The sequence below is a fragment of the Impatiens glandulifera genome, chromosome 4 (assembly GCF_907164915.1).
Source record: "Impatiens glandulifera chromosome 4, dImpGla2.1, whole genome shotgun sequence".
NCBI lineage: Eukaryota > Viridiplantae > Streptophyta > Magnoliopsida > Ericales > Balsaminaceae > Impatiens > Impatiens glandulifera.
The window spans coordinates 13105505-13177593 of NC_061865.1; the positions used below are offsets into that span (position 1 = coordinate 13105505).

At 32.0% G+C, this 72089-nt stretch overlaps 1 protein-coding gene across 1 annotated transcript; it reads right to left on the bottom strand.

The window, feature by feature from the left end:
• Positions 1-23020: 23020 nt before the first annotated feature.
• On the bottom strand, positions 23021-34877 carry LOC124934765. Its single transcript, XM_047475272.1, has 4 exons — positions 34833-34877; positions 33291-33688; positions 28123-28499; positions 23021-23145 (listed from the first exon to the last, which is right to left on the bottom strand). The coding sequence occupies exons 1-4, from the start codon at positions 34875-34877 to the stop codon at positions 23021-23023; spliced, it is 945 nt and encodes a 314-aa protein (XP_047331228.1).
• Between the last annotated feature and the right edge of the window lie 37212 nt (positions 34878-72089).

Sequence of the window (72089 nt, forward strand, 5' to 3'; positions counted from 1 at the left end):
CGAAAGTGTGTGGGCCGGACGCCTGATCCCATTCCGAACACTACCCCGTGTTTTTGTTCTCCGAACACCATCTCCGTCAATTTAAAATCCGATATTCCCGGTTCGTTACTAACAACCTCCTCCATCTCAGCCTGCACAATTCAAATAAAATATCATTTCTATAATAAAAAACTAGGCATATTCAATTCACTTACAATTTTCTCTTGCACGTACTCGTCCGGGACGGGTATTGGGTTTTCTTGTGTCGGTTTTGGTGTACGGGTCCTCTTGAATACTTCAATTACAGACGGTGGCCGTCCCATTTCAATCGCCTGTTGAAATAAATGATTTATATAATTAATAACAATCTTTATATTAAGTTATTACAAATAATGTACTTACCAACTCGTCTTCAATTTGTGCAAACGGTCTACTTCCCGTTCGATGCGGGAATTTCAGATTCTTCCGGTTCTTAATATTTGTAGAACTGTGTCTCTGTATTTGAAATAACAAATGAAGTTAGATTAATTAATATCAACTTTTATTTGAATTATGAAACCGTACCTTAAACGTTTCTTTGAAGAAATGGTTGCGACACACAAACTCCCAATCATCTCGATCGTAGTTTGGTGGAGGATTAGCCAGTACCGCCGCCTCGTCTCCTTTGTAGACGCGGATATATGTCTTGTTCAAATCCGACCGCCATTTATCCCATATCTGATTGGCGTGTCCCAACCCGGTCTTTCGAAAAGACTCAATGTCACCATTAGTCGCTTCGAACGGATCCTGAAAAAAATAACATCCAAATGTTACAAATAATTATTTAATGACGTAATGTATAATCAAGTAATAAGTATTACCTTGATAGCAGTCCACAGTGAATCCAATTGGTCTGCACTTAAAGCCTTCCACTTGAGAAGACGGTGTGAGACGGCTGCGGGGTCCCGGATAATCGACCCCACATGTCTAGACCACCGTGTTCTTCCCACGTCTGTACCGCCTGGCCTCCCATCCTTCTCTCTAAACGTTAGAGGGATCCTCGTCCCCGCTACCCTCTTAGACAGCGCAATATTCTTGTTCTTCCCCCGTCTTTTGCGGGCAGAAGATTCTTCAAAATTATCAAAATTATAATTAAATATGTCAATCAATTGAAACACTAACTAATTTGTAAAAGAAATACCTGCCGATGATGGGTCGGGAGTGGTCCCGTGCTCCTCCTCGTCATCCTGCTCCTCGATAGGCTCCTCAAGACCCTCGTCTTCAGCCTCATCGCTAGGCACCGTATCAGCGAATGTGCTCTCTATAAACTCTTGGAGCTCACTAACCTCAACATCCTCGTCTGTTGGGGGAGGCGCAGTAGATATCGGGACCACAACAATCGGTGGTTGGTCTCTAGTAGACGATCCTCGAAGCTTTAACGACTCGGATTGGGCAAGTAGGTTTTGGTAGCTTTTATCCAATTTCTTGGGTGTCTTCCTCATACTCTTCCAAGTTGTTTTAGGACCTTCAGACATTCTTAATTCATACCATTAATAAAATTGAGTGAATAATTGAAATAAAGTAGTAATAAAAATGAATATAAAGTTAAAAACATAATTAAATCTACCTAATTAATTAATCTGAACTATATGTTTGTAAACCGCGGTTTTATTTTTGTCACAATCTTTCAACCGGGTCGGGCTGACATATCAGGGGCGTAGAATACTTGTTTTGCTTGACTCGCCAATATATAGGGGTCTTGACTTTGGGTTTTCAAAATTCGATTTACATTTACACTTACAAATCCATATTTATCCACTTTCACTCCTAGTTCCCCCGAGTGTGTATCAAACCACTTACACTTGAATAAAACAACTCGTTTGTGAGAATAGTATTGTACTTCGATTATATCCGTCAAAACTCCGTAGTATGACATAGTTTCAGACCCATTGAACCCCTCAACAACCACCCCACTATTTTGAGTTGTCAAACCTTCGTCGTGTTTTTCTGTACAGAATTTGAATCCGTTTACTTTACACCAAACATACATAGACGAGTACATACTTGGACCTTCTCCTAAGATCTTGAGGTCTCTTGATATGTCGTTAATTTCTGCTAAATGGACGACATATATATGTATCCGAAATGAAGTTGTTAATATGAATAAAAAGAGTTAGGATATATGGTTTGTAATTTACTCACTCGATGCTTGAAATAGGCGGCAAACGTTTCTCCACTAGACTCGTTGTTATAATCTCTGCAAATAGATCGAATATTAAATAGCACACTCTTTAATGCTAATTAGTAACAGCAACATTGAATCTTACATGTAAAAAGGTTCTGCTTCGGGACAATTTTTCAAAATGTAAGAATGAGCTGTCACTCGATCGATATAATCCAAGTTGTATACTTTTCCGTTAGATAGGTCTTCCAATGATGCAAATATTGAAATGCCCGACATTTCAGGTTGTGCATTTTCTTGATCTTGTTCCTCCATATACTTGACACATAAACTAATACTTTCGTTAACAAGATAGCTCTCGCTTATAGAGGCTTCGGGATGGTTATTATTCCGCAAATATCTTTTCATTGTACCCATGTAATGTTCAAACGGATACATCCATCGATACTGAACAGGTCCTCCAAGCAAAGCCTCAAATGACAAGTGAACCGGGAGATGCATCATGATGTCTAAGATTGACGGCGGAAAAATCATTTCAAATTTGCAAAGTGTCAATGTAATATCCATGTACAATTGTTCCAGGTCCTCTTGAATCAACTCTTTGAAGCACAACAACCGAAAGAAACGAGACAAATTTACTAACGCATCATACACATACTCTGGAAGCAATCCACGAGTTGCTAAAGGAATTAGATATTCCAATAAAATGTGACAATCATGACTCTTTAATCTCGAAAGCTTTTTCTCTTCCAAATTTACACAACCCCCGATATTTGAGCAAAACCCATCAGGCAACTTGAGATCTTTCAAGAAGTTACAAAGACGTATTTTATTTTCGGATGTCAAAGTGAAAGGCGCTTCTGGATAATGAACAACTCCTTCATCATTTATAGGATGTAACCATTATTTTATGCCTAAGAGTTCTAAGTCTTTACGGGCTTTAGGACCATCCTTAGTCTTCTCTTTCACATTCATTATTGTTCCCAACACGCTATCACAGATATTTTTCTCAATATGCATCACATCCAAATTATGTCTCAATAAGAGCGATTTCCAATAAGGCAGACAGAAGAAAATGCTAAGTTTGTTCCAATTGTCTCCCCGCGTTTCATGATATATCTTGGTTCTCTTGCTCATATCCGCACTAAGAATTATGTCTTCTAGGTCTCGTGCTTGCTCATAACTTTCTTGCCCCGTTAACAATCTAGGGGGATCTCTATAATCAGTTCGACCATCAAACGACTCTTTATCCTTTCTGTATTTGTGCTTCGGTGGAAGGAAGCGTCTATGACCCAAGTAACATTGTTTGGAACCATGAATCAATCGAAGAGATACTGTGTCGTTGTTACAACAAGGACAAACGAATTTACCTTTCGTACTCCAGCCTGATAAATTCGCGTATGCGGGAAAGTCGTTAATGGTCCACAACAACGCCGCTCGCATGTTAAAATATTGCGAGGTGTGTGCATAAAACGTTTTCACTCCTGTTTGCCACAGTTCATGCAACTCTTCGATCAATGGCTGGAGAAATATGTTAATTGCATCTCCCGGACTCTTTGGACCCGGAATTAACATAGATAAAATGAAATTGCTAGAATCCATGCAAGTCGTGGGTGACACATTATAAGGGACGAGAATTACCGGCCAAACACTGTATGATTTTTTCCCATTTGCAAATGGTTGAAACCCATCGCTTGATAAACTCAGTCTTACGTTTCGAGATTCTGAAGCAAAATCTGTATAATTTTCATCAAACGTCTTCCAAGTTAAGGAATCAGCGGGGTGTCTCAACGTATCACTATCAATTCTTCCTTCTTTATGCCATCTCATCATTGAAGATGTTTTTGATGACATGTATAGTCTTTGCAGTCTTGGTATTAAAGGGAAATATCTCAACACCTTTTTTGGAATGAATTTCCCATTTTGCTTCTCTCGAACTGTCCCACTTGTTTGGTCGACTTTCCATCTTGAAAGACCGCAAACTCTGCAAGAATCTTCATTTATGTCGTCCTTCCAAAATAGCATACAGTTGTTCTTACATGCGTCTATCTTGTCATATTTAAGCCCGATATCAGTAATAAATTTTTTACTTTCGTAGTATGAGTTTGGCAATTGAGCGTCAATCGGTAATATGTAGTCTTTAAGAAGACGCAGCAACATATCGAACGAAAAATTCGTCCATTGACATACATTTTTTATGTGAAGTAGTTTCAGTAGTGCCGATGATTTCGTTATTCGAGCACCTTCATACAATGGTCGTTTACAATCATCAAGCAATTTATAAAATCAATGCGCATCTTCGAATGGTTCATCGTTATCCGGGACGTCATTAACGTTGGGGAACATATCGTTTATAAATTCGTGCATATAACGTTCTTCGTTAACTGTATTATTCATCTCTTGTCTCGCATCGTTGAATTCCGGCACGGCATCCTCCGACTGATCATCGTCGTCATCATCATCATCATCTAAGTCATCGACATCTTCATCGACATCGTCATTAACCACTTGAGTAGTACGTCTCTTTTCTCCATGAAAATACCAATACTCATAATGAACATTTATTCTATAAACGATGAGGTGAGTCTTCACATCGTCTATTTTCATAAACGGTGTGTTCAAACATTTCACGCAGGGACATTTCACGGTTTGTCGGGATGTATTCCTAACAGCATACTCGAGGAATTTGTCAACACCTTTCTCGTAATCTGGATGATCTCGACGTAAGGTCATCCAGCTTTTATCGGGTACTTCCATATTTCTAATAAAATGGAAAACAACCCGCATTATTATTTACTCAAATTTGTCTATATTTTTTAGGCTTACATAATGCTAACATTATTTATATATAACCTATCATCATCCAACCAAAATTCAACATACATATAATCTAACATTATTTCATTCATACACATTTCAAGGCCATCAATTATAATCCAACATAATTTTATTCAGACACAATTCATTCCATTTAACATTTCTAACTTAAAATAAAACATAATTAAAACGCAATCTTATCAAACATAATCTAACACACATAATACCTAATCTAACCTAAATCAAATCTAACATAAATCAAACTTCAGTCTAACATGAAAAACTAACATAATCTAACATGATACCTAATCTAACATAAATCAAATCTAACATAAATCTAACATGATACCTAATCTAACCTAAATCAAATCTAACATAAATCAAACTTAAATCTAACATGAAAAGCTAACATAAATCTAGCATTAAACTAAACCTAACCATATAATAAACCAACAAAAACTAACCTTGCACAAAAAGAGCAACGAAGAAGAGCAGCGGATGTAGACTGACGGGCGGGCAGGGGAAACCTAATAACATTAAATTACAATCAAATTAAACCAATCACAACCAAACCAAAACCTAAATCAAACCTTAATTAAACCTAAATCAAAACTCAAATATTTAACCCAAATCAAACCAATAACACAATCCAATACAATTTCTAAACTTTTTTAACAAAAATATAAACCTAATCTAACAATAATCCAACATAATCTAAGCAAAAACAAAATCCAACAACCAATTTGAAAAACCTAATCCAAATCTCAATCCAAAACCAAATCTAAAAATCCAATTCAAACAAATTTCAATCCAATTCATACCAATTCCCCAAAAACCAATTCAAGTCTAACATAAATCAATACTAACATAAAATCCAATTCAATTCTAAATTCAATCCAATTCATACCAATTCCAATAAAATCCAATCCAATCCATACAAATTCCCAAAAAATCCAATTCTAAATTCAATCCAAAACATACAAATTTCTAAAATCAAATCCAATTCAATTCTAAATTCAATCCAATTCATACCAATTCCAATCAAATCCAATTCAATTCTAATTTCATTCCAATTCTAACAAATTCCAAAAAAATCAAATTCTAAATTCAATCCAAATCTAACTAATCTAACCTAAAATCCAATCTAACCTAAATTCAAACTAATATATATAACTTCAATAACTAACCTTCTAATAGCGGAAGTCTCCGGCGGCGGTCTTCAAACTGCGGCGGAAAGCGGCGGTCTTCGAACAGCGGCAGCGGCGGTCTTCAATCGGTCTTCAAGCCGCGGGATCCTCGTCGTCTTCGGCTGGATAGTGGGCGGCACGGAAGGACGGTCTTCAATCGGCGCGGAATAGGACGACGCGGAGGAAGAAGCGGCCGGAGAGATGAGAGCGGGGAGAGAGAAAAGGAAACGGGGAAGAAAAGAAAGGTTTTTTTTATTTAAAACGTGATTCCCGAGAGTTATACCAAAACCTCTCGGTTTTTATTCAATTAAATTCCGAGAGTTAATTGAAAACTCTCGGTTTTTTATTGTTTGAATTCCGAGAGTTTATACTAAACCTCTCGGTTTTATATTTTTTTTTTAGTTTTTTACAATTAAATTTAAATGCCCCAAACCGAGAGTTGTATATTAAACTCTCGGTTTTTATTTTTTTATATTTTTTACAATTAAATTTAATTGCCCAAAACCGAGAGTTGTATATTAAACTCTCGGTTTTTATATTTTTATAATTTATAAAAACCGAGAGGCTTTGGTAAATCTGTCGTTTTTTATGCATATTTCCGAAAGTTATATATTTAACTTTCGGTTTTACAACATCACAAATTATTAAATTATTTGGTTTCTCACTTTCTAATAACGTTGAACAACATTAATTTAACACATTTGATATCTTTAAAACATTTCCCAATCCATATGATCAAACATTACACAAATACATAGGATAATCAAACATAAACATTCATATACACTTCTATATATAATCAAACACATTCATAAACATTTTAACATTAAAGACAATCTAAATTTTTAAAATAAAAACACACACTTGATTATATTACTTAGGAGTCTAGATTGGAAGGTAGAAAACCAATTAATTTAACAATTCTGTGAAATGATAATTCCGAAAGTTATATAATTAACTTTCGGAAATATCCATCAAAACCGAAGGGTTTATATAAAACCCTCGTTCTTGAGAAATGTAAAACCCGAAAGTTTATATAAAACTTTCGGTTTTGATGGTTATTTCCGAAAGTTAATTATATAACTTTCGGAATTAGCACTTGACAAATTGTTAAATTCTTTGGTTTTTCACCTTCTAATGACCTTTAACAACATTAATTTAACACATTTAATGTCTTTAAAATATTGCACAATCCATATGATCAAACATTACATACATTCATAAGATAATCAAACATGAACATTCATATAGACTTCTCTATAATAATCAAACACAATCATAAATATTTGAACATGAAACACAATATTAATTTTTAAAATACAACACAAAATTGATTATATTAGTTAGAAGTTAAGATTGGTGGGTTAAAAACAAAATAATTTAACAAACTAGGTAGTGTTAAAACCGAAAGTTATAAAATTAACTTTCGGTTTTGATGTGTATCTGCGAAGGTTTTAAATACCTCTCGGTCTTGACCTTGATCAGAAGTTTTTTGGGAATTGTTAAAACCGAAGGTTCTTTGTAAAACTTTCGGAAATGAAATTTTCAAAAAAGGCAAAACCGAAGGTTCTTTGAATAACCTTCGTAATTAAAAAACCAAGGGATTTCAAAACCGAAGGTTTTTACAAAAACCTTCGCAATTAACCCACATCCAACACTTAGAATTTTTTTGAGTTTTTTGGGAAGGTAAAAACTGAAAGTTCTTTGTAGAACTTTCGGTAATAATGAATAAACCCGAAGGTTTTACACTCCACTTGGAATCTATTTTTAATCCCGAAGGATTTGTTCCTCTCGGGAGTATTTAGGAGAGAGTTACAAAACCTTCGAGAAAAACCGTCGGTAAAGGTCCTTTTTTTACCAGTGTATATTAACTTCTAACAGAGTTAATATCGAATTGGAGTGTATAAGCATTTAACATAGTCAGACCTCGTCTCTATTGTTGCACACGATCCTAACACTCTTTTATTTTTAAATTGTTAGAACGTACTCGTAAGCACCTATTTATAATTATATGCATACAAGTATTCTCTAAAATATATTTGGTGTAAAAACACAAAGAATGAGAAATTCCCTAAAATAGGTTTGATGCTTGGTTACGTGTGAAAAACGACATTAACGTTATGTCTCACACGCTCGTCTAGTTAGACAGTGTCTACTACTATAAATTTGGCATTTTTAGATTATATTCTTACACTTTACATTTGATTGAATTTAAAAATTTTAATTTTTTTTCTACCGTTCTACTCTTAATACTAAGAATCTACTGTAGTTTACATTTACACAACCATGTATTATGATCATATGTGAATAAATTTGAATAAATTGAATTTATTAATTCTTAAAATATTCATAAAAGAAATTTAGACATATTCTCACAATTTTATCTCTCACTAGCGTATTAAATTGAAGCGTTAAAAGTGATTCTTAAGTTTGTTAAAGTTTTGGGAGAGGGGATGATGCTCAACAACTAAAATTAAAAATATAATAAAGAGTAGAGATAAAAATTGTATTACTTTTTAACAAATAATTGTGTCACGTTATTTCCTCATTCATTTATTACATTATTCCACCTAAATACAGTTAGTTTAATATATTTATTGGTATATTTCAAGTCATAGTTTGAAGTTTAATTGGGAATTGGCATTTGGAAGTTTAGACCTGTTTGGATAAACTTGATTGATAAACATTTATATTTAAATATTTTTATAACAAATATGTGTTAAAATCTTGAAGAAGAAGAAGTGTAAACTAAAATTGTATTATTAAAAGTTATTATTCAAACATTATATGTCTTCCTTATATAGGAATTCAATACTAACTAATTAACCAAACTAACTAATCAGTTACTAACTAATTAACGGTTTAATAAACCGTTAGTTATTATTTTTACATCTTCCCCTCAAGGAGAAACGTAGTAGAAACAAAGTTTCACCTTGACAAAACAAGTCGATGAAACATTAAGCTACGATCATGCGGTCATCGTCTTCAACAAGCCTAATTCAGCAAACTTCAATTTTTTTTAGCTATCCAATTTAGACAGCCGAGCAAACCCAATTCAGGAAACTCCATTTTTTTAGCTACCCAACATAGACAGCCGAGCAAACCCAATTCAGGAAGCTCCATTTTTTTTCCAGCTACCCAACATAGACAGCCGAGCAAGCCCAATTTAGCAAGCTCTATTTTTTCCGAACTACCCAATATAGATAGCTCAATCTTCGTTAGTCCAATCCACAACAATCAGTATGAATTGTCTTTTCTTTATTAGTCACCATCTTTCAACCTTTGCAGCTTTCGTTTTTTTTTTTTAAAGAAAGCCAATTTAGCATTTCTTTTGGTATTGATGAATCGTATCGACAAATCTCCTTTATTTCGGCGTTTATAAGAGAATCAACCTCAACCGTTTCAACTTGATTTCCATCGTCATCAGTCTATAATATTGAACTTCCAAAATCTGCATTCATTGCAGGGATGTTGCATCTACTGGATCATGGACCATCCCCTTGGCAACTAGAACACGTCATTGAATCACCTGATTTTAATCCTTTTCCTTTGCACTTAGAATAGAGAATTGAAACCCTTTTTTCTCCATCATCATAGGCAGATATAGTGTCAACCTGGCCTTAGGTCCACTGTATTCATATCTTTAATTTTATTTTGCACCGCATCATTATCTTCTTCCTCCTTTGATTTCTTCTTATTCTTCTTCCTCCTTTGATTTCTTCTTATTCTTCTTCCTCCTTCTGATTTTAATCCTTTTCCTTTGCACTTTGAATATAGAATAAAACCCTCTGTCAATGGCTCTTCCGGCCACGACAGAGGTTGCGGAAAACTCTCCAAGATCTTTAACCTTGAAGCTCTGATACCATGTTAAAATCTTGAAGAAGAAGAAGTGTAAACTGAAATTGTATTATTAAAAGTTATTATTCAAACATTATATGTCTCCCTTATATAGGAATTCAATACTAACTAATTAACCAAACTAACTAATCAGTTACTAACTAATTAACGGTTTAATAAACCGTTAGTTATTATTTTAACAATATGTTATCAGAATATTTAATTTTAAATAATCAATATACTATATTTTTTATTTAAACGTAAAAGAATATTATGGTCCGGCCACATGTTCATTTTGTTTGAATTTTGGGCAAGTTAAAATTATTTAATTTACATCAGCCATTTTAATAAATGGTATCTATATAAAAAGGACAAAAACATATTCGTATATGTAATTACAGCTATTATAAAATGGTCGAGAAAAGGTATGAAATTTCCAAATGGGCTTTTATTTTATAATCTCTCTTTAGATGATGCAGTAGTTCTCAATCTCTGGGATTTTGGTGAATTTTTTTTTTTTTTAATTAAGAAGAACTAACATGCACTTATCAATATGACTCCTGCTTCAACTTAAAACTTTTTCATATGAAATTAACTTGTAAACTTTTGAGATCTACCTATAGGACTTATACTTTCTCATGTTTGATATTATGATGTCATGTTTGATATTATAAAATGCTAAAAGACGCTGCTCCAGAAATAAGAGATGGTCTCTCTGGTCGCCGACGACCACCAGCTAGGGTTGTTGTGATATCCTACTCATTCAATTAGAAAAAAACGTCTTGAGTAATGTAAAGAATATGCCCAAGAATAAGAAGGATAGAAAGTAATAAAATTAATTAAAACCTGTTTTCTTTACTCTGTTTTGAAAATCCGCCATTGTAATAGAGGGGTTTGATGAAGAAAGTGTTGGAATTTTTAGGGTCACTATTATAATAAATAATTGAGCAAATGTGATATTTAATATAAATCAAAATAATGTGATCTAATGTAATTAAGTTTATGGCTTATATGTGTATTTGTCATAAATATAAAGTGAGGATACCTAAGTGACAATTCTAATTTTATGAAGGGGCTGAATTAGAAATAACCTAGCTATAATAACTAACTTAATGTTAGTTATATGTAACGGTAATGGTCTCATTTGATATACGGTCAATTCTCCTTTGCGTCCCCATATATTGACGTATTCATCAAATGTAAGAACCATTCCATATAAGATTCCATATAAGGAAAGTTCCAACAAATATATGAAAAAGAAGATTTATGATTCATCAAATTAAGGTACGCTTTCAGCTGTATTTATATTTTAATTTCTCACTCATTAAATTAGGATCTAATTAAGATTAATTCTAACATCAGAGTCGTCCTAATTTATTGTTGTGAGAATATATATATCATTCGGCATAATATAATATTATGTATTTATGATAATTTCAAATAATATATATTGACAATTTCAAATCATATGTTATTAGGAATATATATATTGATTATGATAATATTATTAAGAATATATTAGATTTGAATAAATAGGATTATATATATATATATATATTTATCTTTTCGATTGATATATCTTTATATCAGATTATATAATGTTAACATGTGTTATCAAGAGATATTTGAATTATCTCATAATATACCTAGATTTAGGAATATTTAGAATCTTTTTTAGATTATATATATTGATTTTGATAATTTCAAACCATAATATTATTAAGAATATATATTAGATTTAAAAAATTAAATCGTTAAGATAAGATCCCTAAAATGAATATTTGAATTATTTTTCATTGATATAATATATATATATATATATTTATAAATTTAAATAGAGAATTACGGAATAATTTTATTTGTTAAGTATATATAATAAAAATTTAATTATATCCTTTATTTTTTATTTTAGGATTAAAAGATTAAGTTGATTATTTTAGGATTAAAAGATTAAGGTTGTTGATTAAGAATATTTGAAAATTGTGCAGCTTTCAATCATGCCCACCTAATATTTCCAATGAAGATCGGGATAAAGAATACGTTAGATATTTCTATGAAAGAGTAAGTAATCATCTCAACAATTTCTTTTTAGTAGATGACAATTAGTTTAACAACAATTTCTACTTAATAGGTGGAGCAATTAATCGATCAATCCGATAGAACAACGAATCTTAAGATTTTAGGAGGTTGGCCTACAATGTATGCAAAGAAATATAACTTGTGCAAAATAAATGGGTACAAGTTTAACACTGAGAAACATGACGAGAGCTTGACCAACCAAAATAGTGGGGTTTTGATTGTTGGTAATAATGGGTCGAGACTATTAACTACTATGGAGTGATCAATGAAATCATAGAAGTGATATTCTTTTGTGGAAGCTAGTGGTTCTCTTCAAATATAGAGTTTGATATTCGTTACAAAGATCGAGGCTTTAAAGTTGATAAGTATGGTTATGTTAGTATAAATATCAACATGACTCTACAGACTCAATTAAATGAACCATTCATAATGGCAAATCAATCACAACAAGTCTTTTACTCTACAGATATGGCATCAAGGGTTGGATGAAAAATTGTGACACCAATAAATCTACGTTACTCTAATTAAGGTCGAACTATTTCTATTAAGGGTTACTTATATATTTTTCTTATAAACATTACATTCTATATTTGCAGCTATCATGACACCTAAAATAGTAGTAGGTAAGGGTTTAACCGGCCAGCTAACAGACCTCGTGCAGAGGACAAAAGAGCATTTAGAGGACCTTTTAGCACTACTTAACTTTGTAGGGGACCTCGATTTGGGCAGTATAATAGGTAGTGATGATGACATGAACGTTGATAGTGTACCAAACACTAACCTCGATGATGATGATGAGACACAACCCCGTCTAAGGAGCAAAATGGAGGTACCATTGTATGATTACTTATTTTTATATGATCCTATATTATTTTGTGTTTAATTTTAGGATCTATTTTGAGGAGGAGACAGGGTAAGAACAAAAATACAGTAGTTGGTAGTTTGCAAGCGGAGCAGAAGATGACTTTTATTTCAACCCGATAGATGGTAAGCGAATGTGCGAGAATAGGACAGCGTGGTCAAGGAATATTGGGAGTGTCATTCGAGACTCCAATGCACTACCTCACAGGACCTTGTGTTGGTCGGACCTGAGCTCCACACAGCTAGATCACATATGGATGGCTATCACAATAAGTTATTAGTTTTGATGTATTAATCACAATCTATAATTGTATTTTAATGTTGACTTTTTATGATCCGTTCGAGGCTGTGGGGGAGGACATTAACAACTATCGCCTTCAAGGTCTACTTCACGCAAACAAATTATGGGATAGATGGAGATGTCAATGGAACACCTTCTATGTTAGAGCTCGTGAAGGTGACGAGGCAGCGATTAGGGCAAATCCTCCTCTAGAGATCGCCCTAAGTGATTGGAATTATCTTCTTGATCGTCGCTTTTTCACTCCGCAGTTTAGGGTAAGTTTTATTTTTTCTAAAGAGCTCTTACATTAATCATTCATTAAACACAAATCTTTTCTTATTTGCAGAAAACAAGTAATGTCAATGCGAGTAATAGGTCGCATGTTGTGTACATGAATCATGCGGGCAACATCTCATTTTCGCAAGTCGAGAGACAAATGGTGTGTTTTATCATTGAATACGAAGTTTCTAATGTTATTAAATTTTTATCAATTATTAAATTTGTACAGGAGAAGACTACCGATACCTAGCCTAATTTTGCTGACTTATTTGTCCACACTCATACAAAGAAACCAACTTTGCAATATCCAAATTTGGAGGTCCCCTTATTATTCAAGAAAAGTGGTAAGTCGTGTTTATTAGTTTCATTTATTTTATATTTGTAATCAAATGTAAATGTAATTTGTATTTATAGACTGCCTTGGGAACTGCTATAGAAGAACACCCGAGTAGGAATGACCTGTAGTTGGCTGAGTATGCGTTCGGGTCTCAAGGTCATGGGTGAGTCGTGGGTATGGATTCAGGTGTCACACCTACATCTTTTAGAGCATATGCTCATGGGGGTTGGGGGTTCTTCTAGCACTCCGCGCAATGACACGCAACAGATCCGTGAGGAAAATCGAGTTTTACTTGAGAAGATGTAGAGAATGTGAGAGGAGCGTGAAACTGAGAGAATTCAGTCACAGAGAGAGCGCGAAGAAGCATTAATAGAGCGTGAAATGGAGCGTGAAGAAGTACAAAGGGAGAGACAACAATCAATACAAGAGCGTGATCAAATGTGGAATGAGATGATCGAGATGAGGGAGCAGATGAACTTCATATTATCCTTGATTCTTGGTAACTCTCGCCCTCCACGTCCCCCTTCCCCTCCCACTAGAGATGATGCCCCTCCCACTTGAATTCTGGTTAGTTTATGGTTTATATAGTTTTTGAAGTCTGGTTAGTTTGTGGTTTTTGAAGTCTGGTTAATTTATGGTATATGTGAATTGATGAATTGTGGATTTATGATTGTGGTTTGTGGATGATTGTGTTTTTTAGATTATGATTGTGATTTTTGGATTGATGATTGAGGTTTTGGAATATATTAATGGTTTATAAAATGGATAATTATTATTGTTTATATAGGTACAAATATGAAATACTAAAAAATAAAATAAAAAAAATGATTATGTTTTTAGTAACAGTATTAAACATAAGAAAACCGTTACTAGTAATATATCCGTAACGATTTTATAAATAAGAAAAATGTTACTAGTAATATATCAGTGACGGTTTTATAAATAAGAAAACTATTACTATTGATATATCTGTAATGGTATTATAAATAAGAAAATTGTTACTAATGCTATATTTGTAACGGTATTATAAATAAGAAAATCGTTACTAATATTTTATCGGTAACAGTTTAACCTTGGCTAAAATCGTTACTGTTGTTAGAAGAGTATCAGTAACGACTTTCGAAAGCCTTTACTGATACTAGAAGAGTATTAGTAACACTCGTTTCTATAACGAATGGTAACGGTTTTATTCGCCGTTACAGAATGTTATCAGTAACGACTTTTGAGGCTTTCAGTAACGGTTTTCGCCCTTACTAATACCCCTTTTCTACTAGTGAAAATATGTTAATATATTATATTTATTAAATTGAGTTTACAATACAATGAATGTTATAATGTTTATCGACTTACCTAAGAATAAATATACCAAATTTCAATGCAAATAGCTTAGATCTAAATATTAAGAAGAAAAACTTGGTGATTTGTTAAGAAAAAATATAAAAATATCGGAGTCTAGTGAATCTGAAAAATGTTCTAAATCAATATAGTTTTTTCACACCCATTTTTTTTAAACTGCTCTAAAATGAATAAATAAACTATATAAGAAACTTTGATCTAGTTTTAGGTTTAACCTAGATAATTTTTAAAAAAATTATCTACAAATTCGAAATGTGTGGCTCCCTTTGTCAAATTTGATGGCATGTTTTCACTTGTTACCTCGGCCACATGGCTTTTTTCGGGTCAGGTGACCTAGGAAAATGTTGATTGAAGACTTTTTCAAATTCTAAATGAATTTGCTGCACAAAGAAAAAAATACTCAATATTGGGATCGTGTACTAGAGTTGGGCAATGGGTTGGATAAATACGAACTGATACGATCAAACACAATATTTGTACGTAACAACACAATACAATATTATCTCACTTAGGTCTTGGGTTGACACGATACAAGCACGAGGCGACACGATCACGACACGATTATGAATTTATACGATCGTAACACGGTTACAAGTTGACACAACACAACACGAGTTTACACACAAAACAACATAAACACAATTAGTCACATGACCTAAGTTACTTACATTTACATTAACTTTCTCTGAACGTATTATATTTTTATTCAATTAATAAATTATTTAATTTCATAAATATAATATTTATAATTAAAATTAACATACTAAAATATAATATTAAAATAAAAAACAAATAAATAAATTATATGAAAAAATATTTGAATCTATTAATAATTCTTTAGATATTATTTTATTAATTACTTTTTACTTTTTAAATTATTTATAATTTTAATTATTATTAATACCTTAAAAAATATATTAATAATTATAACTTTAATAAAATAATAATATAAATCGTAATGACGGTAAAAGTCGTCGGTATTTGCATATAAATCGTCGTTATAAATAATTAGGGAAGGTGAAAAAGTGGTCGTCAGCATTGCACATACATATAATGACCATTTTAGTATCGTCGAGAACTCTATAACGACCACTTTCACCGTCGTCATAGAAGACTCTATAACGACCACTCTCACCGTCGGCATAAAAGACTCTATAACGACCACTCCCACTCTCACCGTCGCCATAGAAGACTCTATAACGACCACTCTTACTGTCGCCATAAAATGCTCTATCATGACAACTCTTACTGTCGCCATAGAATGTTCTATAGCGACCACTCTTACCCTCAACATTGAGTAACCTCTATTTGTAATGTCATTTTTTATAAAATATTAAAACTAAATAAATTATATTCTTAAAACATAAACCAAACATCAAATATTATAAAATATTTAGTTTCAAAGTTTTATTAAACTGTTTTGTAACTTACCATTAAATAGTAATTATGTCATAAATATTTCTTTACAACAAAAAAAATCGAAATTGTTTAACAGTTTTAACAAAATGACCAATTTCAGGCAAAGAAAGCGAGAAACTTTCAAGAGAAAATTTATCGGTTCCACTTCCCAGTTCAAATGAATTCTCCTTAAAACACACCAACATGATAACCTTTCAACCAAAAATGTGTTTGATAACACTGAAAACTTAGTGTTAATGAATTGTAAGTATCGAATCTGTTACGTCTCTAAACAATAAATGTTGTCTAAACTCCAAGTACTCGAAAAATACTAAAAATCTATTTACTCTTTTAATTTGCCTTTTGGACGCTCTAAATAGACTCCAAACTTAATTTATTTATAACATAAGAAATAAATAAGATTTTTTAGCTTAATTTGAACTAATTCTAAATAATTAGGTGATTTTAAACATTTGTTATCAAATGATCTTCATTAGAACGAAGGGAGAAAGAACAAAGATTGTAATCATATATAGCTCTCCTATTAAGAAAAGCAGGGTCAAGGAAAAATGTGTAATAAACATACTTTTATCTTCATTTTCTTACGCATGTCTTTCAATTATTGTTCATTGGGCACCAAGATTCTCTAACTGCCTCTACAATAAGAAGGGAGAGTAGTCAAAAATGTAAGAAATAGTCAAAATGGAGAATGACTATTCAATACAGGAAAAACAAAAGTAAAATTCCAAATATAATTTTAATTGTTAGCACTCACCAAATAAGAAGGTCGCATTTAACAACTTACAATAATTGAAACTCATATGTTTAATTTGGATAATTTCTACTTGTAAAAATAACAAGATCCCTGAGTTAAATGAATCATAATTGGTTTTATTGCTATATTTGTAGAGAAGTAACAAGCTGCAATTATTATGAGTTTCCTAACTTATAAGTTCGGAGGAAGTTAAACTCTAGAACATGAATTCTAAGTTTCTGAAGGACGATTCAACAAAACTACAAGGTTGATAAATTATATTAGGAAACTAGTGATTGTATCAATAGATCTTCATGGCACTTCTCATTTACTCCATCCATCATTACTATCAAATGAATGTCCAAATTAGAAAAATAGTAATACTGCATTTTGTGCACTAAAAATATGGAGTAAATTGAGCTTACTAAGCTTTGCTTTAAGGCCCAATCACAGCATCTTTATTTACATCTAGTCACATAATGGGCCTCGACAATATAGGAAGGGCAGATTCAATACAAAAACATCAATTTAGACATGTTAGTATTAAGTTTTAACACCAACGTTTTTTTTTCTTGTAGAAGGCTAGCACAACATCCCACCGATGAAATTGAAGAAAGCTCTCACTATAAAATATAAATACTTACTGGATGCTCGTTAAGGATTGACATAAGAAGTAAATTATCTCTAACTGATCGCTTAATGCAGATATCACTTTCTGAAGCTTGCTTCAAACTTCCAGCAAATCTATTTAGCCTGTCAAGCAAGTTCTTGGTAAGTGTACTTGACTTAGGCCTAGTATTAGTAAAACAAGACAAAAAAACACTTTGTAGCATAGGAAATCATACGTTCTCCATCTACATTAATTCTTCCATCTTTAAGAATGATAGAGTGTTAATTTAGGAACTTGTTCAACATCCAAAATCTGAAACAAAGAAAAAGGATGAAAAATCAGCAAAATAATTGAAGAATGAAAGAACATGTAACTGAATTGTATACTTTCACAAGATCAAAACTTCACTAACCTTACTTGCCAAAAGATTGTCAAAACTCCAATCTATATAGCAACCTTCAGCAACTCTTAATCATCTAAAAAAAATTGAAAATGAAAATATCATAACTAAACAATGAAAATATATAATAAACAATATACATATCTTAAACAAGCAATAAGAAGAGCATTAATGACCCAAATAACTTGAAAAAATGAATTTGTGATAAAAACAGATAACTATAATGCCTCTCTGATCCAATTAACAGGACAAAACTTATTACTAAATGATGAAGTACCTATTTAACCTTAACCTTGCCGATTATATTTACTAAACAAGAAACAAATTGATAAATAAAATTCCAGATCACATCTTTCTTATCCTATTCACTAATGTACTACTTACATTTTATACACATTTTTAACTAATTCTAATTTTTAACACAAGTTTTAACCTCATTCGGAAGATCATTCCATTGAGGATCCATCTTTACCTTATTTACTACAACAATACTTGTTATATATGCCGAATAGCTAGGTATTAATGTTCCAGAATAGGAAATCTGGATTATTAGAGTTATATATATAAATGATAATTTATGGGGATGTTTTTGAATGTGAAGATACCCTTCAAATATTAAAGCACTTTGCATTCACAATTATTTTATTTTATAAAATTCACCTTCTTAGAAAAATATTAGGCCTATAACTCTAATACGGAGATTCTGGTTTTAAAAGACAGACAGTAAAAAAGTGAAAATTAAAATAAAATTGACCCATCTTACCCCATAAATGTTGAATTCCCAATCAATCCCAGCAACCTTAGTCTCTGAATCGCTTGTGGATTTGGTTTCTTTAACAACAAGCTAAGATTAAGATAACTTCATTTTAGTAGTTCAATGGATGTTTGAAAAAAAAAGTATTCTATAATAAACACATCAAATGCCTCAAAGAGAAGAGAATAGATAAAACATACTATTGGCCCTGTATGACGAAACCAAGAATCATTCAAGCTCATTTCAATCAACCTTACATTTTGCCCACTGATTATTTAACAACCGATGAATAAGGATACGAAAATAAATCAAGAATTGGATATGCAAATGCAAATCCATTTTCTCTTTCAACTAACCTGTGCAACACTAACACAAACAGTCACTAGCTCAAACTTTGATATGGCCGATACAACTTCCACATATGCACATTGACCATTGATTGCATTGTCTCTCCAGTTATCCAGACGTCCTGTAAAATAAAAATAACTTCATAAATTCAAATGATGTTTTTGTATTGTCCTGCCCGTTTATACATCAATCATGTTTGGACTTTAGCTTCTCCCATTTAACCAAACTACAAAGTGCAAATCTTATTTAGGTGAATAAAATAGAAGTACATATAGATAGATATAGATAAAGTGTGTGTGGATTGAACTCACAGGCCAACCGATCCAACAATGAGAATGAGGTTCCCATTCTGCAGGCATGTCGTTTCCATGAAGAACCGGTGTTCCTTTCAAATCGATCAATTACCATCTTCAATGACAGTTATAGTCTCTTCTTCCAGACAATAGATTGAACAGAGATATACAAGCTTGGACGTGAATACAGAATCTTGCAGCTGCATAAATCAATAATTTTGGTAGAACATAGCTCGAGAAGAGGGGAATCGGAATGGAGACTAAGATCACTTTACCCTAATTTCCTTGCAACACAGACAATCTCACTCTCAAATTATATGTAAGTTCACGTTTATTTTGTACTTATATATTTTACGCAGTCAAGTATAAATAAAAACTTATATTAATATATATTAAAAGAGGATAATTAATGTTGCCCCAAATTGATAGGCAACAATATATCAATTTCAATTTTCAATCGTAATTGTTAAAAATATATAATGTATAGGAAAAAAGCTCACTTAGACATATGTACTTATACAACTAGCTCACTTAAACGTATGTATTAATAAAAGGTCATTTAAACGTACTATCAAAAATTGGCTCATTTAGCCTCTTTTAATAACCTTGGTTAATTTTTATTTTTAAATTTATATATTTATTAATTAAATATTAATATATTTTCTCTCTCTTTTCTTTTAATTTATTATTTCATTTATTATTAATAAATGAACCTTCTATTTTTATTTTTTTTATAATTTTTTATTATTTTTATATGAGTATTTATGATTGATTATTTTAAGTTTATTTTATATATATATATGACATTAATTATTTTAACTCTATATTTTTTCTTTTTTATATATTTTTTTTATATTCACATTAATTATTTTAAAATTGTTTGATCCCAATAATTGAATATAACAATGAAAATTTTTTCAACAATAAAAATCCTTCAACACAAAAATAAATTAATTAATAATTAAGAATTAAATAATAACAAAAACTCATTCATCAAACACTAAAAAAATAATAATCTAGACAAAACAAGCATTTTACTACTAATATAAGTCGTGAATAAAAATTAAATAAAAATCTATTAATTTCATTTTTATTTATATTAAACTAAATAAGAAAAAACCCTTTTTCATTTTTATTATATTAAATTAAATAAGAAAAATCCTTCAAAAAAATATTATATTAAAACATAAAATTCATAAATAAGTTGTTAAAAAAAATTTAAAAAATTGAGAATTTTAAAATATGAGAAATAAAAACTAATAAAAAAAGAAAAAAAGAAGATAAAATATAAAAGAGAAATTAATATTAAAATAATAAAAAATTGAATGATAAACTAAATTATCTAGTTTAATTAATGAAAAAGAAGGAGAGAGAAAATATATTAATATTTAATTAATAAATATATAAATTTAAAAATAAAAGTTAACCATGGTTATTAAAAAAGGCTAAATGAGCCAATTTTTGATAATACATATGTTTAAATAATTTTTTATTAGTACATACGTCTAAGTGGGCTAGTTGTACAAGTCCATACGTCTAAATGAGCTTTTTTCCTAATGTATATATATATTATATATATGTATATATATGATTTGGGTGGAATATAATAAAAAATTATTTTCCTAAATCAATTTTTTTCTAAAAATAACATTAATTATTAACGCAGTTAATTTTCATTAAAAATAAAACGATCAAACAAGTTCAATTATACTTGTTAATTTATTTACGAATAAATCTCATTTAGATATATTTTTTAAGAATAAATCTAGTTTATATATATTTTTAATGAATAAAAATAAGATAAATAAGATACTTAAATTGTGAAATAAGATATTGAGTTAAAAAATATGTATTAAAAATTTAATAAATAATTTTAAATTTTATGATAATTCAGCAAATTGATATAGAGTATATTAATTTGAAAATATATGATATATGTAATTATATTACCTTTTATTTAAAACTAAGGAAGTATACCGAGTGCTTAATATTATTGGTATAGATGTTACAATACCGAGAGCATTTTAAGTGGTCGTTATTAAGCCGCAAATACTGAGGGTTTTTTAAGTGGTTGTTATTAAACCCCAAATACCTACCACTATTGCTTTGGTCGGCAATGGTGTGCTATATACTGACGGTTTTTATTCTCGTCGACATTTGTCGTCGTTATTTAAGTTTTTTTTACTAGTGATATATTTATAATTTATACCCAACTTTTCCACTTTTTTCCCATTTTCTAATTCAAACTACCCACCTTTACACTAACATTATCAAATTATCACGTGTCTAAATATATTTACATTTTTATTTAATTTTATAAATATAATATATATAGTTAAAATTAAATATATTAAAATAAAATATAAATATTAAATAAATAAATTATATTAATAAAAAATTGAGTCTTAATAATAATTCTCTCACTACTTTTATTGATTTACATATTTATTTTTAGAATTTTAATTATTTTATGATGTATTAAAAAGTCATTCAGTTTTGATCATTATCCAACTCACCATAAATTCTACCAAATTATGACAGAAAAAATTAAGATATTCTTGATTTAAGAACCTTAGTATATTGTTTCTATATGCCCTACATAGACTTAAGATTGACAAAACAGTTCAACACAAAAATATAGATATATGAGTCATCTAGATCTTTTAAATTTTTCACAAAAATTGGTGTTAAAATGAGTTCTAAGTTGGCTCCCCAGAAATCTATCAAATGACTAAAATCAGGTTTTAACTGTCCTATTTGTTTGTCTCATTCGATAGACACTCTTAGAGTTCGAATTTGAAAAATTGTTGACCTACACAAATTTGTATATAAGAGGTTGATATAACACATATAAAAAATTCGGACCAATCGGAGTTATGGCTAATATTATGAATATTCATTTTTCAAAAATTATTAACTCACTTATTTTTTATTAAGACTTCAAAGATAAATGACTCAATACATGTTTCAAACATTATTTACACCACTAGCTTGTGAATCATTTGATCGGTTCTAATTGTATAATTCACTTTACTGCTCAAGGATGAAAGATATGAACTGAATATCATGAACATTCGAACCGTGATTTGTCTCTCTCTCACACTTTCTTAAGGTTGTTCTTTTCTGCAATGTATAAGGATCGATGTCAACCAACCCGGTAACCTTCCTTCCTCTTTCCTCATCAACCCAACCAGAAATTATGTTTTTTTTACATAATTCCCGTTTGCATAATAAATAAATTCACTTCTCCCCAAGCTATGGTAAAGTTGGCATATCTTATAGCAGAGTTCCTATTGATTGCTGCGGCTACTGTCAACGGCGATTATGTCCGTTCTCAGCCCAGAAAGCTCCTGAATCTCACTACTCATCTCGATCTCTCTGGTTGTTGGGGCACTCTCATATTTCTTACAAAAATCTGCAGGTGCATATCACATTGGCAGGTGAAGCACACATCCAAGTGAGTTGGATAACAAAGAGTGAACATCATCAAGCTTCATCTATAGTTCAATACCGAACTTTGACAAATAATTACACCAATGTAGCTCAAGGAGAAACCACTTCATTCACTTATCTCTACTCTACAAATCAGGAAAGATTCATTATACTGTAATCGGCCCATTGAAACATGAAACTATCTATTTCTATAGATGTGGAGGATTAGGTTCCTAATTCAACTTTAAAACCCTCCATCTAAATACCCATTAACTTTTGCTGTGGCTGGTGATTTAGGTCAATCCGGTTGGACTAAAACAACACTTGAACACATCAAACATTGTGAGTACGACGTTACCTTCTCCCGTGAGACTTGTCACTCTGATCATATTCAGTCATGTTGCCAAAGTTCATGTTATCATGCTTAGTTGTTACTGTTGGAATTTTTAAGGTCACTTGTATAATAAATAATTGTGTATATGTCATATTTAATATAAGCCAAAATAATGTGATCTAATGTGAAATTAAGTTTATGGCTTATGGGTGTATTTGTCATGAATATAAAGTGAGGATACCTAAGTGACATTTCTAATTTTATGAAGGGGCTAAATTAGAAATTGTCAAACTATAATAACTAACTTATTGCTTATTGTTGGTTATATGTAACGGTAATGGTCCCCATTTGAAGTAATGTCAATTCTCCTTTGCGTCCCCATCAACAGAGAGAGAAATCTATTGACTTACTCATCAAATGTAAGAATCATTCCATATAAGAAAAGTTTAAGGAAAGAATCATTCAATCCATGCAAAGTTTAAGGAATGAGAAGATTCACAATTCATGCGATTAATTAAGGTATGCTTGTGCCGCATTCAAGATTTTATTTTCTCACACATTAAATTAGGATCTAATTAGGATAATTCTAACAATTGGTATCAGAGCCATCCTAATTTAATTATGTGAAGAAATTTTAAATCGGAAAGATATATATACATATATATTTATCCTTTAATATATATTCTGAATTAAGAATTCAATAATGTATCTATCATTAAGATTCTTAAGATTGACAATAGATAGATTTAAGATATATTTGAATTATCTATTTGACTAGTTATTGTTATTATTATTAAGATAAGATCCCTAGAATTAGGGATTTAGGGATATTTAAATTCTCGGGGAATGATATATGCATTTATGAATTTATAAATAATTTCAAAGCATGTTAGTCGGATTATATATATCTATGCTTGAATTATTTATAAATTATTTAAAAGTATGTTATCAATTAATTTGAATACGATAGTATAAAGATTTATGGATATTTACCTTTTAAGTTCCTAAATTTATGGATATTTAGACTCTTGTTAATTTTTAAGTATCGTTAAAGAGGAACAGTTATATATAGTTATATATATCGTCAATCTATATATATAATCAAGATTGACTTAACGATAGATTAATGTTAAGCAATTATCATCAATATATAAGATTCATAGATTTATGGATATTTCAAGAATATATATGCATGAATTTATTTATAAATTATTTAAAAGCATGTTTTTGAATTATAGATATATTGAATTTTGATAAATCACGTAAAAAGATATAAAGATTTGTCCTAGATTTTATGGATATTTAGATTCTTTATGGATATTTAGATTCTATCTCTTAAGTTACTAAATTTATGGATATTTAGTCTCTCTCGTTAAGTTTTTTGTTAAAAAGTAACAGATGAAAATTTATGGATAGTTAGATTCTCGTTTAGATTTTCTTGTTAAAGGAGGAATTCTGGTTTAAAATTGACCGTTTTAAATTGACGGTTAATTAAATATCATTTGGGATATTTATTGTCAAGTGATTAAATAATATATAATATATATTGTAAATCAAAGAAAACTAAGGAATAATTTTATTGTTAAGTATATATAAATCAATATATAATAAAATTTAATTATATCCTTTATTTTAGGATTAAAAGATTAATGATCATTAATAAATTAATTAATAATTGGATTCAGGTGAATATTTGAAATTTGGTTAAATAAATCTTGAAGATTTATTATTTAATTTAATTAATATAAGATATTACAAATTTCAAAATCAAGTAAGATTTGGTTTATGTATAATTTTATTTTTATAATAAAATAAATTACATGTTTCTTGGTAGATTATATATTATTGATTTAGGTTATATACAATAATATATGACATTTAAATTTAAAATAATGATGTTATTGTTCATTATTTGGATTGTATTGATTGATACAAATAATCACCAAAGTGACAATATTTGTTGAAATTAATTCAAGACAATTTTGAATGGTAGTATTGTGTAATTCATGTGATTATATTATTTGACCCAAAGGCTGATAATTAATTGACAGAATTGCATTAATACTTGTGATGATAAATATGTAATAATTATAAAGTCTTATTCATTTGAATAATTAATGGATCCAAAGATAGATTGATTATTTGACATGTCTTATTATTAATGTTTGATCATTACACCAAAATACTAATAGCAATTAATATAACTGTCCAAAGACTTGATATTAATGTTGCATTAAGTATTTTGAGATGGGATAAATTATTATTTAAATTTAATTGTTATTTAAGTTTATAAATGTGAGCAACTATTTTATTAAATATTCTAAGTGATTAAGGGCTATAAATTTTTATTATGTCAAGTTAAAAATAGTTTTTTTTTAGACGAGACTGCAATATTTTTTTGAGGATATTGAGTTTGAGGGGAGATATGATTGTGTCTTTAAAAATGATTTAGATCAATAATTCCTATTGTGGAAGATTTGATTTATATCTTAAGTGTTTTTGACATTGATAAGGATTTTATTGATATTGATGATAATGTTCAAAAAATCAAGAGTAACAAGACAATATTGATGAAATTCATTAAGTACAAACTCAACAACCTCAAAATCAAGTGTCTTTATGACAATCCAGTTTAATTAAATTACTCTTTAAGGAAAATTTAAAGTACCCGTTACATATTTTGATATGGAGCTTCACCATAGTAGATGTTAAGTGGTTTTTCAATAGAGACATTGAAAAACAATTTGGTGCAATGAGAATACTTTGTGTCGAGAGACCAAATTTATATGGTTTACAAATTAAAGAAATTCATCTATAGACTTAAAGAAGCGTCTCGTTAGTGATACCACAAATTTCACAAATTAACAATTCTCTCTTTTGGTTTTGAGGTGAATTTAATAGATTATTTGTGTATTACAAGTTCAGTGAGAGTAAACGTCTATTTATGATTTTATATATGAGTGACATTTTATTTGTCACAAATTTTGCTTGACATTAAGTAGCCAATACTTACGAGATATTTGAAAAGAATTAAGAATTAAATGCTCACATATAGAAAGTCGGAAAGTCTTGAGATCATTGAGTATTTTGACTCTGATATTACGAGATGCCAAAATAGTATGAAATCTACTTCGAATAATATTTTTCGCTAGCTGGTTTTGTCGTTTATTGAAGAAGTGTCAAACAAACACTTATGGCGTCATCCACTATTGCAGCGAAATTTATGACATGTTACTAGGCATCAAATTAAGTGATTTTGACATCAAGATTATTTTATGAAATAAATGATACAAAGTGGATAGATTTCTATAAAATATATATGTTCAAACTCTATGGTTATGAACCTCATGGCAATAAGTTTATCATCTAATGTCTTTCATGAAGATATTGCTCGTATGAGTGTTGTAGAGATCGACGATCTCTAACTTCAGTGGGAGTTTGCAATTTTGACATCTTCCAGTTTAATTATTTTATAGATATTTATAAAGTTTTATTCTGATCAGAACTTAAGTATTATTCAGTTCATTACACTTTGTAAAATTATGTTTAAAGTATGATCTCACTAAAGTTAAGTAGGACCAGTTGAAAATTGACATGAAAATATCACCTTGCATGAAATTTTCATTCCTCACATTCATGATATGATTTGTCAATTAATTGTATTGATTTATGTGATCATTGTTGGGTCTAGTTGTGCTTAAATACAACGACGAGCTCTTTGGTCCTATATTGATATAATTAATTGTTATTGTTTAATACAACAAATGATTGAGATAACATAAAACTTTAGGCGCATTATGGTTGATACATTTATTTTTGTACATACGTGACCCAGTGGGAGATTGTTGGAATTTTTAGGGTCACTTGTATAATAAATAATTGTTCATATGTCATATTTAATATAAGCCAAAATAATGTGATCTAATGTGAAATTAAGTTTATGGCTTATGGGTGTATTTGTCATGAATATAAAGTGAGGATACCTAAGTGACATTTCTAATTTTATGAAGGGGCTAAATTAGAAATTGTCAAAATATAATAACTAACTTATTGTTGGTTATATGTAACGGTAATGGTCCCCATTTGAAGTAATGTCAATTCTCCTTTGCGTCCCCATCAACAGAGAGAGAAATCTATTGACTTACTCATCAAATGGAAGAATCATTCCATATAAGGAAAGTTTAAGGAAAGAACCATTCAATCCATGCAAAGTTTAAGGAAAGAGAAGATTCACAATTCATGCGATTAATTAAGGTACGCTTCCGCCGCATTCAAAATTTTAATTTCTCACACATTAAATTAGGATCTAATTAGGATAATTCTAACAGTTACACCATGTGAAGACTGATCTCTTGAAAGTGGATAGGATGAAGAAAAGTCCTTGGCTGGTTGTAGTGTTTCATCATGGTGAAGAGGATAATATGATGACCATAATAGAACCGTTGTTATATGGTGCCACAGTAGACATTGTTATTGCCGGCCACACGTACATGCTTATGAGCGCTCAAGAAGGAAGATCACGAAACATAATGAATTTAATGGCATATATATTAATGTTGTTGGATTTGGTGAAATGATATACTAATCTAGTCCAAATGAAATAAATAAAAAATTAATTAATTTTACCTGTCAATGATCTTCTTTGATCCTTGCATCGTCTTTGATCTTCAACCATCGATCCAAAGCCCTGTAATAGTTCATCCAGCCCATGATCAGTTTCATCTCCCAAGCCTTTCAAAGCATATACAATGCTTTCAATGGTGGACAAGCATCCATCCCTTGGCTGACTCCTTACTTCACTGTACAAACTCATCATCTCCATTTCCAACTTCAAATGGGGCAACAGATCCAGCCATGGATTCTCCTTGTACATCCTCTTTTCCTTTGCCCATGTCCCATCAAGAACGATCAAATTCTTTACTTCATTATGACCATCAATCTTCCTCCTCTCCTGAATTCCAACTGCTCTTTCACTAGGGAAGAGAAGCATAGATCCTACTGGACTGTTAGGATTTGTATCTCCCAAATTCGACCTGCTTGAAAACAATTTGTAAAAACACAAGAAAGAAGACACAGATTTATAGTGGTTCACTCAAATTGAGCTACATCCACTTCAGCCACCACCAGATTTACTATGAAGAAGAAGAAAGAATACAGAGTTTTAGCCTCACACTTTATCTCTCTAGAATACTGTCTCCACCATGTAAACCCTTAATAATTACATATTTATAAGGTAAACATTCAGGTAATAAACCTAAATAACTTTGGTCAGGCCAAGCCCAAAACCAAAAAAAGAAAACTCAATAAACTCTAATTAACAATGTAGAGTTTATTATAAGTGTAAGCTCCATAACTCAACAATCTCCCACTTGGAGACTAACGTCATCATCTCTCGATCGGTAGTGGATTTCCATTCGGTGTCTTAACGAAGAAGACCAACTGAAGTTGCACACAACTTCAGTTTCTCATTTGTCACAGGTTTCGTCAACATATCAGCTGGATTCTCACTCCCGGGAATCTTCTCAAGAGCTAATACTCCATCTTCTAAAGTTGACCGGATGAAATGATAACGAACCTGTATATGCTTCGTCCTGCCATAATAAACAAGATTCTTTGCCAAATGAATGACACTCTGACTGTCACATCACAACACACTTCCCTCGTAGTCTTGACCCAATTCTCGCAAAAAGGGTTGTAACCACATCATTTCCTTATCAGTTTCTGTCACATCAACATACTTTGCCTCACAACTAGAAAGAGCAACAATCTTCTGTAATTTTGAAACCCAACTGATTGCAGTACCTCCCAGAGTATAAATGTACCCTGTTGTTCTCTTCCTACTATCAACATCACCACCATTGTCAGCATCAACATGTCCTTCCAAACCCATATTAGATTTTCGACAACACAAAGCGAGACCCGTACTTCCTCTTAAGTATCGTAGTATCCACTTTACTGCTTCCCAATGTTGTCTACCCGGATTTCTCATGAATCTGCTAATAACTCCCACTACATTTGCTATGTCTGGTCTTGTGCAAACCATCGCATACATAATACAACCAATGACAGAGGCATACGGAACAGTGGCCATGTAATTTTTCTCTTCCTCTGTTGAAGGTGACTGATCTTTAGATAGTCTGAAGTGACTAGCTAAGGGGGTAGTAACTGGTTTTGCATCATACAAGTTGAACCTACTAAGAACTTTCTTCACATATTCTTCTTGTGAAAGCTTGAGAACTTCTTCATCCCTGAAAATTCTCATCCCAAGGATTTGTTTAGCAACACCCAAATCCTTCATTGCAAACTTTTCAGACAACTTTTTCTTGAGCTTATTAATCTCATACAAGCTTGCTCCAGTAATCAACATGTCATCAACGTAGAGGAGCAGAATAATTTACGATTTATCAAATCTCTTGATATAACAACAATGATCACCTTCACACCTTAGAAAATTGTTACTTTTCATGAAGCTGTCGAACTTCTTGTACCATTGCCTTGGAGCCTGTTTCAAACCATACAGACTCTTCTGAAGATTATACACAAGCTCATCTTTTCCTTTGATTTTAAATCCTTCTTGTTGTTGTATATAAATCTCTTCATCTAAATCACCATGAAGAAAAACAGTTTTGACATTCATTTGTTGAAGATGAAGGTCTTTTTCACAACCAAACTCAAAATAGTTCTGATTGTCATCAATTTAACTATTGGAGAAAAGATTTCATTGTAGTCAATACCTTCTTTCTGTTAAAATCCTTTCACAACCAACCTTGCCTTGTACCTCATAGTTTTATCATGTTCTTCTTTAATCCTGAAGATCCATTTGTTGTGAAGTGCTTTCTTTCCTTTTGGTAGCTCAGTGAGCTCCAAGTCTAATTCAACATCAAAGAATCAATCTCATCTTTCATAGCAGACTCCCACTTAATCGATTCATCAGATTGTATTGCTTCCTCATAACATTCAGGTTCACCTCTATCTGTCAACAAGATATAGTTCAGAGATGGAGACCACCTCTCAACTGGTTTTCGATTCCTTGATGATCTTCTCAACTGTATAACCGGTGTTTGCTGATTTACCTCTAGGGCCACATTCTTAACGATTTCATCTTCAACAACGTATTGTTCTTCTTCGACAACCGGTATATATTCAGCTGAAAATTCTCTCAAATCGACTATACCAGTCTCTTCCAACTTGGAATCACCATCTGATGTCTTCCCAACACAATCGTTGTAGAGAACCTGTTCATTGAAGATAACATTTCTACTACGAATGATCTTCCAATTTTGATTATCCCAGAAACGATAACCAAACTCGATATCACCATAACCAATGAAAAACATTTATTAGACTTTGGATCAAGCTTGCTCCTATCACATTCATTAATATGAACATATGATAAACAACCAAACACTTTCAAATAAGAAAGGTTTACCTTTTTATTGCTCAAGCTTCTTCAGGAATTCTGAATTCAAGAGGAACAGAGGGTCCCCTGTTTATCAAATAGGCAGCAGTATTAATAGCTTCTTCCCAGAAGGTTTTAGGCAGCCCTTCATGCAATATCATGCTTCTAGCATGCTCGTTCAATGTTCGATTCATTCGTTTAGCTACTCCATTCTCTTGAGGCGTTCGGGGAACAGTCTTCACCATACTGATCTCATTCACAGCACAATACTCTTTGAAATCTGAATTGATATATTCACCTCCGTTGTCGGATCTCAAACACTTAACTTTCTGATTTGTTTCATTTTCAACTAAAGCCTTCCATTTCTTGAAAATAGCAAATACTTCAGACTTGTGCTTCATAAAATATACCCATACCTTTCTTGTCGAATCATCTATAAATGTCACGTAGTATTGTGATCCGCCAATAGAAGAAATAGGTGCAGGTCCCCACACATCAGTGTGTACCAACTCTAGCCTTTCTTTCTTGAGCTCCTTCCCAATTTTTAAGAAACTCACCCGTTTCTATTTTCAAAGAATGCAGTTTTCACATAACTAATGTTCAACAGACTTAAGTTCTGGAATCTGTCCATTCTTCAAAAGAATTTTCATCCCTTTTCGCTCATATGGCCCAACCTGCAATGCCACAGCTCACTGATTTTCGAGTCATCAACTACAGCAGCAATTGTTTCTTTGCAAGTTGAAGTCGTGTATAACGTTCCAGTTTTGTGACCTCGAGCAACAACAATTGCTCGTTTAGTCACCTTCCATGCACCATTTCCACAACTGAAATTGTGACCTTCTTCATCAAGTTGTGTAACAGAGATCAGATTGCGCATTAAACCTGGAATGTGTCTCACCTTATTAATCTTCCAAACAGAACCATTTGCCATCTTCAATTTGATGTCCCCCATGCCAACAATATCCAGTGGCTCACCATCTACGAGATAAACTTTCCCACAGTTTCCAGCCACATAATTCTCCATTAATTCTTTGTGGGCAGTGGTGTGGAAAGACGCTCCCGATTCCAAAACCCATGAATCTATCGAGCTATCAACAGACAGAAGTAATGCATCAGTGATAGATTCTGAAACAACTTTGGCTGCATCATTTTCATCATTACCGTTTTTCTTCGGTGCATTGCAGTTCCTCTTTAAATGACCCTGTTTACCACAATTCCAACACTCAAATGTCCGTCCAGACTTGGACTGACTCCTCCTGTTCCTTGACATAGACCTGCTTTTACCTCAGTTGAAATTTCTATCATTATCTCTACCTCTATTTTCCACATTTAGAGCAGAACCTTTGAATGTTTCACTAGAATCAATTTTACGAACCTCTTCAGCAAGAATACGATCTCTAACTTCAGCAAATTTCAGTTTAGCATTTCCAACTGAATTATTAATTGCTGCCCTCATAGGTTTCCAACTATTTGGTAGAGATGCTAACAAAATTAGGGCACTAACTTCATCCCCAAAATCAATCTCAACAGATAGCAATTGATTCACAATTGTATTGAATTCATTCAAATGAGTAGTGACAGAAGTACCATCAACCATTCTTAAGTAAAAGAGTCTTTTCATTAAGTGTACTTTGTTGTTAGTAGATGGTTTCTCATACATATCAGAAAGAGCTTTCATCAGACCCATGGTGGTCTTCTCCTTTGCTACATTGTGGGCAACTGTCTTGGCTAGCGTCAATCGGACAACTCCCAAAACCTGTCTATCAAGGAGTTTCCATTCAGCTTCATCCATCTTCTCTGGTTTCTCACTAGAGGGTACATGAAGCTTCTTTCCATAGAGATAATCTTCAATCTGCATTCTCTAGAAGGCATAATTTGTCCCATCAAATCTTCCAATCCTATGTCATATACTGTTCTCACTTGCCATTGTTTCCAATTCTCAGATTTAGCCTAGCTGCTCTAATACCAGTTGTTAGGATTTGTATCTCCCAAATCCGACCTGCTTGAAAACAATCTTTAAAAACACAAGAAAGAAGAACACAAGAACACACAGATTTATAGTGGTTCACTCAAATTGAGCTACATCCACTTCAGCCACCACCAGATTTACTATGAAGAAGAAGAAGAAATACAGAGTTCTTGTTTCACACTTTATCTCTCTAGAATTCTGTCTCCACCATGTAAACCCTTAATAATTACATATTTATAGGGTAAACATTCAGGTAATAAACCTAAATAACTTTGGTCAGGCCCAAGCCCCCAAACCAAAAAAAAAAACTCAATAAACTCTAATTAACAATGTAGAGTTTATTATAAGTGTAGGATCCATAACTCAACAGGAACATTTATCTCAAACTCCTCACAACCCGCACTTTCAATCTTTTTCAACACAAACCCTTTTGACAACGCATCAACTGTCAATTCAGGATTGATAATCTCTAGTGGTGGTGATTTCATCTCTCCGTATTTGGCGGTGTTAAAGTAAAATGAAGATTCATCAAAATCTGAACTTTTTTTGGGTGGGTTTTGAGTTTCCATCATCACACGAATGGAAAAAGTGGAGTGGATGTTAACATCGGAGACAGAGGCAACGACAACGTTTTGTATCCCTAAAGTGGCGATTTTGGCGGAATTAAGAGGGTGCTTCTTTTCGAGGGTGTGCTGGAGAATGGTGACGGCAATGGAGTTACGGAGATTGGGGTTTTGAATTCGGACGCAGAGGCAAAAGAGGGAAGGTTTGGCGCAGGAAGGACAATTGGTTCTGCGATTGGAAGAGGCCGGCGACGAAGGAGGCTAAATGGTTGTCATTGTGAGGTGGGACTTAGGGTTTAGGAGGTTTTGAGGGAGATTTTGATATCTTCTTCTTCTCCTCTTGCTTGGGTAGTTGTTCTTCAGACAGTGAAAAAGAATAGAAGAGAAGGGATTTCCATTGATAAGAGTAAGACGACGAGGGTAATCATAGACAAAATCGGATTAACATGGTGATAAGGGGAGGAGGGAAATTGGACGAAATGATCCTAAAGAAGTATATATTAACATCCGTGGTGACTTGATTATTTTTATTGCTCTAGTAACCATTTATTTTTTTTGAACAAAAATACCTTTTTCGCGTAACGCGAAAGGACTTTGCGTTTCGCGAAGGGAATTTTTTTATATAAATACTTAAATTTTTTCATTTCGTCATTTTCTTTCTCTCTCTTCCCTCTCTTCTCTTGACGGCACGGTGGCACGGCGACACGGCCGCGGCGGAACCCTAAACCTAAACGAACACATTATACATATCGACGACGAAAACTCGTTCTAATATAAGGTGATTAGATCGATTTATGTTATTATTTCCATTGTGTTCATCTTTAAACCCTAAATCATGAGATTTTTTATTGTTCATCTTATTATTCATCTTGGTTGTTCATCTTGTCGATGATATGTTTGCAGTTCATGATGCTCTTATTCGGTTCCGTTTTAGAGAAGATTCATTTGATTTTCGCGACTTCACGTTTCGCGAAGGCCTTCACGTTTCGCGAAGGGCTTCACGTTTCGCGATGCCCAGACGGTCGATAAGCCCTAATTTGTAAGTCAAGAACTTCTTCAGGTCGGTCTCTCTCTCCCTCCCTCGATCCGAAATAAGAATCATGTGAATGCTTATTGAATCTTCTTCTTCTAATGATTCATCTTTGATCTTGCCTAGGTTATTTTCGGATTAATTTTTCTTATCATAATGTCTTCTTGCTTGCAGCTTCAATCTCGTGCATTGCTAGTTAGGGCTAGCATTTTTGTACTAGGATCTAGTTGATTATTGAAGAATTCTATCCGTATTCGATTTAGATCATAACTTAATCTCCTTTGTCATGTGTTTTGATGGTCTCTCTTTGGCAGAAGCAGAAGAAACAAGGTCAATTAGGGCTTGCAAGAGGAAGAAGATGATGAAAGTATCTACCTTCTTTGGAATGACAGTGGGTGCCTTCGTCTTCTGGCAATCCATGCCTTAGTTGGAAAATAAATATTTTGAGACTTAGATTTGCGAGTTTGTGACGGGCGTTATTTTTCAACAATTTCAGCCTGTCATTTGACATTATATGAAAAATGTATATAATGCTATATTTTGACATTATATGAAATTCAATCTTGAAATCCGACAGATTCGATCAGGATCTCATTTCCATTTCGGAAGATCTTCACACTTTTTAATATATTTATTTTATTTTCTTTCACAATGGTTTATTTGCCGTATTTGAACGACTATTTATTTCATCGACCATCTAAATAATATATATAAATCAAAATCTATAGGAACCCAACACAACGCTTTATTTGAAACTGATATTTGTTACATGCATCTTTAACAGAAATCACAATTCAATAAGAAAATTGTCTAAAATTTCAACAATGATTTTGTAAGTTATTGGAACATACTATATCTGTAAGAGTATACATCTTTTTCCTGAAGATTGTACTCCTAAAAGAATGAAACTAATATACAAAAGAAGTTGTTTCCTTCCTCTCATGTTGGCTCTTCTAGCAACATCCCATGCCTTGAGAGGTGCAAGCTCACCGGCTTGGGATGCAAAGAAGGATTCGTAACCGGGTGAATCAAATGCAAAACTTGTATGTTTAGATCCCTCTCAAGGAAGTCGTGCCATTGCAAATCTCCTCGATTCCTCTAGATTGAGTTGGGTAGTACTAACCTCCACCAACTATATACTGCTACTAATATCTGTTTCATTTGTATGCACTTCCTGAACCATCTGGTGATCATAAGGGAAGGACCATCTTTGAATCCTGAATAACCCAAATTCAATTATTTATTTATTTTTACTTCATATTAGCTGCTATAATTGAAACATGAGATCTTACGCTAAAAAGGAAGTCGAATGACTGAGCAGCAATAGGAATGAGAAGAAGGGTTAGATAGAAGTATCCCGTGCTAATCAAGGTAAACATTGTCCCGTAGATACCCTAACCACAAGAAATTACGCAATTAAGACATTGTGCTCACATCCCAGAGGCCAAACATCTTGACAGTTGAGTCAACACTTGTAGAACTGGAAATGGCTACAAATTTATAGATCACCAATGATTGGTAAACTGAAAACATTCTCAAGGCCACTAGAACTCTACATTTGAAGAAGTATTTCTTATTCCTTCCTTGTACAATTGAGGGTACTACTTTGAAAGAGATGCACTCACATCATATTATAAAACACAAACAGTTTACTTTTCCGGTTCACGATTATCCAAAATAAATAGAATCAGCCAGAGGCGAAGATATACAATGTCAAAAAGTCCAAGAACTAAAACTTGTACTGAAGTGAAGATAACATTATACAAAGACTAGAACGTGAAGGCCATCGCGAAACGTGAAGCCCTTCGCGAAACGTGAAGCCCTTCGCGAAACGTGAAGCCCTTCGCGAAACGTGAAGGCCTTCGCGAAACGTGTAGTCGCGAAAATCAAATTAAGCAATATGAACCAATATGAACCAATATGAAGCAATATGAACAAATATGAAGCAATATGAACAGATTAAATTGATTTAAGGTTAGGGTTTGATTAAGAATAACATAAATCGTTTGAAATATAGATAATAAAAATAAGAACAGTATGATGAATATCGATTCAGGGTTAGAGTGTTAGAGTTTTATTATCATTGATGTTTTCCGACGTCGCCCTAGCCGCTGTCGCCCTAGCCGCCGTCGCCGCCGACGAACAAGAACAGAGAGAGAAGAGAGAGAAAGGAAATGAAGGAAATGAAAAAAAATTAGTATTTATATTAAACCTAATTCACTTCGCGAAACGAGAAGTCACTTCGCGTTACGCGAAAAGGATAATTTCGTCCAAAAAAATTAAAGTGGTCACCAGAGCAATATAAATTTGTTGGTGACCACGGAGGCAAATACCTCCTTCAATAGGGTCATTTCGTCCAATTTCTCGGGGAGGACGACTTAGATACATCCGAACATAATTGCTTGAACAAACTCTTTTTTTATCCTCTTTTAAGTATAAAACAATAATTGATTCATTTAATCACAACATCCCAGCCAACCAAAGGTCCAAAATGTTAAAATCAATTCACTACAAATTTACTTATCTATATATATATAATATATATATATATAATGATGCTTAATTTTTAAAGTGTCCGGATTGCCGGGTCGAGAGCTGTGGTTAATTTGAATATATGTTAGAGTAATGGATACTTGGGTCGGATTGTGGGTTAACCCGCCCATAAACTTAAAACGGTTAAAAATTATATAAGTATGGTTCGCACTTGCAACTTAACAAAACAAGTACAACCCTTTAACCAACTAGGTTAATAACACTTTATATTATAAATTCAACACCAAATTTGATGAACGTGTGACATTTTAACAATATAAGTTCAATTTTTTAAGTAACTAATATATATATATATATATATATATATATAATGATGCTTAATTTTTAAAATGTCCGGATTTCCGGGTCGAGAGCTGTGGTTAATTTGGATATATATGTGAGAGTAAATGGATACTTGAGTCAGATCGTGGGTTGATCCGCTAATAAATTTAAAACGGTCAAAAATAAAATTAAAAATGTTAAAGGTATTTTTACCGTAATATTTTTTTCACGATTTTTTATATTATTACTCGTGCAAATACACGAAATACATGCTAATTTATCATAAATTACTTGCATAACACCTCAAAATTACTAAATTATATAAAATTTATCTTACTAAACTAACTCTACAAAACTAATACAATATTATTATACAAATTCACAAATAAGGATATAAATAAAATATTCATTATATATAAATATTTTAAAGAAAAATAATATTATTGACATCTTTTAATTGGTTTTAAATTACTGAAATTATATAAATAATTTAAATAAAAAAGTATGTGGTAATAAAAAAAAATATTTTTTTTAATTTTTTATAATAATAAACAAGTTTTAAATAAAATTCTCAATAAATTTAAAATTTAACATATTTAATTAAATATATTTTAATTTTAATTTATTTTATTATTTTATTTTATAATGTTTATTTAATTTTAGCAAATATTTTGTTTGTAAATTTAAAAACTAATTATTTTTAATTATTTTTGAATAAATATATAGTTGGATTAATTATTATAATAAATAAATTTGAAACTAAATAAGAATAATGCCAAATAAAATAAATAAAATAATTTGGAATAAATTTTATACTAATTTCATCTCAAATTAATTTTAGAAAAATCAAAAGGATTAAAATAAATAATTTAGGATACATGTTGTATCCATTTCACCTCAATAAATTATTTATTTAACCCAAAAATATATAAAAATAAAATAAATTGACAAAATAAATGTCATATTTATTTTAAATATTTTGTATATTTTAAAATTTTAAATATAAAGTCAAACGACTGAAAGAAAAATTAATTTCAAATAAACTTTTAAGATTTTAAATAAAAATAAATAAATCTATGATTGGCGTAGCCGAAATCCTACATGCAAGAGATCCACTATAAAGCCCTCAATCAAAATTTTCAGAAAATCCGCTATTTAAGCTCCAAACTTCTTGATTTTTGAAATTTTCATATCAGGTCTTAAAGTTTGAATCCAAGCATCCCAAAAGATTTTCTGAGGTCTAAAGAGTGTTTTCTAATCTTTTGTAACTTTCAATATCCCATAAATTTCCAAACATGTTTCCAATGATGTTGGACACTTATTTGGATCAAGCTTGATTCATCCCGATCATGTTTGTCAAAATCAAAATTTTTAAAATAAATAAAAATTTTAAGTTCTCTAATTGGTCCAAATGAACAACTATTCATGTTTTGGTACCAATCAATCATATGAAGTATAAGGAAATTATTGGTAAACTCCTTACACTTCATTACAGTTTAAAAAATAAAAATCCAATTTTGGTCCCTAAATTGTTTTGATGAAATCAAACATCATGCAGGTATCAAACCTTGAGATGATATTCATGAAGTTCTCGGGAGTTTTGTGAAGCTACCCAAGCCCTTGGATCAATGAATCCTAGCATGAATCAAAAATAAAAAATCTGTAGTTTTGATGTTCTTGAGGACCGACAGGTCCAAACAGGACCGAGAGATCCGTCCGAGGCTTTTCAACTAGAATCGAGAGTTCTGAACGAGGATTTTCAGCCATGACCAAGAAGTTTAACCGATGATTTTTACATCTAACCAAGAATTCGAACCTAGGACCGAGGAGTAAGTCCTAAACCTAAGACCGATTATGTTAGCCACAGGCTAACCCATGACCGGTGATTTCTAAACTCAATCGAGGGACTACAACACCCCTACTGAGGATCTCTAACTCCAAGACCGAGGATATTAAACCCTAACCGATAAAAACACACCCAAGACCGAGGACACCGGTCCTAAGGTCTGTTTGGTTGCACTTTGTATTTTATAAAATTATTTTTGTAATATTGGAACTTCAAACCATATTCTAAAAATCCCAAAAAAATAGAAAAAAATTTCAAAATATTTTTGGATATTTCCACAATTTTTATTTTTGATAATGACTTATTTGAGATTTATTTTTAAACTCTAATGCCTTTAAATACTAATGTTATTAAGATATTTTTCTCCTTAGTCAACATCATCAGCAATCGATACCATCATTTAAATATTGTTGTTACAATTTTTAAATACACAAAACATGGGCGTGTCTAGGACCTGAAGAATAATTGGTTAAAATAAAATATTATACAACCAATTTTCAAAGTCATAACTTTATAAAGTAGAGACCGTTGAAAAATGGGTACGGAGGATGAAACGCGAAAGCCCTTTCCCGAGTATAATCAAACTTTAAACTAAATGAAACTTTGGTGAAAAATACTGAGGTTGAAATTCTCGAACCTCGAATTTTTGGGGGGGACAAGAGTTTTTTGGGTGTTATAGCTTTTTGGCGACTCTATTAGGGATTAAATTTTTAACTCGAAAATATAAACTTGGAATTTAAAAAATGTTTGTATCACATTTTCAATTTAATAGGCATATCCCAAAAGGTACAAAACCTAAGGGATGCATATGTGTCATCCTAATAAATGCTTGAATTTCAAAGGGTACATAACCCTAACATTACTTCCAAGAAGTACACGATTGAAGTCGGTAATTCTACAATTATGTGGAAAGATTGTCGACGAGGAATGACAACTTGTTACAAAAGGAGTGATGTTGCAAGAGGAAAAACTACAATGCATGGGATCGATCCCACCCTTTGGCGATGAGCCGTCTGATAGGACGTAGGCATTGTAGAGGTGGAGGGAAATTCCCGATTGAGTTGATATTCCCTAGTTTATGGTAGTGGTTTACCCTCTCCACTATCGATGAATAATACTCTCTTATGATTCCTCTTAGCACAAAAATACTAGATTCTCTCCAAGATGGTTGTTTGTCATGTCCAAACAGCTAAACATTGTCACTACAACCCTTACGTGACTACTATATATGTATTATGCCCAGTCTAGACTTCTTTTCCTTCTAGGCTTCCAGTAGCCCTTCCTCCATGCATCAATAGTCTAAGTGAACATTTCAAAAATGTTCATTCTTCAAAACAAACATATTTTTGTAAATGTTTTGAGTTTCCAATCTCAGACGATGTCATTACTAAAGTATATCGCCCTAGTCCCATGGATTGATAGCTTCCACGAAAATGAGTGGAACCATGGGATCTATGAACTGACTCCCATCACGAGGTTTATAAACTTTAAGATAAACAAAACCTTCATGATGAAAATGAAAATGAGGTGGAGCCCCGTAGGATGGGTATACTTTATGGGATAAAGACAAATGTCTCCAACCATTGAGGAATTTAGAGCTCATGATGATGAACAACAAGAATATTCTGCATCTGAAGCTATTTGTGGAATCAATGTCCTTGAGGAATCTCTTGCAAAAGGAATACATATAGACAACATCCGAGACAATCCTCAAAAAGAATGTCATCAACTTCATAAATGGACAAAAATGGAGGTTAGAGATGGAGAAATCCCGTAATTATGGGCTCCCCCATGATGAAAATAACGGTCTTGTTATCCCACTTCTTCATGGCTCTAGCGGATGACAAGCCATCCTTCAAAATCTTGGAGGTAGCATACCACATGTGTAGGAGAAATAAAGACCCATCGAGTATCATTCTAGTTGAAACGTTGATGGGGTTGAATGATTCATTCTTCACCTCTACCGTGAGAAAAAGAAGTTCACCTCTAGTTCTCTACATCTGGTTGCTCGATAATCGTGGACGCTTGTCGCAAATATGTCCTAGAGACATCATGTCCCCTACTATTCAATACCGAATAATGAGGAAAGATTTTTCTAAACCTCATGTAGAGAATGGTGACGAAGTTAGGGAATTAATCATGTGGTATCCCATCACAAATATGGCATACGTGATGGATTATGAACATATGATCATGCTTATGGGATTGGAATGGGTCACCTCCTACTACACCCATGACATGTTCAAATAGTTCGATCGTGACTTTATACCCCCTTATACGGGAAATATTATTGCTATAGATAGGTTGATTGATCACAAGGCCTACGTGAGATATCTTGAGAGGTGGCACAATGCCTCCCAAATGGGCATCCTAAAGGAGTAAAAGAACTACCTGGATGTTATTTTCAACGAATACGAATAACTTGAGAAGAATAAAGAGGATGAAGCTTCTAGTGTAATAAACCTCTTTATAACCCCTAGAAAAACCCATTTATTTGGTTCCCATAAAAAGCTCGAGCCTCGAGAATTTCAACTTCGGTTTGTGTGTCATGAATTTTCTTTTAAAATAAAACATTATTTTTAAAAGATTTTTAAATGATCCTGACAGATTTTTAAAATTAATTAAAAATAATTAATTTGGGGTTCCATTTTAAATAAACTAGAGATTTGCAATAACCAAATTACCATTTCATTTTTAGAAATTCGTTGTTTAAATTAATTAAACATAATCAATTTAAAGATATCATCTCAAGATATTAAGTCGACCTGGTTGTTGATCAAATCGTTCAAAATAGTTTATGATCAAAAATTGATTTTTTTATATTAAAATTGTTTTGAGGAGAAATGAGATATCCAATAACTTCCTTATATCTCATATACTTGATTAGTAAGAAAACAAAAACACTGATTGTTCGTTTTGACCAAATTAAGAAGTCAAAATTTCAAATTATTTTAAAATTTTTGATATTGATCAAATATGACCAGGATGGATCAAACATGATCTAAATAGTTGCTCAATATGATTACAATCATGTTGTAAAGCTTTGACTCAAGAGAATTCACCCAAGAATAACAAATACATTTTTTTGATTTTTCAAATTCAAATTTGGATTTTTGTGTTTAAGGTTGATTTATTGTCTCTATCTATACAAAAAATTTATAAATGGTCATATGACTAATTTTCAATCATAAAACACCATAAACAACTAGCATACAAGCTTATACAATTTAAAATATAAAAATTTCAAATTCAAATTGTAATATGAATTAGAGTGTGATTGAAACCTTACCAATGATCGGAGAACATTCCTTAGACCTTAAGGAAGCTTTGGGGATGTTTGGATCCAATTTTTAGAGCCATATACAAAAAATTTGAAAAACCAAAATCTTTGAGCTTTAATGGCGGATTTTAAAGGATTGAAAACATTGTTGTAATGATTTACTTAAGCATGAAAAGATATTTTAAATGACTGTTAAAAGATTCTTTGAATTTGGGTGTTGGTTTATAAAATAGTTTATCATAGTGACGATACAGTAACATCTTGAGCAAGTATTTTGACCCTTGACCTTGAGAGTTGATCCTCGAGGTGAGGAATCCTTGTGAGCCAGTATTTGGAGGGCACTTTTCGGAGTTTGTCCCTAAAGTCCACGACCTATTTAGACTAGTGTTGTGGATAGATATTTTGGGAGCTCATCCTTAGAAGTCAAGTCTCATAGAATCCATCCAGTATTTTAGAATCAGACTACCAAAGCTCATCTTGGTTAGCCTTCCTCCCATGTCCATCAATTCCATCATTAGTATTCCATAAAAACATTTCATATTTTGGAAAATAGCTCATACTTTGGAAAACGGATCATACTCTAGAAAACATATCATACTTTGGAAAACAGATCATACTTTGAAAAACAGATCCTTCTTTGGAAAACATGGTTTCATCTTTGTTCATCATTAAAAATATGGATATGCAATGAAATCATGTTTTAAAAATAGTATTCATCATTTATAGAATATACATGAGTTATATTGCCTGGTGGGTTTCTAAAGATTGTTTAGAAGATATACTTGTTTGCCTTAGATTGATCTTGTTATAAGGGTAAATGTTCTTCAATGGCTTATAAAGTATGTCTTCTGTTCTTAGTAAAGAGGAAGATGGATATAATAAAATGAATGAGGTGGTTAAGTATATATATAAGATTCAATTAGGGTCGGTTGTGGTACCATGAGGTGGATAACTTAATAATTAAGGAAGTGATCATAGCATGGGGTGGATAACTTGCTAATGAAGAGGGTTGGTCATAGCCTGGTCATAACATGGGGTGGGTAACTTGTTAATAATGAGGGTTGGTCATAGCCTGGTCAGCATGGGGTGGATAACTTGTTAATGATGAGGGCTGTTCATAGCATGGGGTGGATGAAGCATGAGGTGGCAAAAACATGGGTTGGCTGAAGCATGAGGAGGCTGAAACATGAGGTGGCTGAAGTATGGGTTGGTTGAAGCATTAGGTGGCTGAAGCATGAGTGGCTGAAGTATGATCGAGTTGGCTGAAGCATGAGGTGGTTGAAGCATGGAGTGACAGAAGTATGGGCAAGGCAATATTATCCTCGGTCGAACCCCTCGGTCCTAACTCAGATTTCCTCGATCATGTTTCTTGGATTTTTTCTCTGTCCTTGTTTTGGCTAGGACCGAAGATACTCGGTCGGAAATGAATTTTTGGGTGTGACAGAAACATGACTAGGACAGTAATGTGGGACTATACTATTTTGCTATAATGAGTTACTCAACCCAATTAATACGCATCATATTCTAATGATTAAAATGTGCATATATATAGTATGAAATAAATTCATCAAGTAAAATGCTTAAAGTATTTAAGTTCAAATTTGCATAATAATAAAAATAAAAATGAAAAATCCATGTTCTCAATGTAAAAGTTGATAAAAACATAATATAAAATAGATGAACATAAAAGCACACCCTCAGGGATCACACAGAAGGATCAGGGCAATTGAAAGCTAACTTGATGCGGTCCACGGTTGAGGAAATAATAGAGGTGACAATGTTCATGAATTCTACATTGATGTCCTTAGAATAAGACATAACTTGGAAAGCCGTCGTAATGAGAGAACCACTGGAAAAAGCTGGCGCAACATTTTGAGAAGTCGAAGCTCCTACATTATTGATCTGCATGCATTTAGGGTTTCCGTCTTTAGAAATAATAAAACCAGATACAAGCATAGGCTTTGACCAAGAACCATATAATTCCTCAATAAAATCTTCACGATCGATAGGAGCATAAGCTATAACTGCACCAAGAGGATCCACTAGAGTCTCTTGGATCACAAGCAGAGTATTTGTGGATTCAATATGAGGCTGTAATATATAATATAATATCAATGTTTAGTCCATCTCATATTCAAAGAAGAATATAAAGTTAATTAGTCTCATATTCATTTACCTTGATAATAGAGATAGAATTATCTAGTTGATCTCCAAACCTAATGCAATCAATCTCTTCGGCGGCTCCTCCATTGCAAACAACATCCCACTAATGATAATAACTAGATTTAAATTTCATTTACAAAGTAAAAACAAAACACAGCTGATCATGACCAATACCTGAGTTCTTAGGTTAACATTTTTTAAGAAATCGATAACCACTTGACATGGAGCGTCAAGCCAAAACGAGGTAGCAACATTCACAATCAGGCCACTGGATGGGTTAACATTTTCTTGATCTCGGCATAAAGAGAGATAAACCTCATTGTCATTCAGTTGAACCATTTCAAGATTGTCTATCATGTTCATGTTGCCGCAAAATTTCTTCCTCATCTTGTTGGTTATGCTCATTATGCATTTCATATCTTCTTGCGTCATGGCGCCTAGCACTAAAGATGCAGATATATCATGTAAACATATTTCTTTCTATTTTCTTTTCAAAATAAAGAAAGAAAAGAGAGAGATATAATATATTACTTTCCATCTTCTGCAGTGGGCTATCAAATTGGTTCTGCAAGATATTATCATGACAATTCATTCTATGGCAGGACGTTGATAGTGTTTGAACCCATCTATCTGCACTGAAGGTCAATCCACGAAAGATCACATCTTTATAAAGCAGATGAATTGGGACATTGTCTTCAACTTCTACATGTTCCACCCATGTCACCTACCAACAATTAAAAGGTAACCATTTAATTTTCAAATAATCTTGTTTGGGATTCATTCATTAATTACCTGAGAGACTCCATGACAAACATCCTTGATTACACAGCCAGAAGGAAGCCTCCATGCACGAGAGGGGGAATTCAGTTGTAAATTACTATCGTTAAAGTCATGAGAGACCTCCACTATTAGCCACATTCCTTCAGTGACCTTTTCACAAAAACGAACAAAGCAATAATCTCTTGGAGTAAGTAACAAATGGGGTAAGTAAATGCATCTGCTCAAAAACCTGCAAGCAAGCAAACACATCCATTTTAGCCAGTTTCTTTTCAATATTGTGATTTTTCATTCATAACCGATATTTATACCAGTTTTATACTCCCAACTTGGCGAGGCGAGGTTTGATTTACATATTCTTTGATTGTGAAAGCTTCTGTTATGATGGTAGGGAAAAGATAGTCTACCCTCATTTTCTGTGAAAAAAAACAAAAGATAAGGTAAGAGTAAAACATAGCAGTTTTATAAGATTTAAATAAAGAAAATATATATATATATAGGGCTAACCGAATCCATTAGCATTTCAGCCACTCTCGAAGCACTCATGGTCAAGATTGCTCCATCTTTCGACGATTCAAAGCGAGTACGGAATCCATTTTTATGGCGATTTTCTCGGACACTTGTGTTCAAGAATTTGGCGTTATATGTATCCCTATGAATTTTGTACCTTCCATCAGTCATATCTTTTAGCCAATATGGCTCGTTTACATTCAATAGGTTCACTAATTCCTCCCTAGCCAACCCAATTGTTTGCATCATGCTCCACGTCTCAGAATCTTGTTGTGGATTCATAACTGTATTCATACTATTGAAATTGGGATTGATTGGTTCCATTGATGATTCTCCTAAAAATCCTCCATTGGATTGATTGAACGAAGGAACATGCATTGGTGGTAGGAAGTCTTGGATTAGCTGGACAGGTATTCCCATGGCCATAGTAGAATTACATTCATCATAGTACTGATTCAGCCGCCCAATTGTAAATTTACATAAACCAATACATTTGAAAAATCTAAGTTAGGGTTTTATAACAGATAAGGTACACAATATAGTAAATGAAAATAAATAATTGAACACAACCTGATGCCTCAATTGTAAGTTTTGGGCTTGAAGTTGTCTTACACCGGCAAGTTTCTCTAGTTCAGCCGGAGTAAAAACCTTACATGCATTGCACGTGTACTCATCAATCAATTCTTTCAAAGAATGACTCTCAACTTTTAACATGTCGTTCTCCTCTTGGAGAGTATATCCTTGTTCCCTTTCATTTTTTTCCTGCATAAAATTATTTACTTATTATTACAAAAGACACCTAGAAGAAAGTTTGATGTTGGCTTCAACTTGGCCAACATAGAGTTTTGAACTTTTATATTTTCTTTTTGTAATTTTAATTAAATTTATGAAAATTAAATAGAAGAAAGTGTGACAATATATTGATGTGCCGACTAACAATTAACATTAATCCTAAAATGAAAAAGATCCAATAACTATTTAGTGAAATATATAATCACTTAAAATTGATTTCATTGTACCTTGAGATTAATCCTCTCCTGATACCAAAATCTCACTTGATTTGGTGTCAGGTCAAGCTCTTGCCCGATTTGGCAACAATCCAATTCGCTTGGAAGTGGACATTGGTTGAAATACCTTCATTTAAAACTCATGAAAAATAAGTGTTCATTAAATACATTTTTTTGAAAAAACAATAAAGATGAATTTGTCGTATTCTCGTAAAAGTTTCATGATTCGAATCTAAGATCTATCATAGAATTCTAAAATGATTTGAAAAAAATAAATATAAATAGTTGTATAGACATATATAAATCTAAGATCTATCATAGATAATCTTAAAAGAGGGTTCTTATTAAAATAAAAGATTGAAAGCTCTAAATCTAGAAAAATAAATTCAATTTAGGACAAATTTGTTAACTTTAAAAAAAAGTTTAACCACATTTAGGAGAGAAAATATTATTACATGTTTCTTTTTGAACATGTTTTCTTAAATAATACACATATTAATTCTTTAAATAAAAAAATAAAAAGACTATGTTATATGAGATATAAATATTCATACATTTCAAGCATTTGAATTTGATATGGAGTGTGACGATATTGATGCCGATGCGGAGATACGCCAGACTCTCTTTCGCTATTTGAAGATTCTGAAACATCTCCTTCGATCGAGTTTGAATTCATCTTTCTTTTTCCTATTCTTCTTTCTTATTTTAAATATTTTATTAAAATCACTGTTCTCTTTATATATTGTTATTATGTTTGTAACTAATAAAATAAAGATAAAAGAAAAGGTAAGTTTGACCCATTTAAATAAAGAAAGATGAGAAAATAATGTATTATAATTTTACTGGTAGGAAAGACATTTATTACATGAAACTTTATTTTTTTTTTTTAGAAAGACATTTATTAATTTGATAAAGATAATGCATGTAGTTGAAATAATACACCTTTTCATTTATCAAAATACTTCAATCAATATCACCAAAAACTCTTAATTAACAATTACTATAATATTAATTATCCATAAAATTAATTAATTTTAATTATTATATTAATTTTAAATATTTCAAATAATAAATCTTTCTAGTTGAAATTCATCCCTTTGGTTATTACAAGTTTGAGTATATATAAATTTGAGGCAATAATTCTCAATTATTTGTTTATGTAAGTGCTTAAATATTTCAAATATTAAATCTTAATTTTTCTTTTTATTGGTTTTATAAATTCTTTTATGAGGTATACTAACCAAAATTGTTTTAAAAAATTGAATTATACAAAGATTATATAATCTATTTCGAGTGAAAAAGTAGGATTACTCTTATTTTCTAAATCTTCTTTAGATTGTCTAAATAAGTTAGGAGCAAGACTTTTTATTATTTTTTATTTGATATGATAAAAAAATAATTATTTTATTAAGATGTAAATTGTTGAAATTAATATTCATACAAATTATTGTAATTGAATTTATGACTTACCAAATATATCATTAACTGATCATGTGACAAAAAAAAAGAAATAGATATCTAGTTGTGCATGGGTGAGTTCCATGAGAGATAAACATGCATATCTTCTAGAAGAAAAAAACTTATTTTCTTGAAAGAAATCTTTACATGCCTTTTTTAATTGTTGTTCTAGGGGTTTTAAATATTTGATATTAATCCACATATAATTGTTTGGTTAGAAGAAAATATGCAGACATTTTTATATCCTCTTTGTTGAATATTATTGTCTTGATTTGGGGTTCTACAGTGATTTATTTATAAGATTATTAAATATTTCGTTATCATTATTCATATTCATTCATTTTCCTATTGGTTATTGTTGTGAGTTGATTATAGGGTTGTTGGGTTTCATGTTATAAAATTTCTTTGTTTTGGTGTCTTTCATATTGTTATGTTTTGTCGTGTCCTTACATGTAATATCGATTATCTAATAATTAATGTTGATCGAATATAAGATTATTAACTTTTTTTTGTTGTCATGATTCATATATATTATATATATTTTTAAACCGTGTCGTTTGTTGTTATAGTTTCTTCATTTTGAAAGAATACAATTTATTTCATTATTCATATAATGGTGATGATTATAATTCAGCATAAGTTGTAATATGATTTATAACATATTATTAAAATCATTAAGAAAACATCAAAAACATTATAAACACCAACGCTTGTGATAATGAATAACATGAAAATAAACTCATAGCCACACAAATTTTGAATCCAAAGCTTTTAGAAATGGTTTCCATATATAGTCTTCTTCTTTCCCAGATTGAGAAATAGATAGTAGATGACTGGCCATGTGAGTTGACAAATTAGAAAGAAAATTGACCTGCAACATATATAACGGTTGAGATGAGGAGAATGAATTAGACTAATTGTAATAGATTATGACCACTAATAATGTAATTCAATAGCATAGACGCGATTAACATAAAACAGTTAAGATGAAGGAGAGATCGAGCTTTGAGCTCCATAGTAAGATCGAAACGACGAGAAATTGATAGAAGAATCGAGAAAATTTATGATTGACTCAATGTGAATATGATTCCGAGTGACAATTGCGAATAAATGAACTAGTTATCATATTTAAATGAATTCATTCTAAAATATAATCATAAAATAAATTAACTTTATATAATATTATTTATATTACATGCCACATATATCAAGATACATCAAATAGTTAACATTTTAATTGTTGAGAAGGAATGATATACACCATCTTTATTAAAAAGAAAGATATTTTGTTACAATCAAAATATATCAAAATATATGGTGACAATATTTTAAAGGCTCTTGCAAAGTTTTTGAAAAAATATTGATATGGGCTTAATTGAGGCTTATTTAAAGGTACAACTAGGCACTTCGGAAAGTTAAAACTTTGTTTGAGAGTATCATTTTCTATTGAGTAGTGTGTAAACTTTAATTGTGAGAGAATCATTATAATACTCGTGTATCATTCTTAATAGTGAAGTTAGAAGTTTTTTTCTTTGAAAGTGAATGTAGGTTTTTTTTGATCGAACCACTATAAATCTTGTGTTTGTGTTCTTGAATTGTTTTCTTTCGTTTCCACAATTAGTTGATACTATTTTTCATGCATTAAGGGAAATTTCATATCCTAAAATTCTCAAGACTAAGAATTCAGTGGCAAAAGAATAAATAATAAACAAAATAAGAATGTGTATTAAACAAAACAATTAAAATATACAAGTGGATTATTTTTTATTTTTTATTTTAAGTTTTTTTATATTCTTTATAAGTTTTTCATATTCCCAAAGACTTTTTATATTCTTAAACTTTTCATTATCTTATTTTTGTATATATAAAGACATATTGTCTATAAATAAAAACATACAAATATTTTTATTCTAATATTCTTTTGTCTATCATTTTATCTTCTTTGTCTATTAAATTATTTTAAGAAGCCAAGCCCATCTCTATTTGCTCCGGTAGTTAGAACTTTGGTTGCAACAATGATAGTTAATCATGTATTCGAATCATAGGAGGAACATGACTAACACACCATAGGTTGACTTATCTCCACTCTCACTCAACTTATACTTGCTCAAGTTGTTCGTGATGCTTGTGAAACGTCATTCCGTCTCTAGTCAACCTTAGAAAAACTATTTTCAACTCAATCTAGAGTGAGGTTAGTTCAGTTATGGCTTCTTATTCAAACTTAAAGAGAAAAACAAATAATGACTGTGAAATCCATTGCCGATTCATTTACATATATCGGTGAAAAAGTCTCTGATTTGGATCTTCTCACTTACGTTCTCAGTGGTTTCAGCCCCGAATATGTTTTTATTGTTGTCGTTATAACAACACGAGCTGAATCGGTGAGCATTGAAGAAACTCTAAAAGGCAGTCGCACAGTGTTTCTCATCTTAATTCAAGAATCCTCACAACTCCTCTTATAATGGTGTGTATGGACTAATGGGCAAACCATTTTTTGGCATAGCATTGATGGGTCAGGTGCTACTAGACTGAAAAATAATAGGCTCAATAATGAGTTCTAAAATTGACAAAATAATTTATCTAGAAATCGTCAAAATTTTGGAAATTGAAATAAGACACCTCTAATAATTGTCGTGCTCATATACAATGTCATTTATGTAATATTTTGTGCACTTGGTTAACAATTGTCTTCGTCGGTTTGATTAAAACTTTATGTCTATTAATCCTCATATATCAATTGATGACATCAATAATAGTCATCTCCACCCCACTTGGTATGCCGATTTGGGTGCATCAGATCATATTATTACTGATCAAGAAAATCTTTAAACTCATTCTCCTTATTAAGGTAGTGAACAAATAATTGTCGATATTAGTGAGAGTTTGTCAACTTATAATATTGGCAACTCTAAGATTAATTATGTGTCGGTGACCCTTGTAGAGTTTTCTTTTGGGGAATTAAAGGAGAACTGACATGACACTCCACATTCATGGTCCTCCTCTTAAACTCAAAGCTAGCGCTTCAAGATGAAATTGAATCAATGACTTTTTTAGTCTTTTAAGCCGACTCTTACCACTGTGCTACCATGGAGGGGTGACCCTTGTAGAGTTAGTACTAACTGAGTGAAAGTTTTTCATTAGTCGAATTTTGTTTTTCTAGTCACTGATTTTTTTTTCTACCTTTTTCATTGTGAGTTTCTAAAAGAAAATGATAATTTTACGATAGTTTCTTGGTTGATTTATCACAAAATAATTCAAGAGAACACGGTTGTTCGATATATGAAAAATAAAAATCGAGCCCTACAAAAAGGAACAATCAAAAGTCATGGCACCTTATGCCATTGTTCCTCTCAAATACTAACAGTAAGGGAATTCCAAGCACACACTTGTAAACATTTACTGAGCTTGGAATTTCATTGTTGGACTCTGAAAGATGTTTGGTATATAACACAAAAATGTATTAAATGTCTTGAGCACGGAGAAATACAGCGAAGAAACAAAGAAATTGAAGAGTGTGAATTAAATGATGCATGTGTTATCTATGCAAATGGAGGGTATCGGTTACGTTGTGCCAATTCTGTTTCTACTTATCATCTAGGTGTTGAGTTATGGAGCCTACACTTATAATAAACTCTACATTGTTAATTAGAGTTTATTGAGTTTTCTTTTTGGTTTTGAGCTTGGGCCTGACCAAAGTTATTTAGATTTATTACCTGAATGTTTACCCTATAAATATGTAATTATTAAGGGTTTACATGGTTAAGACAGAATTTTAGAGAGATAAAGTGTGAGGCAAAAACTCTGTATTCCTTCTTCTTCATAGTGAAATCTGGTGGTGGCTGAAGTGGATGTAGCTCAATTTGAGTGAACCACTATAAATCTGTGTGTTCTTGTGTTCTTCTTTATTGTGTTTTTATATATTGTTTACAAGCAGGTCGGATTTGAGAGATACAAATCGTAACAACTTGTATCAGAGCAGCTAGGCTAGATCTGAGCATTGGAAATAATGGCAAGTGAGAATAGTATATGACATTGGATTGGAAGATTTGATGGGACAGATTATACTTTCTGGAGAATGCAGATTGAAGATTATCTCTATGGAAAGAAGCTTAATGTTCCTTTGAGTGAGAAACCAGAGAAGATGGATTAAACTGGATGGAAACTCCTTGATAGACAGGTTTTGGGAGTTGTCCGATTGACGCTAGCCAAGACGGTTGCTCACAATGTAGCAAAGGAGAAGACCACCATGGGTCTGATGAAAGCTCTTTCTGATATGTATGAGAAATCATCTACTAACAACAAGGTACACTTAATGAAAAGACTCTTTTACTTAAGAATGGTTGATTGTACTTTTGTCACTACTCATTTGAATGAATTCAATACAATTGTTAATCAATTGCTATCTGTTGAGATTGATTTTGGGGATGAAGTTAGTGCCTTGATTTTGTTAGCATCTCTACCAAATAGTTGGGAACCTATGATGGCAGCAATTAGTAATTCAGTTGGAAATGCTAAACTAAAATATGTTGAAGTTAGAGATCGTATTCTTGCTGAAGAGGTTCGTAAAATTGATTTTAGTGAAACATTCAAAGGTTCTGCTCTGAATGTGGAAAACAAGGGTAGAGGTAATGATAGAAATTTCAACCGAGGTAAGAGCAGATCTATGTCAAGGAGCATGAGGAGTCAGTCCAAGTCTGGGAAGACATTTGAGTGCTGGAATTGTGGTAAATATGGTCATTTAAAGAAGAACTACAAAGCATCGAAGAAAAACGGTGATGATAAAAATTATGCAGCCAATGTTGTTACAGAATCTGTCACTGATGTGTTACTTCTGTCTGTTGATAGCCTGATAGATTCATGGGTTTTGGACTTAGGAGTGTCTTTTTACACCACTGCTCATAAAGAATTAATGGAGAATTATGTGGCTGGAAACTGTGGGAAAGTTTATCTCGTAGATGGTGAACCACTAGATATTGTTGGCATTGGTAACATCAAATTGAAGATGGCAAATGGTTTTGGAAGATTAATAAGGTGAGACACATTCCAGGTTTAATGCGTAATCTGATTTCTGTTACACAACTTGATGAAGAAGGTCACAATTTCAGTTGTGGAAATGGTGCGTGGAAGGTGACTAAAGGAGCAATAGTTGTTGCTTGAGGTCACAAAACTGAACGTTATACACGACTTCAACTTGCAGAGAATCAGTTGCTGCTGTAGTTGATGACCCGAAGAACAGTGAGCTGTGGCATTGCAGGTTGGGCCATATGAGCGAAAAAGGGATGAAATTTTTTTTGAAGAATGGACAGATTCCAGAACTGAAGTATGTTGAACATCAGTTATGTGAAACCTGCATTCTTGGAAAACAGAAACGAGTGAGTTTCTTAAAAATTGGGAAGGAGCTCAAGAAAGAAAGGTTAGAGTAGGTACACACTGATGTGTGGGGACCTGCACATGTTTCTTCTATTGGCGGATCACAATACTACGTGACATTTATAGATGATTCGACAAGAAAGGTATGGGTATATTTTATGAAGCACAAGTCTGAAGTATTTGCTATTTTCAAGAAATAGAAGGCTTTGGTTGAAAATGAAACAAATCAGAAAGTTAAGTGCTTGAGATCTGACAACGGGTGTGAATATATCAATTCAGATTTCAAAGAGTATTGTGCTATGAATGGGATCAGTATGGTGAAGACTGTTCCCCGAACGCCTCAAGAGAATGGAGTAGCTGAACGAATAAATCGAATATTGAACGAGCGTGATAGAAGCATGAGATTGCATGCAGGGCTGCCTCAAACCTTCTGGGCAGAAGCTATTAATATTGCTGCCTATTTGATAAACAGGGGACCCTCTGTTCCTCTTAAATTCAGAATTCCTAAAGAAGCCCGAAGCAATAAAAAGGTAAACCTTTCTTATTTGAAAGTGTTTTGTTGTTTATCTTATGTTCATATTAATGAATGTGATAGGAGCAAACTTGATCCAAAGTCTAATAAATGTTTTTCATTGGTTATGGTGATATCGAGTTTGGTTATCGTTTCTGGGATAATCAAAATCGGAAGATCATTTGTAGCAGAAATGTTATCTCTAATGAACAGGTTCTCTACAAAGATTGTGTTGGAAAGACATCAAATGGTGATTCTAAGTTGGAAGAGACCAGTACAATTGATTTGAGAGAATTTTCAGCTGAATATATACCAACTGTCGTAGAAGAATAATGTGTTGTTGAAGATGAAATTGTTGAGAACGTGGCCCCAGAGGTAAATCAGCAAACACCGGTTATACAGTTGAGAAGATCGTCAAGGAATTGAAAACCAGTTGAGAGGTGGTCTCCATCTCTGAACTATATCTTGTTGACAGATAGAGGTGAACCTGAATGCTATGAGGAAGCAATACAATCTGATGAATCGGTTAAGTGGGAGTCTGCAATGAAAGATGAGACGGACTATTTGACGTTGAATCAAACTTGGGAGCTCACTGAGCTACCAAAGGGAAAGAAAGCACTTCACAACAAATGGATCTTCAAGATTAAAGAAGAGCCTGATAAAACTATGAGGTACAAGAGAAAGGTTGGTTGTGAAAGGATTTCAATAGAAAGAAGGTATTGACTATAATAAGATATTCTCTCCAGTAGTTAAATTGATGACAATCAAAACTATTTTGAGTTTGGTTGTGAAAGAAGACCTTCATCTTCAACAAATGGATGTCAAAACTACTTTTCTTCATGGTGATTTAGATGAAGAGATTTACATGCAATAGCCAGAAGTATTTGAAATCAAAGGAAAAGATGAGCTTGTGTGTAAGCTTCAAAAGAGTCTATATGGTTTGAAACAGGCTCCAAGGCAATGGTACAAGAAGTTCGATAACTTCATGAAAAGTAACAATTTTTTGAGGTGTGAAGCTGATCATTGTTGCTATATCAAGAGGTTTGATAAACCGTACATTATTCTTCTTCTCTACGTTGATGACATGTTGATTGCTGGAGCAAGTTTGTATGAAATTAACAAATTAAAGAAAGAGCTGTCTGAAAAGTTTGCAATGAGGAATTTGGGTGTTGCAAAACAAATCATTGGGATGAGAATTTTCAGGGATGAAGAAGTTCTCAAGCTTTCACAAGAAGAATATGTGAAGAAAGTTCTTAGCAGGTTCAACTTGTATGATGCAAAACCAGTTACTACCCCCTTAGCTAGTCAATTCAGACTATCTAAAGATCAGTCGCTTTCAACAGAGGAGGAGAAAAATTACATGGCAACTGTTATGTATGCCTCTGCCATTGGTTGTATTATGTATGCGATGGTTTCCACAAGACCAGACATAGCACATGCAGTGGGAGTTGTTAGCAAATTCATGAGAAATCCGGGTAGACAACATTGGGAAGCAGTAAAGTGGATACTACGATACTTAAGAGGAAGTACGGGTCTCGCTTTGTGTTTTCGAAAGTCTAATATGGGTTTGGAAGGATATGTTGATGCTGACAATGGTGGTGATGTTGATAGTAGGAAGAGCACAACAGAGTATATTTATACTCTAGGAGGTACTGCAATCAACTGAGTTTCAAAATTGCAGAAGATTGTTTCTCTTTCTAGTTGTGAGGAAGAGTATGTTGTTGTGACAGAAGCTGCTAAGGAAATGATGTGGTTATAACCCTTTTTGCAAGAATTGGGTCAAGACTACGAGGGAAGTGTGTTGTGATGCGACAGTCAGAGTGTCATTCATTTGGCAAAGAATCATGTTTATCATGGCAGGACGAAGCATATATAGGTTCGTTATCATTTCATCCGGTCAACTTTAGAAGATGGAGTATTAGCTCTGGAGAAGATTCCCGAAAGTAAGAATCCAGCTGATATGTTGACGCAAGCTGTGACAAATGAGAAACTGAAGTTATGTGCAACTTCAGTTGGTCTTCTTCATTAAGACACCAAATGGAAAGCCACTACCGATCGAGAGATGATGAAGTTAGTCTCCAAGTGGGAGATTTTTGAGTTATGGAGCCTACTCTTATAATAAACTCTACATTGTTAATTAGAGTTTATTGGGTTTTCTTTTTGGTTTTGGGCTTGGGCCTGACCAAAGTTATTTAGGTTTATTACCTGAATGTTTACCTTATAAATATGTGATTATTAAGGGTTTACATTGAAAAGACAGAATTTTAGAGAGATAAAGTGTGAGGCAAAAAAACTCTGTATTCCTTCTTTTTTTTCATAGTGAAATCTGGTGGTGGCTGAAGTGGATGTAGCTCAATTTGAGTGAACCACTATAAATCTGTGTGTTCTTGTGTTCTTCTTTCTTGTGTTTTTACAGATTATTTTCAAGCAGGTCGAATTTGGGAGATACAAATGCTAACAATTTTCACATTACAATAATTTGGGATATAGACGTAAATAGATCTGATGCAACCATCATTATATAATTGTACCTCCCTCAAATATTTTTTGTTACTCAACAAATTTTACAATGCAATTTATCACTATTATTGAGTTATCATTGCGATTCTTAGTTGATATGTTCATCAAGTTCTGAAATAGTATATATATGATACACATTTTATCTTCAAAACTCGTCTATTATTTTAGAACTATGCGATCTACAAAAGAATTAATGACCGAGATCAACACGATCTAATTGATTGTTTCCTACTAATTATCTATAATTTCCTCCGTCTCAATGACTTCTTCAATATAATACATTCAATATTATTTATGAGTTTCAATATTAAATCAATCCCTTAACTAAATACATATCTTTACGTCTTTGGGTTTGTGGAGGCCAGAACCGACCATTTTCCGACCTATCATTAACAATTGATAGTACAATTATGCATGTGTTATCTGCGCAAAAGAAGGGGTGTGTTATTGTTGTGTTAATTGTGTTTCTAATTATCACCTAAGTTGTGTTTGTGTAAAAACATGTTTTACTTATAGTGAATTTCTTGTGAATTTAAGAAAGTTGTAGAAGAAAATTAGTTATGCCCTATTCCATTTGTAAATTTTGTGGGAAGTCTTCTATAAATGAATACTATTTAAATTTCATAATTACTTGAGTTACATTTTTTATATGATATAGAAAACCTAATATTATTGTACATTGGGCTTAGATCATTATTGAAAATGTTCTCAAGATAGGAGTAGTGCGAAGTCTATAAATTTTAACATCACATGGACACCAATTTGTGATCACAAATGTAAAATGATAGGAGTTTCCATTTGATATAATCTCTATTAAATTTGAACTAAACTATCTTCCAAATTTATATGAAATTGCACTATTATATAATGCATTTTTAGTTGTCAATATTTGTGTTTTTGTCCCAAGATGTATACCAATAACTAGTAACTAGAGTTGGAGTTAGGAATGATCTTGACAACGAATATTCATTGACTTTGATCCATCAAACTCACCAGGAATTCGGGCATCTTGGAGGAATATTGTTGGCCATTCAAACATCGCAACAACAAGGAGTTTGATTAATTGCATTCTTTATACTAATGATGGTTACACACAAGTATAACCTTGATCAATCACTTTATTTTTAATCAAGAATAAGAACTCTCTTATAAATTTTCTTGTTATTTTATCAAAATAAACTCCTTATTATATGCCTATCTTTCATCAACTTGAACGTGCACCCTTATTACTAGTGTGTTATATGCATGATACAAGTTGTTCTTTTTTTCAAGTCAAATTTCTCTATAATCAATTTTAAGGGATTTTATGCTACTATCACAAAGAAAAGATGGTATGTAGTTTAGGATTTACAAAACCTTTCTTGAATTCAACTCGCACAACATGAAAAACAATCTCAAGGTGTTTTGTTCTTTTATATTTACTAACTTATCATTTATTTTCTAATTTTTAATTTATTCTAGTCATAAATTAATTATTTTCGGAATCGATCGAAACGACAATGTCTTCAAAAATAAATATATATTTAAAAATATTTGCAATAAGCCCGTATATAAATTTTAAAAAATAATAGACTCGAAATTTATTCAAATATATAAACTATAAAATTGAAGAGTAAAAAATGAATGTTTACAAGCTAAGATAACAAGATCTAGAAACATAAAAATCATAAACTAATAACTAAGACCGATTAGATGAGGACTAAAGTTAGATGCCGAGTTCATATTCCGAAGTCTGAATTTGTTAAATTGGTTCAAAATGACCTTAAGAACTAAGAAAAGGATCGAAGGCATAGTATTAAATAAGATATTCGAGTTATTTAAAAAATTCACTAAGTACAAGAACATGTTAAGAGTAGCGTCACATAGAAAGAATACATTGCACATATTATCACTTAGAAAGAATACAGTTTAGCTGATGAGATCAAGTCATTGTTGATCTTGATGTGGTTGGGTATGCGTAATATGCTACATTCTAGTTAAAAGAGATTGTAGACATAAAAATTCAACATACTCTAGTTTATAAAAAAAATTATAATTTTAAAAAAAATTATTTTAAAATTTTTAATTCAAAATAACACAAATGATGAGTTAAAACTTAATTAAGGGTTAATTATTATGATAATTAAACACTAATTAAGAAAATTATTCAAAAATCCAAAAATAGTTTTAGGTTAAAATATTATATTTATTTTTACTCAAATTAAAGCAAAGAAGGGGTTAAAAATATTTAATCATGATTTAATCATGAAATATGTGTAATTTATGACTTAAAAACAATTAAATAAATACCCACGAAATTCCCAAAAATACCAAAAAAAATAAAAATATGAACATAATTTTTATTATGTTTGTAGAAAAATATTTTGTGAAACTTTTGGTGAAATAAAATGCAAGAAAATGATTAAAATTCGATTTCAAATAACCCTTTTATAAAAACTAAATTTGTTGATCCAGTGTTGCAAAATTATATTAAAATTCTGCAGCAGGAAACTCAGCCATCGGATGAGCGCTGGATTCCCATCCAGCGCCCAGGAACTCGCCACGCAGCCGGATACAATGAAATGCGTGTACGCCCGGTTCACAGCAGAATAACTAACGGGACATAACGCCCAATAGCTCAGATCACCTAGTGCCAACGGAACGCTGATGTATCGCCAACGATGCGTCCTAGACAGATCAAAACGACGTCATTTTGATTGTCTTCTTCGCGAATCCCTATAGGCCTTAACCATCGTTAGAAATCTTCTAGAAAAGCTAGCTCGGTCATTTCTCCACTTTATCACTTCATTTTTGCTTCTACGTGCTCCCCTTATCCTCGCCAACCTTATCCTAAACCTATTGATCTTATCCTATGCCCTAGCTAGGCTACCACGATTATGATAGAATTTCAAATGATCAAATTGAACTAGAATTACTTCACCTCGATCGTCTAGCTTAATATAAATAGGCTCTAGGTCCCCATTATTCAGTCCATCAAACAATCACATCTTATTAAACTACAAATCTAAGATTTAAAATTCCGGCCAAGAATTGATTTTTTGTTAAAACCATCTAAGTGATCCTAGCTTCGATCCAGGCTTCTAGAAAGCTTCCAAAACATCCAAGGAGTCTTCTCCAGTTATTGGTATGAATCTTGAACCTATGTACTTTTATTAATTTATTTATTTTTAGAATTTTAAATTATTTTATAATTTCAATTATTGTTAATACATTAAATAATAAATATATGATAATAATTTAATTTTAATAATATAATAATATATATTTATGAAACTATATGTTAAAATTTATATATAAACATCTTAAATATTTAATAAATTAATTAGTTTTTTTAAATAACATATTTATCATATTAAATTAATTTAGTTTTCTAAATTAAAATAAATAAATAAATTAATAATCATATTTTATAATTTTTACTAACAATATAATTTAATATATATATATATATATAATTTTTTAACATGAGTGGGTCAAGACACGACACGATACACATGAAAACGGGTATCGACACAACACGATTGAATCAAAACTCTAGATAGAATAACACAAAATACATGTTAGCACAGCACAATTTAACTCGTGAATACGAATTATTACGACACGAAAGAGTATAAGATTGAGACATGACACGACACAATTAAAAATCTAACACAATTTGATCGAGTCGAATACGACCGTTTATGTACGATGCTCAACTCTAGTTACGACTATTACCAATATATAAAAATAAACTATGTAATCTCCTAACTTCTTCGATCTCTTCAATGCTCCTTAATCTCCGTCGGTTTGATTTCGTTCCATCAAAATTTAATTCATCCCTCTAGTTATTCCATCTTTATTCAGAAAGCTATAACAAAAATATATTAATAACAAATGATTAGTTCAAATATTTCATTAATCTCTTTAATAACTAAAATTTCAGTGTCAAAATTAAAGATATATCAAAAGTATATATCTAACCAATTTACATATTTAACATATTAATTAGTTTTTAAATAACATATTTAACTTAGTAAATTAATTTAAATTTTCTAAATTAGTTAATTAATAATCATATTTTTTATTTTTTATTAATAATATAATTTAATATATATATATATATATAAATAATTAACATGAGTGTGTCACATGACACAAAAAAATGAGCATCGACTCAACACGATTGAGTCAAAACGATGATCAACTATAGTCGGAATAATATGGAACACGAATTTAAACACGAATTAGTACGAAATGAATAAACTCGTGTACATGGATAAACTCGTGGACATGAATTAACACGACACGAAAGAGTACGTTGATCATAATATTTTGAGTGAATCAAGACACGACACGACACATGTAAGATTAAAAATGACATGACACAGCACAATTGAGAGTCTAACACAACTTGCCCGAGTCGAATACAACCGTTTATGCACGATGCTCAACTATAGATTTGAGTATAAAAGGTGTTGAAATTCTAAGAAATAAAGTATTTCTTAATGTAAAAACAACACTACTGAATAATTGCAGAAACGAAAAAAGCAAACTAAAGAACACAAACACGAAATTTATAGTGATTCAGCCAAAATATTTTATAATATTGAGTAAAATAATATTTGAAATACAAATTTATTTAAATTTAAATAATTTTGTGTAAAAATATTTTGTTTATATTAAAAAATGAAAAATATTATTAATTTATTTTGATAAAATAAATAAATAAACAATTAAAAAGAATTATGAACTAAGAATTAAAAAGAGAGATGTATTAAAAGTACATATTAATATTAATATTAATATATATATATATATATATATTAACACCTTAATAACCATAAATATGTGAAAGAATAATTAAACTATTTTTTTTAATATATATATAATATATATATATATATAATCATATTTATTTGATGATTGAAAGTTGCACGCCACCTCTAAAATAAGCATATATATCATTAAAATTGGAGATGTTTTATTTTATGCTGTGAAGTTTGCGCTTTAAATTGTTTAATTCTCCGTTAATAAAATAAAAATATACAGATTTGTATTTGTATTTTTTCTATTTAATAAAAATTGTAAAGTCTGAAGTAATAAAAAAGACATGAAATTTTTGTTGTATATTATATGTTTTATTATAAGTTTAAGGTGAATGTTGATCCGTGAACAAATAGTTGCTAAAATTGTAAAATATAAACCTATTTAAGGACTCCTGATATACGATGGAGGAAACAAACACAAACACAACATAATCAAAACTAAACCTTCATCGTCATACTTGACTTCTAAGGCCTCCAAATCAGCAGCAGTTTCTTTAAATGCTAATAAATTCTCTTATAAAGTCGTACCTTCAGGCATATGATAAAAATATAAATTATGTTTTAATTGTAGTTTACTAGTAAGACTTTTCATCAAGCATAGTTGTTCTAGTTTAATCCATAATCCAACAACACTCGTCTGTTTCAGAACATCTTGTAAAATATTATTCGACATATGTAAATGTATATGAGACATAGCCTTACGATTCTTCCTCATTTTCTCTTCTACTGTCTAGGAACTGAGAATCTTATCAAACCTTAATAGAGTTTCGTCCAAATCCATCTTAGTGAGCAGACCTTGCATCTTTATCTGCCATTAAGAAAATCTAGTGTTATGATCTAACAACGAAATACCGTACTTCATACTCGACATCTCTAAAAATAAATATAGTCTTAGTATAAAAAAAAAAAAAAAACTTAAGGCTCTTATACCAATTGTTGAAGAACATTATATTAATCTAAGATTAATCAAGATAAAGAAGAGACGAAGTATCAATCAATAAAACATATAAATAACACAAGATTTACGTAAAAATCCAAGATGGGAAAACTACGGGTACATGAGGAAACTTTACTATGATTAAAATAAAATATTACAATTTAGGGAAAGATAAAATAAATAGAAACAAATATTATGTGTGTTAATAAAACTCTAATTAAGACCATATATTTATATGTCAAATAACTGAGCCTAATGGACCCAATATCAAATAGTTAGGAATTTATTTTATTTTATTGCACCGCGAGTTTAGGCTCGATCAAAACTTATATGGGTCACTATAATCTAATAATATTATTCTCATTAATTTTCTGTTATAAAATATAAATCAATAATTAAGTATGGACAATCAATTCATCATTTTATATTATAAATATTTTTATTTAGTAGAATTTTTTTACCACTCTTTTACAAAGATAATAGTAATTCATTTATTTAATATGACTACATTGATAAAAATAATTATTTGTACAACTTTATATATTAAGACACACAACACATATAAAATTATTTTATATTTGTGCATCACGGGTGTTGAAGGGACGAATAACATGATAAAAGAGCTTGTGTGTATTTGAACTGTTCCAAATAAAGAAAAATAAGATCAACCAAAAATAAAAGCATACAGTAATGACTTTAAGGCCAAATTAGACATATAAGAGATACATTGAATAAAGAAAATACATCAATAGAAGGTGAGATTGAGAATAGAATGAAATGAGTTAGAGAAGAAAAAATGATTATATTTGTATGCCTTTCTGAACAAGCATTTTGAATGGAGTTAGTTTTATTAGGTATTTTGTTATTGTTTCTTTTCTTTATCCCTTTCCTTAAAATAAGGAAACTCACATGAGGAAAAAAAGGTTAACCTCGTGTTTTTTCTTAAGTTCAATAGTCAACGTAACATCGCTCAAAATAGGACAGATCGTCATTCCACATTGACGAATCTTAGCACTTAAGATATTGATATATATATATATGACATTGCGAACACACTATAATACCTGGAAGTAACTAGCTCCTAGAGCTCCGATGCACATTGGACAATTAAAGTTTTAAAGTATGAAAATAGTTTCCTAAATTTTGGTCAAAATCATGTGAGTTAAACATCAAATGTCCAAAATAGAATCGCCAGAAACTGAACATGAAAAAAACACTCAACTTTTCTGTTGTCGCTTAAGAATTATTTTTTTAGAAAATATATCCAAATCGAAAATCTTTGTTAAAAATAAATAATTAGACATTATAGTTAAATTCATAACTAACCTTCTTATCGAATCACAATCGAGATTATGGATAAATTATAAATTTAACATAAGTCACATTTTTTACTTTTTTCAATTTATGAATAATCTCACAACAAATACTCGCTACCTAATTTTCTCGCAAAATAAGGAAAAATATATTTGATGTAAAAACACAAAGAATTAGAAATTCCCCAAAATGGATTTGGTGCTTGGTTAGGTGTAGAAAATAACATTGACGATATGTCTCACCCGTCGTCTAGTTAAGATGGTGTCTACTATTATAAATTTGACATATTTAGATTATATTCTTACACTTTATATTTGATTTTGACTTTTTCCTATCATGCTACTCTTAGTACTGTGTGTGATTTCCACATTGACAATCATCCATTTATTCTAGTACATTAACAAAGAGATTTCAACCATGTGAGAAGAAGAAAAATATAAACATTCAAACATATATACCATTAAAGGCATGGATGGATGATAAAATAATATAGAAATCAAGAATAACAAATTCAAACATGGAAGATCATGCTAAGATATAAATATAAAAAATGCTAAATTTTCATTAGCATGTATAAATATTTTTATCATTCCAAACAAGCACATAAGGCACAACAAACATGGCTAAAACGTCAAATATATCGGAAAAATATACAAAGTCCATTTTATGGTTGGAAATATTTTTAGAAAAACAAATAATCGATCATGTATTTTTTGGACAAATGGAAAATAAGTTATGGCTAATGCAAATTGAAAAATGCCAAATTTGCCAAACCGGTATTTACTGGAAAAAAAAAAAGTTGTGGTTGAAAATTATATTTTTATTCATTTTATATTTTTTATAATTATTATAAATTAATTAATACAATTAAATAAATAAATTAAGCGAAATAAGTAAAATAAATAAGACAGGCCAAACAAATAAGTCATAAGTCTAAATGAACATAAAAACACCTAGTACCTAATTTGAAATATAAGTCTGACACATTTGTTAATTAATGAGTGAATAACATCAATCATTAAAATCAATTAACAAGCAATGAAATTAAAAAAAAATCAAGAATAAACTTTGCATAAAATTTAAAAATAAAAAAATTAAAATCACCCAAAAACTTTATTTTCAGATTAACAAAAAAAAACATATTTATGTTATATATAACAATATACATGCTCTTTAATTTTATTCTCCAACAAGAGGATTCAAGAACACAATTTAATTGAATTAGTTATTTATTTTCAAAATTAGACATTTTTAAACAAAAATAAGTTGACAAAATTTGGCTGAACTCAAAATTTTAAGAGGTGCACAATCAAAACATGCGGACAATTCAGAATTCAAACATTACAAACATGTAAAGTCTAAAATATGCTAATATATTATATTTATTAAATTGGGTTTACAATACAATGAATGAAAAAATAAAAGTGTCATTATAATGTTTATCAACTTTCCTAAGAATAAATCTACCAAATTTCAATACAAATAGCTTAGATCTAAGTATTAAGAAGACAAACTTGGTGATTTGTTAAAAAAAATATAAGAAAATCAAAGTATAGTGAATCTGAAAAATGTTCTCAATCAATATAATTTTTTTCACCCCTTTTTTGTAACGGCTCTAAAATGAATAAATAAACTATATAATAAATTTTGAACCAGTTTTAGGTTTAACCTAGATAATTTAGAAAAACATTATTTACAAATCCTAAATGTGTGTGGTTCCTTTGTCAAATTTATTGGCATGTTTTCGCTTGTTACCTTTGCCACATTGCTTTTTTCGGGTCAGGTGACCAGTCTAAAGTTGATTTAAGACTTTTTCAAATTCTAAAAAAAATATAAAAAATAGGGATTTGTTGCACAAAGAAAAAAGTATCTTATATAGGATCGTGTACCGGGAAATTTGAGGAAATTACCCGATGGGGTTATTTGATCTGGTGATCGCTGATAATTTTAATTGCTTTCATAGTCTTTTTTTTGGACGATATTACCCTCTTCGCGAAATGCGAAGGGACTTAGTGTTTCGTGAAGTGTAAATGTGTGAAATGTCCAGATTACCCTTACTATTTAATATAACCTCGCCTATTTTTTTCATTTCTTTTCTTCTCCTTCTCTCTCTTCCCGCTCTTCTCCTCCTCTCTAAATTGTTGCGGCGGCGACGACGACGAAATCCACGACAATGAGCTCCACGACGAGCACGAGCACTGTTCCACTTGGTACGTTTATTTTATCCGTTTATGCATCTTCGAATCACTGTTATTTAGGGTTTTACTTCCCGTTTCGCTAAGTGGTTACCGTTTCGCGAAGGGCTTCCTACGAAGTATTAATTATCCATTTCCCGTTTCTAAATCAAATCATGTTTTTTATTGCAGCTGAAGTTTTCGTTTTCTATAATGGAGAGTAAAAATTTGATGCTGATGGAATATTGTATTTCGATGCATTTTCAATCAAAACATTTGATTTACCCCAAAGTACTCGTTATGCTGAATTAGTTGATAAACTCTATGCTAGACTTAACGTGCAGAAATCTATATATGATTTAGTGCTGCAAGTCAAGTATGATATTCTGAATATCACAAATTCAAAACCTATTTTTATTGATGAAGATGGAGATTTGAACACATATTTATCACGCTTGATTTTGGGTCGAACCGTGTCACCATTGCGTGTCTCTGTAGTAGAGAATTCAACATTTACTAAAGAAAAGATACCACTACTTACATACCCAACTCAAGAAAGTATATTATCACCACAACTTACTCAAAAAATTGTACCACAAGTTGTACCCTCAGAATTCTTTGTTGAAAGTCAAAATGAAGCCAGAGAAAACTATTTGCCTCACATCCTACTTACTCGGGACTTGCATGTTAATACTAGTGCAAAGGCATCAATACCTATACCAACTAGTGCAAGGAGATCATCAATAGGTACACCAAGTAGTGCAAGAAGAGCATCAATGGGTACATTGTCTAGTGCAAGAAGATCTTCAATGGGTACACCATCGACAGACCCGACAGACACATCACCTCCAGACCCCTCATTTGTGATGGCATTAACTAGTGAAACCGTATTGGAAGTCGGTGCATTATTTGAAAATAAAAAAGAACTTCAACTTAGTCTATATAAATATGCGATGACCAATCATTTTGAATTCAAAGTGGAGAAGTCAAGAAAATATCTTTGGTGTGTGAAATGTTTGGATGAGACATACAAGTGGAGGTTGCGTGCTGTGAAAGGTAAGTTTTCTGAGATGTTTGAGATCCGGAAATTCGAGCAACAACACTCATGCTCATTTTTGTCGAGCCAAAGAAAAAAATGCAAACACCAGCATAGGTTATTGGGCAGTGCGTGAAGAGCAAGTACATGGACCATCACCATAACCACTTGCCTAAGAAAATAATTGAAGACATGCAGACAACTTATGGGATATTTTTGACTTATAATAAGGCATGGAGGGAAAGGGAAAATATTTTAATATTGGTGCGAGGAATGGTAGAGGAATCCTATGGAATATTGCCATCATACATTTACATGTTGGAGAAGTATAATCCTAGTACCATAACTTATATCCAGATAGACGAGCTCGGCCACTTCAAGTATATGTTCATGTGCTTAGGCCTCTCAATTAGGGGTTTCAAAGCCTTTTTTCGTCCTGTAATGTGCGTTGATGCTAGTTTACTTAAGCACAAGGTGGGTGGTCAACTATTGGTGGTTATTGCATTGGATGCGAATGAGCAACTATATCCTGTCGCATTCGGCGTTGTTGATTCAGATAATAATAACTTTGGGATAATTTTATGCAAAAACTGAGAGACGCAATTGGATTAGTTGATGATCCGTCTTCGTATCCGATAGACACCCAAGCATCGCCAATGCTTTGTGTGCTGTTTTTTCAGAAGCACACCACGATGCGTGCACATATCACATAAAGATGAATATTATGGCTAAATTCAAAAGTGATAAATGCCATGCGGAGTTTGATTCGGCTTCTAAAGCGTGCACTATCCACGAATTTAATCGGTTTTTTGACAAGATCAAGGTTAAAGATCAAAGGATTGTTGCCTATTTAGAAGAAATTGTGTTCCAAAGATGGAGTAGAGCATTTTTTTTCCCGATAAGCGATACAATCAACTCACAAGCAATTATGCTAAGAGTTTCAATAGTCAGAGCAGGGAAGCCAGAAAGTATCCCATTTCAGAAATGGCTGAGTATTTAAGATTCACAATAAAACATTGGTTTAACGATAGAAGAGAAAAAGCGTCCAACCACGAAGAAGTTTTATCTCTAAATTAATAGAAGTTATTACGTGAGGGATTCGAGAAGGAAAGATTCTATACAGTCCAATCGCTTATCGATTCAAGTTTTATGTGCATGACAATCATTCTCATTTCAAAGTCAATTTGAAAGACATGAACTGCACTTATAGATTATTTGAAGTTTCGGGTCTTCCTTGTACGCAAGCAATGGTTGTTGCCCTTAGTCGGAATTTGGTTTTTTATGACTTCTGTTCAAGGTATTATTCAGCTCACATGTTCAATTTGTTTAACCAATTGATAAATCGTTATATTTTCCATGCACACAGGTATTACACAACTGAATGTTGGATAAATGCATATGCGGAGACATGTTATCCTCCTGGTAATGAAGAAAATTGGGATGTTCCCGAACATATCAAGCAACGCTCGTGTCTTAAACCAAATCTCAAGGTTAAGAAAGGCCGACCACAAACAAAGCGTAGGTCATCCCAAGGTGAGGTCCGTAAGGTCCCGAGACGATGCAACTCATGTGCTGGACTAGGACATAATAGGGAAACATGCAAAGCAATGATGCATGCACCATATACTGCAACATAATCATCATCTAAGCAGCATGAGTCATCATCTCAACAGTATGAACCTTTAGCTTGAAAGATTATTATTGTGATAAGTTGTAATATATGTTGTTAATTGAATTGAATTATGGTGGTTTGGTTTGGGATAAGTTGTAGTATATGTTGTTAATTTAGGTGTTAGTTCAGGTGGTTTGGGATAAGTTGTAGTATATGTTGTTAATTCATGTGTTAATTCAGATGGTAAGCACAAGGAAGCACTTAGCGAAACGGTAAGCACTTAGCGAAACGGTAAGCACTTAGCGAAACGAGAAGTCCTTAGCGAAACGGTAAGCACTTAGCGAAGTTAAAGTTACACTTGTTCTTACATTGAAGGTATCTTCAAGTCTGAAGTGCAAAATTCAATATATGAATATATATATATATATATTTTACAATTCAACTTCAAATATCTTAACAATACATTTTCATTACTTCAAGTTGTCTCCAAAACAAGGTTCGATAACTTACATTTACATTACATTACATCAAATCAAATAATGTATCCAATTTACAATGCTAAGGTTCGATAATTTGATGGAATAACCTGACCGCCATCTTCTGCCTCCAAAACTCCATGTTTTTTGAGGTTACATTCTGTACGCTTTGGTTAGTAGTCAAGTATTCCATATATATGAGCGTGAATACACCACAGTCTCCTCTCTCGGTTGCTCTTAGGACTTCCCCTACCTTAGCTGCTGCGGTTTTGACTTTCGGGTGTGGAAACCGTTTGTATGTCATGGCTTGGATGGGGGCTTTGAAGTTGAAGTGAGGATACCTCTTCATCTCACCTTCAGTGACTGTGTTTGCAAATACATGTGGATTCATCTCACACAACGGTTTCAAATAAGGATCCAGATTCTTATAAATATAAGCATCGCATTCATACACGTCAATGCGATTCTTTTGAAGACGTGCTACACACAAAATCCAATGTTATATGTAAAAGGAGCATAAGGATCATCAGTAGTTTTCTTCTTCTCATAATATGAGAGACTGAGATGTTTCATGTTCTTGTTTAAACCCTTGAGGGTGGCTCTCTAAAGGTGACCTTCCCCCATGGATATCGAAGGAAAGTTTCCTCGTCTTCCACCATGTGGAGTATTTTTTGAAATACCACCCTCCTTGAGTCAAATGTATATAGGTACTGGCAAATCAGGCATACCAGCCCCATCTTGAATGCATCTTCCTTGTCTTTGCATTTCAAAAAAGTATTCTCCAACTCGCTCATTCGCACACTATTTTTCCCTTTCAAATATTTCTCCGAGAGAGGTGGACAAGCTCGGAATTCTTTTTCGTTCAACTCAGGAAAACTGCCGAAGTTTAGGCCTGTAACCAACGCATACTCCTTCATACCAAATATAAGTTCATGCCCATTCACCGTGAAAGTTATCTCCTTGGAGTTTGAGTTTACCCTCCTCATCAACATATGATGTACTATTATTCCTGAGAACTGCAAGACTGGGGCTGTGAATAATGATCTGAACTGGGTATTGTAAACTCTCTCCAAAAGATCCATTTCCTCGAATTTCTTAACAATCTTCTTCAGGCAGAGGGCACTTTTCCAAGAAATCCGACCAGAAAACTCAGTAACAGTGGTTTCTGCAATCTACAAAAGGAACAACAACAAAAATGTAAGAACAAATACATAAACCATCGCAAACTATAAGTACTTAAAGAATCGTTAGGTACTTAGCGAATCGCGAGGTACTTAGCGAATCACTAGGTACTTATAGAATCGCTAAGTACTTAGCGAATCGCGAGGTACTTAGCGAAACTAGGATATGGGATATGGTACATAGCGAAACCATTGAGAACATTAAACTGAACATAAGATGAGCAAAAACCATAAACCTAAACAAGAAACAGACAAGCAAAAACCCTAAAACTTAACATGTAATAACCTTAAAACTTAAATGCAAAAACCAAAACTCATAAACAAAAAACCAGAAAAAGACAAGCAATTATCGAAAAAATAATCAAACCTGTTTAATAATGACGGACGAGAAGAAAGAACCGAGAAGACGGGAAGAAATGATCGGCCTTGGCAGGGAGCAGTTCAGTGAAGAGAGGTTAGAGAGACAAGTCGCGCGTGATAGAAGAAATGAAATGTTCAGATGCTGAAATGAATTTTTTAAAGATATAAGGTATAACGCGTGTGCGTACATGCGCATCTTCGACTTCCTTAGCGAGACGGTGAGTCCTTAGCGACTCGCTAAGTACTTAGCGAATTGCAAGGTACTTAGCGAATCACGATGCACTTAGCGAGTCGCGAAGTCATGCTTCAAGCATTTGATTGAGCTCCAGGTAAGAGAAGATGGTTTGAATTCGATTTCGTTAGTCATTAAGCATGTATTGGTTAATAACGAACGAAATCGAATTCAAACCATTTTCTCTTACCTCGAGCTCGAAGTACTTAGCGAAACGCGAAGTCATTAGCGAAATGTGAAGTACACAAATTTTTATTGGTTTCATAGGTAATTTATCTCGTTTGACAAGGTATCAACAATAAAGTCATGGTTTTGAAGAAAAGTTGTGTTAGCAAAATAAATTTTATAATTTTACATGGTAACATTTAGATTCTTCAGAAAAGGCCTTTGAAGAAGCCGTCAACGAGTTCTAGGTAAGAGAAAATGGTTTGAATTCGATTTCATTAGCTTAATTACTAACGAAATAGATGTGAAACCATCTTCTCTTACATGGAGCTCAATGAAGGCTTCTTCAAAGGTCTTTTCTGAAGAATCTAAATGTTTCCATTAATGTAAGAAGAGAAGGTTTGTTTTGCTAACACAACTTCTCTTCAAAACCATGAGTGATGTAGATACCTTGTCAAATGAAGTTCATGATTAACTATAAATAACAAAAAAATCTTGACACTTAACGAAATGCGAAGTACTTAGCGAAATAGTAAGCACTTAGCAAAACGGTAAGTCCTTAGAGAAACGGTAAGCACTTAGCAAAACGGTAAGTCCTTAGCGAATCTTCCCTGAAACGGAACCCATATGATCCGAGATTATCTGCAAATATCATCATCAACATATATGAACCAATATGAACCAAATAACAAATATGAACCAATATGAACCAAATAACAAATATGAATCAATATGAACCAAATAAGAACATGTTAAATCGAAGGGTTTGAAATGAAGATAATGGAAACATGAACATAAATCGAATTAGGTTAAGGTTTGAAGTGAAGATCTTCTTCTCCTCTTCTTCGACCTTCAAATCCTTAAAATCTTTCACCTACATGCAAAATAGGTTTAGGGTTAGAATTTATGAAGATCGTGTAAATAAAAACATAAATCGATTTAGGTTAGGGTTTGAAATAAAGATCATGTAAATAAGAACATAAATTTATATCTGTATGAAGTGGACTGCCGCCCCGCCGCCTCTGTCGCCGTAATCGTCGTCAAAGAGAGAACAAAAGAAGAGAGAGAAAGGAAATGAAGG

Coding starts and splice junctions, on each gene's coding strand:
- LOC124934765 (XM_047475272.1), bottom strand. CDS start 34,877: ATGGATTGCCAGAAGACGAAGGCACCCACTGTCATTCCAAAGAAG. Junction 28,500..33,290: donor GTTGATGCGTTGTCAAAAGG/GTTTGTGTTGAA, acceptor AAATCCTAACAG/TCCAGTAGGATCTATGCTTC. Junction 23,146..28,122: donor TCAAAGAAGATCATTGACAG/GTAAAATTAATT, acceptor ATGCACCTGCAG/ATTTTTGTAAGAAATATGAG.